Genomic DNA, 72,089 nt, shown 5'->3' on the forward strand with positions numbered 1-72,089 from the left:
CAGGTAAGGCTAGATAAATCCGACATATTTAAGACTGCATTCAGGACACAGTTTGGCCATTACGAATTCTTAGTCATGCCATTCGGATTAACTAATGCACCTGCTACTTTCAGTAGAATGATGAACCGTATCTTTTTGAAATATCAATATTGTGTGATTGTTTTCTTTGATGATATTTTGATATTTAGTCAAAGTGAAAAAGAGCATTATGAGCATTTATCATTAGTTTTTCAATTACTGAAAGAAAATCAATTGTTTGCAAATCCTGAAAAGAGTGAATTCTTTAAGACAGAAATAGAATATCTAGGTCATATTGTATCAAAAGAAGGAATTAAAGTTGATCCTAAGAAAATTGATGCAATATTGCATTGGCATGTTCCTAAAAATATACATGAATTACGCTCATTCCTTGGTCTTGCTAGTTTCTATAGGAAGTTTGTACGTAATTTCTCATTACTTGCTTTACCATTAACAAAACTTCTTAAGAAAGGAATTGTTTATCAATGGACTGAAACTGAGCAGAAATCCTTTGATTTACTGAAATGTGCATTAACCAATGTCCCTGTTCTACAATTGCCTGACTTTAACAGACTATTCTTTCTAGTTGTGACCGATGCTAGCGGATCAAGAATAGGAGCCGTATTAATGCAAGACAACCATCCAATAGCATATTCTAGTTCTAAGTTGAAACCCTCTGAGCTCAAATATTTCACTTATGACAAAGAACTATTAGCAGTTGTACAAGCATTAAAACAATGGAAGCATTATTTAATGGGTTCAGAATTCATGATAAAGACCGACCAGCAAAGCATTAGACATCTACTTAACCAACCCCAAATTTCTGACCGTCATATCAAATGGGCTTCCTACATTCAAAGTTTCCATCCTATCATTCAATACCAACCTGGAAAAGAAAATGTAGTTGCTGATGCATTGAGTAGAAGACCTGCAATTCATAATATTTCCATCATATCTTTTGATTCTTTGATTGCTATGAAAGATACATATCACCAGGATATTACTTTTCATTCTGATTTGCAAAAATTAGTTCAAAATAATTTCATTCCTATTGATTCATTATCATATAATGATGGATTTATGTTTTTTGAAAAGAGACTGTGTGTTACTATTCCATTCCGATCTTTTGTTTTGAATGAAATTCATTGTCCCCCATATCAAGGTCATAGAGGTATCATTTCTACATTACGCATGTTAACTGAAGATTTTTATTGGCCGCATATGGATGCAGATGTATCTAATTTCGTTTCTGAATGTTTGATTTGTCAAAGAATAAAGAGACATCATGGTAAACAGTATGGATTATTAATGCCTTTGTCTATTCCATCTAAACCTTGGGAACATATATCTATGGATTTCATTACTGGTTTACCAAATACTAAATCTAACCATGACATGGTTTGGACAATTGTAGATAGATTTAGTAAGCAAGCATATCTCATTGCATGTAAGAAAACTTTAACAACATCACAAGCAGCACAGTTATTTTTGAAAACTGTTATTACTAACCATGGATTATCAAAAGTGATTATTTCAGATCGTGATTCTAGATTTTGTAATAATTTTTGGATTACACTGTTTGCAAATTTAGGCACAAAGATTGATTTCTCATCTGCATTTCATCCAGAAACAAATGGACAAACAGAAGCCACAAATAGCACCATTTTAGATCTTTTACATGCATATACTATCTCTAAACCTCAGACATGGGATACTCATTTGCATTTATTACAGTTTGCATATAACAATACACCGCACACATCTACAAAGAAAGCACCTTTTGAAGTCATTTATGGATATAGATTATCTACACCTGTTGCATCTTTGTCTAATAGAATTCAGAGTGCTGATGATATTGCTATTATGCATAACAGTATTTTTGATGAGGTTAAGGATATGATTGCCAAAGCCCAACAATTATATACCAAACAAGCCAACAAGAAAAGACAAACCATGAATTTCAAAGTTGATGATTATGTTTGGCTTAGAATAGAAAAGCATAGACTACAAAGTGTAGATAGATACCCAGTTGTAAAATTAGCTCCTAGATTCTATGGACCATTTAGAATCATTCATAAGATTAATGACAATGCCTTCAAGTTAGAATTGCCATCTCATTGGAAAATTCATAATACATTTCATATTAGTTTACTGAGACCATTTAGAGGCCAATTACCTATCCACCCTGTCTATGAAAACCCACCTTTATTAGAAGAAGAGACTGAAATACTTGAACCAGAAGCCATCATAGACACTGACTACATGACCACTAGAACTGGCCGAAGGTATTCTAGATATCTAGTAAAATTTAAGAACCATCCTGTAGAGGAAGCACAATGGATGCACGCCAGAGACTTAAATGCTTTCCCCACTCTGTTAGCTCCACATTGAGCTAATAGCAATTGAGGTCAATTGCTATCCCACCCCGGGGGTATGATGCCAGGAGGCATATTCCACGGTGGATTCCGTGCCACGGTGGATTCCGTGAGGTTTTACGGTGGATTCCGTAAACTTAGATGACCGGGGCTCATACACAAAGAGGATTCTTTGTGCGAGAAGTTGATGGGGACGCCTGTCCTTTTCGGGCGTTTCATTAATTTAGTGTGTACATGGGTGATTCCATAGCGGGTGATTCCGCAAAATGCATATTAAATTAATAAACGTTTATGAGTTTAGAGTGCGCACTCGTAATAAATTAAGGTTAGGATTTATTTCTAACCAGTTGATTTATTTATGTAGCTGAAGACTGCTAGGTATTCACTTTTGTCGGTTTAATTGTATTATTTTACTAACGATTGTGAATGCTTCAGTTGATGTGTAGAGATAACAGCAGTGGCGGAGGAAAGCATTGGAGTCTAGCGAGTATTTGACATTTGGACTATATTTTGATAGGCGCCACGCCTATATTTTGTTATGCCTATAGAGACATTGATTATTGATTGTTATTTTGTATGTGCCTATGCGCCCGGATATGTTATTTCTATTTGGACATTAAGATTGGGCGTGCCAGACTCTATGGGCACCGTCCATCAGCTTTATTTTCCTATTTTTGTAGAAAGCAAACTCAAAAGCTAAAAAGCTTGTCATATTTTTGTAATTGGGCTATTATTGAGCATGAAGATTGGAAATATACATTAAATACATGCTTTGTGAAGCGCTCACACAAGGCATGGGGGAGATTGAACCCAATTTGTCTCTTGCCTCTTGTCGTGCATGTTTTTACATTGTTTTTTGTGCAAAAATGTAGAGTTCATTATTCTTGGGGACCTTCAGGGATTCACTACATGAGCTATCTGCGACCGATCTGCGCACCAGATCAACTCTAGCTCTAGATATCTGAAAAAAACCACGCCTGGGTCAAAACCCTAATCCAGGAAGCCATAGCCATCAAGGTGCAAGCTCATTTTTTTTTCAATTTCTCATTCCCTTCAACTTAGGGCACACACTGCCACTCTTATCTAAGTTTGAACTCAGTTCCCATAAAGATTAACACTTCAAATCAACAAGCAAGAAAAAGATCAAGCACCGACATTCAATACTAAGCTCAAGAATAGTATCTGTTGATACTCAACTAGTGTCAGTTGACACTAACCTCCTTGTGACACTTCACAAATCCCCCTTGATGGTTTTTTCTCAGTTAATTGGAGCTGCTCAACATGGCAGAACTTGAGCAAATAGCAAAGTTCAATGGAGAAGGCTTCCATGCCTGGAAGGAAAAGACCATGTACCACTTGATGTGAAAGGACTGATGGGACTTGTTTGAAGATGATGCAGATAACAAGAAGGAAGATGATGAAGACGGGTTCGTTGAAGAAGACCAGTTCAAATCCAAAGAATGGAAGAAGATGAATAATAAGGCACTAGGAATCATTGCTTGGGGATTAAGTGATGATGTGTTACATCATATATCTGGCATTAGAAATGCTAAAACCGCCTGGGAGGAACTTGATAAAATGTTTGGTACTCAAGCAAAGAATTCAAAGGTAAAACTTCTCATGCAGTTTTATAAATTGGATATCAAAGACAGTGCTTCTATGACCATACACATTAATAAGTTTAAGAGTTTAAAAACTCAACTTGCATCTCTTAAAAAGAATATTGAGGAAGATGAAGCAATAGCTGTACTGCTTGCAAGTGTAAACAAGGATCCATATGAAAATCTTGTGTCCACTTTGAGTAATGTTCCAAGCCTCACACTTAAAGATATTGAGCACTCACTACTCGATGAAGAAGGCAAAGTAAAAATCAAGAATGCAAAAGACAATGTCTCATCATCTAGGGACAATCTTTTGTACACCAAAGGAGCTGCTGGACCCAAAGGAAGAGGTTGAGGATTCATCAACAACAATAACAAGGATCGGATTACATGTCACTATTGTGGTAAGACTGGCCATGTAGCCAATGAATGTTTCCACAAGAAGAGAGCCCAACAATTGCAAAGTGATCATCACCAGAACCAATTCATGGAAGAAGGAGAAGAAGAAGAATATGCTTCCACTACCATCAACAACTCTGACAGATTGTTTTGAAGAACTTTCATTATATCTTACATATGTTTTTCCCATAGTGGATCTTTCTTTTCCTTAGTGAATTTGATTTGTACAACCCTTGCCAAGATGTAAAGTCTCAAGCTTTAACTTGACTACGCTGCCTATGAGCTAGTCTTCCGGGCCATGTTATCATGAAGGGGGGGCAAAAGCCAGCAAGTGTAGGGACTCATCATTTGAGGGGGGGTGTTGAGAAATAGACAAATGATGTATGCTCCAAGAGGAGCTGTCCTGAATCCCATATGCACAGTGAGGAGAGTGGAACAACTCAAAGCCTATAAAGCATTGTACTTGACTATGAAATGAACACAATATCATGATGCTTTGTACTTTCAGTTAAGTGTCAGTCATTGTCAATTCTACACAAGATTGTGTTTATGAGTCCAAGCTAATCTATCTTGGAACCTAATTCACTTGTGTAATAGTTTGTCTCTACTTGTCCATGTCACTATGAACTTGGTTTACATCTTTGATCCACCATAGCTTGTGTCATGTCCTAGATCCACATCATTTAACAAGACATGCAAATGAGCACATGATGGAGGTTTTTCAAACCATACCTCCTTTGCAACTTGATAGTCAAGAGCAATACATGCAAACCGATTGATCAAGTGTACGATTGTAGTAACTGCCTTGGCCCAAAATGATGTGGTAAGCCTGCCTGGCTAACCATACTATGAGTTCACTTCTGAATTATCCTATCATGTGCTCACCCATACCATTCTAGAGTGGTGTGCACAAGACAATCAACTAATGCATAGTATCCCTCTCATCACAAAACTGCTCAAAGGCTTTAAAGACATACTCACCCCAATTATCTAACCCTAGGCATTTTAGTCCGAGGAGTGGTTCTCAATCAAAGAAAGCCAATGCTGAAATGTAACCAAGGCTTCTAATTTTTGCTTAATAGGGTATGCCCAAATCTTATGTTTATAGTCATTAATGAAGGTAATGAAATACTTCATGCTACCTAAGAACTTGCATGGCATGGGACCACATACATCCGAATGAACAAGACCCAAAGGCTCACCTATGTATATCATACCAAACTTCTTATGCAAATTACATGTTTGCTTGCCATATAAACAATGATCATAAGACTAAAAGCAATTATAGTCAAGGGGGAGGGATGATACTGCAAATGGGTAAGCATTTTCATTTCATTCCTTTCAAGGACATGTGCCCAAGGCAATGATGCCAAAGAGATACATGTGGAGCTACATCCACTGCCCAAACATTATCAACTAACTCAAATACAAGTAAGAGGTAGAGAGTATTGGACTTAGCACCACGTGCAATGACAAGATTCCCACAAGTAATCTTCCACAAGGAATCACCAAAAGAAACTATATAACCTGCATCATCCAAAGTGTGAGTAGAGATAAGGCTCTTTGTGAAAGCCATTAATGATGTACATCGTGAAGATTAAACGCACTACCTGAACCAAACTGCAACTGGATATCACTAATACCAACGATCTTTAATGCTACGTCATTATCCAAATGGATAGATCTAGTCAAATTGTGATAGGAGTGGAACTACTCTCTATGAGGGGTCGCATGAAAGGAAGCCCCTGAATCTATCAACCACCACCACATTGAGTATACCTTGACAAAGCATTAGTAAGTTGTTGTGAAATATCAAGAGAAGAAGCTGCAAGTATGAAATCATCATCAAAATCAATCTATACGACATTAATCTCTTCAATCTTAACACTAGACTTGCTAGGGACAATGTTGTAATGATCATTTTTGTCACGTACTTTACCCTTGCTCTTTTCCTTGCGCTTGTCCTCATTCATTTTATGGCATTGTGGTTGAATATGTCTCACTTTTCCATAGTAATAACAAGTCAATGAGGACTTATAGCCACGTGACTTATCTATCCAATTGGCTGGGAATGAGATCGTTGAGGGTCTCTCCCATAGCGATCATGACCGCTCCTAACATTATTGCCTCGAATTGTCAAAGCATGAGAAGTGCATGAAGAATCAACATTCTTTCTGTTAACCTCTTCATTTAGGAGTGTAACCTCTACATCCCATAACTTTAGCCCATCAATAGGCATGTTTACACACATAATAGTACAAAATGTATCCCATGATTCAAGTAGTGTAACCAAGAGAAACAAAGGGAGAAGATTACCCTTCAATTTAATCCCCTACCAGGACAAATGGTTGAGAATGGAATAAAACTCATTTAAGTGGGCTGACATGGAAGTGCTCTCCTTCATGTGAAGGCCCATGAGTTGCTTCAACCAATACATTTGAGAAGCAAAGATTTGCTTGTCAGAGATATTGCGAATCTTATCCCATAAGTCCCATGGTGTAGACTACCCATTAGAGATAACATTATAGAGCACTTACTTAGAGAGGGACAAAATGATGGTGGACTTCCATTACTCGTCCAATTCAGCCCAATTCTCTACATCAATATGTTTGGGCTTGATACCCTTGCTCAATACATAAAGACCAATAGCTCCCACTGTGACTGAAATCAAATGGCAGACAAGCAAACAAGGCTCAAAACATCATGTGGAAGGCATCCATATATCCAAGATCCAAGTAGCATATATCCGGGAGCATCCAACCCAAGTAACTTACAAAGCTCTTATGGTAGCATTAAATGACCATACATAATAGTGAATGCCAGCTAAGGTCAAGAGTCAAAGCTATAGTCTCAGCTCAAGAGCATGTAAAAAGCATAACCAAGCATGGAAGATCAATGGTATTCCCTAGCTCTTCCTTAGTATAGTATCCAAAGTGCTTGGTAAGCATCCAATGGCAATAGGCATACAAGATCCTTGATAAATTAGTATTCAAGGCTGCTTATTACAACAATAAAAAAAACCTCTATAAAATTGAGCAAATGAGTGCTCAAATCAATCCAATAGCATTCCAATACATTGGCATAGCATCCCCAATCAATCCGACATCAAATAGGCATTCTGAGAAGTATAAGTGACCTCTAGACAATGAGGTAAGTGCTATCTTGACTTGTTGTGATGGCAAACTATCACAAACTGTGGCTAATCCCGAGAGCTTCAAATGATACCCAGAATCACAAAACCAATACCACACAGAGAGAGAGAGAGAGAGAGAGAGAGAGAGAGAGAGAGAGAGAGAGAGAGAGAGAGAGAGAATGTGGGAACTCCAACAATCACAATGTGTGACTGACCTTTCTTTTTATTGAATGCCATTGAAATAATAAAGAATAAAGTGACAATGATGGGCGCCTGCCACATGTAGTGTATAGGTGTGCATGTAGCTAATATACGGTGTGGGTATTGTTAGTGTAACTAGTACATGGATAGCTAGGCACATGTGCCTTTACCCCCAACAACAATTGATGAAGAGATACATATGGATAATAGTCTTGTGATAATCCACATAAAAATATAGTTGGAAACGTTGGATGGCGGGTGCCTAATCCATAAAAACTAGACATTTAGCTCTAACAAAAAAAGACAAATCCTCATAGTAGTTGTGCTAGTCAAAGATTAGCATGAGGGTAGATAATTGCCAACATAATGGGCATCAGACAAATGATGTTGAAATAAGGGATCCTTCAAAAAGGAAGTTATAGATGCAACCATCATCATGCAAACCATGAGAAGTACATGTACACATATACATGTCAAATATGTGCTCAAGGTGCGTAAGTACATGCATGCCCCCTTGAACCATAACTTTAGAGAGAAAAGGTTATTCAATGAAGATGATGCATAATAGTTAACAAGAGTCGTAGACATTCGAGTGACATAAGTGAGTTTCTCTATATCATAAACCTACAAGTATGTTTCTTTATTAGTCCAAGGGCACAATGAAAGAGTGGGTGCATGCATTGCTACATAAACTGTTTGCGTTTACATAAACATGTGTGTGTGCATGTGTGAAGAGAGAGACTATAATTGAAACTAATGTATCTTGACTAGAGGTAGAAATTGTGGATTCATCCGGTGCAAAATCCACTATAAATGATTGTGAGACAATTATTGCATATCCATGCCACTCGCCATTTGTTCGAGACTTGTGGTGCCATGCTCCATGTTAATGATGTAGTTACAGATGTTTGGTAGAGTTGGATCAGAGTGACTTCTCTCACGGAGAGAGAGAGAGAGAGAGAGAGGACAAATGAAGGTCGAGTTAGGTGCATGAAGTGAGTAAAAATTAAAGCTTTTGTTATAATCTTTTCTATTTGAGATGCTAAGGAAAATTATGAATCAAAGTTATCACTACGGTGCATAGAGCAGCCCCAAAAACTCCCCTCCTCTGCTGTGACACCAGCCTAACCGCCTATGTCGGCAGCAAAATAATAAATAAGAACATGACAATCGAATAACCGTAGCATGGGTAAGAAATTAGAATAATAATAACTTTTGCTTTCGGTTTATGTATGTATATATATATATCTATCTGTGCAAGTCATTGTTTTCGACAGTTTTAGACAAGAGATTCAGGTCACTAGAGAGAGAAACGGAGAGCGTCTTATTAGGGCATTTCTTCTGTATCTCGGTCGCTCACGCAGAGAGTTCTAGGGTTTCGCCATGGCTCCGGCTGCCCCCTCAGATCCCAACGTTTCCATCGGCGACATCGATCGCAAGGTTGCCATGTCGCTAGGTATGCCCTTTTCTCTTCCCTGGTTTTTACTAAAACGCAGATATGAAGTCATAAAAGATAGGCATGTTTCATGTGCTAAATCGGCTGACCGTCTCAGCCTGATGGATGCCATTATGAAAAGCCTGAATCAGCCTGTGGACTTCGTTTTCCCTTTGTAGATGGAGGTTATGGTTTGTGAATCAATGTCGGTGTACTCTTTAAGGTTTTCTCTGATAGTGTCGAAGAATAGTCTTATGTGCCTGTGTTTCGAAAATTTGCATGCCTAGAAACGTTCTTGCAGTCAGAACCATACTTAGAGCTGCCACGCATCTGCTGTTATCGTCAGCTATTTAATCGTGCCTTATTGAACTTGATCCTGCAGATGATATCATTAAAATGTCTAAGCGGAAGAGACAGAGGAGGCCGCAGGTATTACTTTGATAGGTGGATCTAGATTCGGTTGCTTTCAGAGTCTTGTAAGAGTGTCTTTCTAAGTTTCTGTTTTTGCATTATGCACAGTCAAAGAATCGAAGCACAAGATTTTTCCCAGCTCAGCAGAGGAGGGAAGCAGTTCAGAAGTCTGTAGCATCACGTTCTGCTGCGCTACGTCAGGTTTGAATCATGCTTTACATGACTGTTCACTGAATTTGAGAAAGACTCCATATTAGATGTTGTTAAAGGGTCTTCTGTTTGCGCAGGCTAAATTGGCTGAAGCAAGGTCTCGCAATGGAGATTATAGGTTTCCTGTTGTCAAGGCAGCTACTCGAAGAGCCTTGTCTGTCTATCCAAGCCCCATTATCAGTCGGTGGAACAGGTCAAGGCAGTTGCTCTTCTAGACTGTTATGTTTGGGTTTGCACCAGGAAGAGTGCTGACTGTAACTTCCCTCTGCAGGAAGAACACCCAAGCTGTTACACGTCCATTTGGAGGCACAGCCCAAAACATCAAGATATCTATTCCTAACCGCTTGAACAAGTGAGTGACTATTGGAGACAGATAGAGGCTTAATGTACTGTTGGAAACTGTTTGGGATAGAGGAACTGCGTGTGAAGTGTCTGATTCCAGCAAGGCACTGGGAACATGGAGAGCCTGTATGCATTCAAGACACTTGTTAAACAGGCACACTTATTCTAATGGCACAGATAAGGTTGGCAGCTCTACTATCCAAGAAAAATGGTCTGGAATGGCCTTGGTGCCTTGTCAGCGGAGGCCATTTTGGGGGCATACATGGAGCCGAGCATCTAATTCCTTCCACTACTGGATATTTTACTCGGCAGTGGTTATCAATTTACAGTACATGCATTACGGCTACTTGATTTTGACATGCCTCACAGATTAGCTTAAACTTCGTTTGCTTGTCTATACAACAGGAAGAGACCAGCACCTTGCATGGAGTGTGGGAAAGTTGTTCATAGTTTTAGGTGGTGGTTATGAGGCTCGAATTTACGCTGTTCAACTCTCTATTTCTAGGAGACATTTTTAGTCTTCAGCTACAGGGTCAAAGCATCTTCAATTTGACATTTTGAGGTTCAGGAGACTTATGCAGCTGGCATATGGCAAGTTGAAAGCCTGCTTCAGTTGCTCCTTTGGAAGGCTATTGCACATCTACTTTGCCATTTTACTGCCTTGGAAGGCAGTGTTTGCTACAGCTGCCTTTGGAAGGCTGTGCCACATCTAAGATTATAGATTGTTGCCTGATATGCTCTTCATGGTTGCTTGATGCAATTGGTCAGGTACTACATAAGGTTGAAGTGTATTCTTGCTTTACACGGTACTTCCATCCCATGTTTCGCCAATCCTGTTATGCGGATCTCCCTCTCATGTTTCACCAATGTTGCTTTTGTCATTGGTCCCTGAACAAAAGGCTTATGACCTCAGTGAAGAACTGGATGTAAGCTAATTAGGGTGCAAGTGGCAATAGCTCCTATTTTCTTGGCTTAGTCAAGTCTCCTGGCATAATTGAATGCAGTCTGCATTCAGAAGAGGAGAGACTTTGGATCATCATGACCTGTATAGCAAGGCAAGGCAGTAATCATATCTGGATTGGAACATGAACAGAGGTAGTCCATTCTGGAGTTCAACTGGCACATCCTGCCTTAGTCGCCGTGCACATAAAGCTGTCGAAGCAGACTCCAACATTTTCGGATGTTTGCAAATTTTATTTCTTCCCTAGGTTTATGTGCACACTATTTGGTATGTGCCTTTATTTTATAAATGCTGCAACATCTCACTGGATATTAGGAACGAGGTTTTCAACTATGTGACTGATATGATTGGGAAGTATAAACTGGTGCAACTATCTTTTGCAGTCTTTATTGGAGTATTAGATTTGATGTGCTTCAGAATTGTTTTCAGGATGGGAGGAAACAGGAGGCCTCCAGCTCGATGGGCAGCTGGTTCTCTGAAGAATAAAATTGCACCTTCGAGGCCATTTGGAGGTAACAAGGTAAGTTGGATCTGTTCATTTACTGGAAGTTACGAAATGCTGGAAGCTTAGTTGCCTGTGGTTTTGGCTTAGTTGGCTGAACAGCTCTCTTCTCAATTTTGCTTCAGGTCCCAAATTTTGTTGGGAGGAAGCCACAGACACTAGACTCTCGTTTTGCTAGCTTGAGGGAGGAGCGCCAGCTGCAGTCTCAATACAATTCTGATGTACATTGGAGAAAATAAGAGCAGTTGTCATTGGATTGATTGGCTCTTCAATGTCCAGTGTCTCTCTGTATGAAAGATCATCAGCCATGAGATCTTTGACCCTTGGAGGTGTCCAGTTGTTGTGCATATTCTACTGAAATGTTGATCAAGTAGTCAGTCACCCTTCTACTTCAACCTTGAGTGCAGTGTACTGTTGGCATCTCAACTTTGATGTGTCAACTCTGGACAGCAGTCAGCTATTAAAATTTTATATTTCCAGCTGTGGAGGTGCAATCATACATTGTTTATATTTGAGACAAGCGCTCACTTTATAAAACAGTCAAAGGCACCAATGTAATTTGAGTATTGTAGTATCTTTCCTTATGGCAGGGAACTGGAAGCAAACAGCTATGCAAGAAAGTGTGTTCGCATTTCAAGAGGACTCTGCACTCTGTATAGCCCCAATGTTTGTGGTCTCCAATTACCATAATCAGAGATACCTTTTTGTTTTAAGTGTTGTGGTATTATCTCTATATAGGAAGGGAACTGGAAGCAAGCAGCTATGTATGAAAGTGTGCTTGCTCTCCAAAGAACTCTGTACCATGCAATCTGTAGCCTTTTCAAATGTAGTGTTAGTGATCTCCAATCAGCCACAATCTCTATTTTTAAAAGTTTACAATGTCTGTTTAAAAGCAGCCATTTTTACTGTGGGGAATAATTAAATGCCAATGTCATACTAACAAAAGTGGTTGCTTCGAGGCACATGTCTTTTGCAGGAGCGGAAAAGATACCAAGCTGGACTTGCTAATTATCAGCTATTTTTCCTTGGTAAAATTGAGGGTGTCAGATTTCTGGCAGCTTCTTTTCTACCTAGTGGATTTCTGGCTATGTTTTGGTGTATGCATGTGCTGAGGGTTGGTCTGCACTTAACATGTTTGAGTGAGCATGTAAATCAGTTCTGAATTTACACATTTGAATGAGCTTATTAACCAGTTCTGAATTTGCGAATTAGATGGACCTTGACTATTTGGCAGATCTATAAGTTGAAAAATTGTTCTAGTATATGCTTGCTGATTAAGGTGGATTCTCTGAAGTTTTATTCCATTATCCGTGTTTCCAAAGGGGGGTATTAGTTGGCCTCGGTGAAATTTTGGAAAACTCTTTCAGGCTGTGTGGCTTCAGATAAAAGATTGCTTCAATTTGAACGTTTCAAAGCTGTGATTGGAGTAGCCTATTAAGTTTTTTGTCTCAGTTGTCTATAAAATCAAAAGCTTTACAGATCTTTGGAGAATGCATAACCAAGCCGTTTTGAGAATCATGTGAGCTACAAGAAAACAAAAACATTAAGAAGTACGTAATTGCCTGAGAAATGAGGCAATCTATCATGATTCAGCATGTTATGAGACTGTCATCCTGTTTATCATGATTCAGCATGTCATGAGACTGTCATCCTGTTTCATGAAGTTGATGGGAAAAGTTTCCAGTTTTGAGAGTAAATTAGGGCAATCTGCACGAGTCCTTTTGGCATATCATGAAACTTTATTGTCATGCTATTTTATGAAGTCCAAGTGGAGAATAGTTCAGTTCTGAGAGTAAACTAAAGCACAAGGAAAAGCTCTGATGAAATTTTAACCATTGATACAAAAACCTTTAGTATGTATGCATCATTGACATGCCCAAGAGAACTGTATAGAATGAACTGTATGGGTTTCTTGTTTTCTTCAGTGCTTTGGATGATATCTAATGTCACAATGCTTATGCTTTAATGGGCCATGTCAACGAGTTCCATGGATCATGTAAAGTTGCAAGTATGATTTTAAGTATGTGGGCAGGAAATGTTAAATTATGTGGGGATCTCTGTTTCATAGCGTATTGGGGACCTTCGACACTATTTGTTGTCTTTCACAAATGCTTTAGAAGTAAAAATTTGTGTCCAGTAGAGTCCATAGATTGCATCCCAGCTTACAAGTAGGGAATATATTATCAAAATGACCCTGCAATTCCCAAAATTATCATTTGTTTCGAATTTCTTGAATTGACATTTAAGATATTAAAAAGTAATATGACCTTCCGAGTACTGCAAATCTCCAAAATCAATGTCGAATAGTTTCTCAATTGACCTTGTTAGTGTGACTTATACTTGGTCAATATGGTAATTTTCTCTTCCAAAACGATCTTATCTGCAATCTCTAGTCACAGTGGTCATCTTCTACTACTAATTCTTCTAATTTGAGGAGAAAAATGTTTTGGCATTCACTTTTGACCATTGTCCATTAGATGGTGGCACCCCTTGTTTTTGTCACTACATTGTTGAACAATTTTGGTCGGCCAAGTTATAACTATTACAAGACAATTCACACGCGCGCGCGGGGGTGGGGGGGGGGGGGTGCATGCACAAAATTCTAAATTTGTAGTGTGAAGTTGGGCAAAGTCTTTGATGAGGTTGATGTGAAATGAGAGGCAATGAAATGGTTGGGAAGATCAAGATATGAGTGATTTGACAAGGGTAGAATACTATATAGGAGGATCTAATGTGTTGGAAATATTTGTAATTGCTAAGACTTTATAGCGGCAGTTTCAAGTACTAAGTCAAAAGTCATTGAATATTGATAATTTCAAGGAGCACTATATCAAAACTTTAGATCAATGTGAGAGTAGTAGTGTGGATTGATTATAGTACAATTTAAAGAACAAAAGATAGGAAAATCACATAGGCTGATTATTTGATGGATGCTGGAAATTAGGATGATTAGTGTTTTGTTTCCATGAATAGTTGCAAGTTTGCAAAGTATTAGCCCAATAGAAGAGATCGTACATGAGGTAAAAAGACTAGCCTTGTTTGTAATTCGTCAACAATTGATATTGCTATCAAATAAATATTTACAATGTATCTTAGAGGTGCTACAAGTAGGTCAAAAGGTGTATTGGATGGTGCCCAAAAACATGCTCAACACCAGCCCCCTTCAAAAGTTTGAAAGCAACTTTGAAGATTTGGGCTTTCCTTCTAATCCTTCTAAGTAATGCTAACACCTCATTGATAATACTAGCAAACAAGAAGTCAAGCTTGACTCTTTTCCTTGGCCATAGCTACTTTATTTTTTTTTCCCTCAAATGGGACAAATGCAAATTGCCTTGATGATGTTTCAAAGCTTTAGAGACTCTTCATCAAGTTTGCCCTTATCATTGAAGAGTGTTGTTTTCATTCTAATGATGGAATTAAGGAACTCTTTACACCCAAGCTTTGACCCTCCTTCACATCGTTTGAGTCATAGGGCACGTTGGGATTAAAGGTGCCAGTGCCTATGTCACCTTGTATTTATTTCACACACTGGTTGCATATATGTGCATTGTAGGTGGCGAGTGCTCATCATTATCACTTTATTCTTACATTTTTTTAGTGACTATTGAATAAGGAGGGCTAGTCACACATTGTGATTGTTGGAGTTTCCACATGTGGTGTTTCACTCTCTTGCTCTCTTGTTCCATTCGTCATAGCTCTTACTTTTGCTTGTATGTTTCCACTTGACCTCTATGTTTCAATTGGTATCAGAGCGAGTATTTGAGGAGCTTCTTTATCCTTTACTTTAGTCCAAATTCAAAGCTTTAGCTCAAGGTTTTATGACAGCCATAGTTTCTTCTTTCCAAGGTATATATTGAGTCTTCCATTTTCCTAGCTTGTTCTAGCTTGCTCCTGGCTTGTCAAGGAGCTTTAGAGGGCCTTGTTGAGTGCTTATTGAGTTGAGAAGCAACCATTCTATCCATTTTGAGTAGATACTACAAAAGGCATGGATAGTTATTGTAGCTTGACAACAATTTCATATTTTGGCCATAACTTTTTCATATGATATCAGATTCAAGTGTTCTATAGCTAAAAACAAAGGGCACAAAGACAATTATAGGTTTGAGCACTCATAGAGTTGATTATGTATAGTTTTCGGTTCTTTGTTTTATCTAGAACGAATAGTTTTGATTTGGACATCCAACACTAAATTTCATAATGCATGTTTGATGCTTCGAGGATGTTATTTTGGTGCTTGGATGATACGGTTATGCTTTGGGATGCTAGTTTGAATTATTTAGAGCTTAACTAGCTCAGTTTTGTAGAGTTTTTCATAACAGTTTAGATAGCAAGTATACACGAGTGAGCTTTTTTGCTTTGAATGCCTATTGTGCTTACATGGTATTTTGAGTATGCTACATGTCTACAATGATGTCTAGCATTGATGTATAAGCTCGGATATGATTATGGCATGCTTTGGCACTTAGATTTGAGCTACATTTAATGTATTTGGGCTTTGGTCAGTTGCTTTAAGCTTTCATACTCACTCACGTATGCATATCGAAGCTTCATTGGACATTCATGCTCTAGATGCATTTCTAATGTGCTTGGGCTTCTCGGATACTTTGATGTATACGTCTTGAGCTTTGCTTGCTTACTTTTCATTTTGGATTTGCTTCTAGTGGGGGACGCTTGTACTTGGTAAAGCTTGGTTTTTGAGATTAGTGAGACTCTTGGTTCATCTATATGCTCTCCTATATACTATTGGATACAATTACTCTCGTTGTGGATTGATTTGATTCTGTATGCTTTAGATATCGGTACTTACTTTGTCAGCAATCTGTCAGTGATGTACATGCTTATGGAATGTATTGTTTATTGATACTTTTGAGTTTGTGACAATCTTTGGTATGAATGGTTTATGCTTAGTAACGACTAGTTGCATTCTTTGTATTGTAGTTGCTAGTCGGTTATCCCTCACAGTGGGAGCTTTCTTTCTTGTCTATTTGTCCACAATTGGATTGATATATATTGCAATCTTTATTTCAACATTGTTGTAATTATAGTTTTTATCATTGTCTCGGAGAGCAGACATTGTGCTTTGGCAATCTACTACTTGCAGTTGATGGACAACTTTATACTTTGGTATTCTCTTTTGTCTTATTTTATTTGCAATCATTTAAGCATGCCATTCTCTCGGATTTTTTTTGCATTGATATAGTGTCATTATGATTGGGTTTTCAAATGATAGTACTATTTTCAATATTGAAAAGCTTGATAGCACAAATTTCACCTATTGGAAGATAGATATGGTAGATATTAATTTAAAAGAAGTAGGTTAGACCATTGAAAACCAAGAGTGTAAAGCCCGAACGCATGGATCAAGATTATCTGGATGAGTTGGATGAGCTATATAAATCCACCCTTATATTTTCATTGTCTAAATATGTTTAGTTCAATGTTGTTGCACCTAAGGATAATGCTTACTAGTATGGAAAAAGATATGCAATATTTATGACAAGCAAAGTTCTCCATCATCGATATATTGGTTGAAATAGCTTATGGACCTTCTCATGAAGGAAGAGACTAGTGTATTCAAGCATTTGAATGAATTTAATTTGATTTTCAACCAATTGATTTTGTAGAGCATTGAGTTCAAGTAGAAACCTATCTCCCTTATCCTTGCTTGTGATACTTCTCAAGTGATGGGATACTTTTCGTACAACCATGTGTGCTAATAGGCCTAAGAATGGCTTGAACCTCTAGGATGTTGAGGATGCTTTACTCATAGAGGAGATAAATAGAAAGAATGTAGATGTAGTTCATATTTCTCATACATTGATTGTTAGGGGTGAACATGATAATAAGAGTGGTAATGACCACTGTGGTAGAGACTCATAGAGGTAATAGTCTCACATGTAGTCTCATAGTAAGTCCTGTGTTGTAAGTCCCCTTTGACATTTCATTACTATGGGAAGGAGGATCATATTCAGCCATAATGCCATAAAATGTGAGATGATAAGCACAAAGAGAAAGGTAAAGGCAAAAATGTAAGAAAAATTTAATGATCGCAACATTATCCCTAGTAAGTCCAACGTAAAGATTGAAAAGATAAATGTAGTACAACACTTGAGTCGGATAATGAATATATCTTGGTAGCTTCCTCTCTTGATACTTACGAGTTGACTAATACTTTGTCTACATACTGCAAATGTTAGCTATTTGATTTGAGGGCTTTTTTTCATGTTACCCTACATAGGGATTGGTTTCAGTCCTATTGCAGCATGACATGTTCTGTGAGACTAGCATTGGATATTATTGGCATTGGGGATGTACATCTGCAGTTTCCTTCAGTCAACTCTTTTTCTCTGCATAATGTATGACATATATTGGCTTTGACCAAAAGCCTTCTATGTGTTGACAATTGGATGATACATGCTATTATGTATCTTTTGGTGATTTCACATGGAAGATTACTTCTGTAAATCTTATTTTTGCTTGAGGTGCCAAGGCTAGAAGCCTCTATCCTTTATTTGTATATGGATCCCTTAACCATGTTTTGGTTGTGGTTAACATACCAGATGTATATTTATGGCATCATCATCTTGGGCACATGTTCTTAAAGGGAATGAAAATGCTATTATTTGCAGTATCTTCAGTTTCTTGATTACAAATATTTTGATTCTTATGAACATTGTCTTTATGGTAGGCAAACACAAAATTATCATAAGAAGTCTAGCATTATGTACATTGGTGAGCCTTTGGCTCTTGTTTATTTTGATATATGTAGTCCCATGCCTTGCTAATCATTAGGTGGTGTGAAATACTTTGTTATATTCATTAATGATTATTTGCATAATTCAATGGCATATCTTATTAAGTAGAAATTTGATATTTTATCTACATTTCAATGTTGGCTTGCTTTTGTTGAGAACCATTCTGGATATAGGCTAAAATACTTAAGATTTGACAATGGGAGTGAGTATGTTTTTAAAGCTTTGAACAATTTTGTGATGATGAGAGAAGTATAAAGCGTCAATTGACCATCCATACACCCCACTCTAGAATGGTATTGTTGAGTGCATGAATAGGACCATTCAAGAAAGAGCCCTTAGTTAAGGAGGCTTATTGTAGCATTTTTGGGTTGAGGCATTTACTACTACCATACACTTGATAAACATAGCCCTATGCACTACCATTGGTTGTTAGGTTGCAGATGAGGTATGGTTTGAAAAATCTCCATTATATGCACACCTTAGAGTCTTTGGATATGAGGATTTCTGCCATATATTCAAGAACAAACATAATAATTTGGATCCTAAGTTGGTGAAATGAATCTTTCTTGGCTATGGGGATGTAATTGAGATGGGCTATTGCCTATGGGATCTGCAAACTCAGAAGATCATTCGCGTAGCCACCATGATATTTTTTTTCGTGAGGAGAAGATGTATAAGGAGCTAGAGGAGGTAGTTGATGTATGCATGGTGATATTTTAGGAGGAGCCTTTTGTTACCATACAACTCACTAGATAGCCTGTAGAAGCTAATGCTCCAGTGGCCCATGACCATGATGCTAGATAAGATGTACATGTCCTATAGCTTGTTTTGAGATGGTCTACTAGAGATAGATGATCGATTTGTGCCCTCCATGGACTATGTTATGATGATAGATTTTGGTGAGCTTCTTACTTATAAGGAAGCCAAGCGTAGAGATGATAGTTATTCTTAGAAGAGGATCATATAGTTTGAGTTTGATTCACTATAGAAAAATCATATATAGAATTTGGTTCCTTTGCCTAGTGGAAAATATACACTGCCATGTCAGTGGGTAGTGGGTATACAAGTTGATGAGTACCCTTGGATATCCTAACTCAACATATAAGGCTAGATTGATTGCTAAGGGTTTTAAGCAAGAGCATGGTGTTGATTGTAACGAACTCTTTTCTCCTATAGTCAAGATGATTACCTTACGCTTGGATTTGACATTGATTGCATAATTAGATTTGGATATCTATTAGATGGATGTGAAAATGACTTTTTTTGCATGGGGACTTGTATGAGTATATCTATATGTAGTAGCCTAAGGGCTTTATGGAAAAGGACAAGGAATACCTAATATGCAAGTTGAGAAAGAGCCTTTATAGCCTTAAGCAAACACCTAGGAAATGGTACCATAAGTTTGATGCTTTTATGCTTTCACAAGGATACACTTGTAGTGACATATATTTGTGTCTTCATAAAAGAAGGCCCATGATGGCAACCTTATTATCTTGGACTTTATGTTGATGATATGTTGATTGTTGGGAGAGCTTATGAATGAGCTAGATACTTTGAATACTCAGCTCAAGAAGAGCTTTGAGATGAAGAACATGGGACATGGCTCACATATAGATGAAGAACATGGCATAGACATCACATATCATTTTTATACGCAACATAGTGATCGCTTTAAGGGACTCCTTTACTTATCATAATAGACGTATATATAGAAGGTACTTGAGCAATTTCTGATGCCAGGAGGCATATTTCACGGTGGATTCCATGCCACGGGGGATTCCGTGAGATTTTACGGTGGATTCCGTAAATTTTTGTTTACTGGGGCTCATACACAAAGTGGATTCTTTGTGTGAGAAGTCGATAGGGATGCCTATTCTTTTCGGGCGTTTCGTTAATTTAGTGTGTACATGGGTGATTCCATAGCGGGTGATTCTGCAAAATACATATTAAATTAATAAACATTTATGAGTTTAGAATGCGCACTCGTGATAAATTAAGGTTAGGATTGATTTCTAACCAATTGATTTATTTATGTAGCTGAAGACTGCTAGGTATTCACTTTTGTTGGTTTAATTGTATTATTTTACTAAGGATTGTGAATGTTTCAGTTGATGTGTAGAGATAGTAGCAGTGGCGGAGGAAAGCATTGGAGGATAGCGTGTATTCAAGTTATCACCTATATTTTGATGGACACATACCTTAGGCATGGCGCCTATATTTTGTCGTGCCTATTTATTAAGGCGTTGGATATTTATTTATTATTTTTGTATGCACATGGGCGCACGATTATGATATTTGTATTTGGACATTGTATTGGGTATGCCTGACTCCTTGGGCACCCGCCCATTAGCTTTATTTCTATTTAGCACTAAAGCAAACTCAAAAGCCAAAAGCGTGCTATTTTGTAATTTGGGCTATTATTTGAGCTTGAAGATGATTAATACATAAAATACATGCTTTGTGGAGCGCTCACACAAGGCATGGGGGGAGATTGCACCCAATTGGTCTCTTGTTCATGTCGTGCATGCTTTCTACTTTGAGTTTTGTGCAAAAAATAGAGTTATTTTGTTCTTGGGGACCTTCCAGTGCTCACTGCGCGCGCTTATGGCATCCGATCTGTGCCTCAGTGATATCAGAGCGAAGCTGAGATCGAGAGCTTCCAATCGCTACCCATCTTGCGCGAAGGTGGAGCTCCTGGAACGATCGAGCTCTACAGTCAGTTTCATCGCGAACGATCGATATGGGTGGATTCCTAGCGGTCAAGAATCTCTGTCTACAGCCTCTGATCGCGAAGGACCGGCCTGAGGAGGCGGAGGACCACTCCCACATCTTCTTCTCCAAGTCGTTTGAAATAGAGACAGTAAGCTTTATCTCCATATCCACAAGTTTAATAAGCTTTAAAATAAAGCTTAGGGAGTTAATAGTAAGCTTTATAAAAGCTTACTTAAAAGAATTTCATCGACCAGTATCGCGGCATGCTGACGCCGTGATCAGCGGCGGAAAAAAACGGCCCCCCTCCTCAAAAATCGACGACGACAGCAGATTAGTTATAAGCTTAAGTCACATAACCTTTACAAAGGCTTAATCACTCAAGTCCTGCTAGTTGAATTACTCTGTAAGTCCAGCAAGTTCCCACAAGTCGTTACAGACTAACTCCAATTACTCCTATAAGGACTGTTCCTGCGCGGGAGCACAGAACTACAAAATTGTTAACCGGAAGACTCTGTTCGCATACGCATACTTGCTGAATCAGTTTCAGCACACGCAGAAGGTCATACGCAGTTTCTAAGAAGACTACAAATCCCGCAACCGCAAAAGTTGAATACTGTAAAAGCCAAACAAAAATCTATAAGCCTTGTATACCCGACTTTGAGCTACGCTCATCCCGGATTTTGAGAGTGTGAGGTCTTTTGGATTTTTACAGGATGACTAAACAAAATATGGATGATTTAATGGCTGAAGGCGATCTTCCTGAACCTACGATGGAACAAAAATTGGATTTAATTATGATGCAGCTTGATGAAGAACGAAGAGCCTAACAAGCTTTGCAAGTTCAATTGGCCAATCTACAACGATCTACCACCAAAAAAGATGGACCACAACCCGAAGATCTTATCCAATGTACCATCGATGCGATGCTCGAAGCTCAATCCATCCGCAAAGAAACAAAGATAAGTAAAAGAAATTTCAAATTCCGTACTTTCAATGGAACTCGAGATGGAAAGACTGTACTTGTATTCATCAGTCAGTTTGATGATTACTTTCATGAAGAGACATACGCTGAAAAAGACAAAATTAAATGTGTCACTAATCATTTAGTCGATCGAGCATCTCTTTGGTGGACCGTGGTTCGTAAGAGCTTTGATTGTCCCACTACCTGGGAGAGTTTCAAAAAGAAGTTTCTGCAGAATTTCCTTCCCCCTTAATTCGATGAAAAAGCCATAAAGCAATGTGATCTTCTACAACAAAGAGATCGTGAGCCTATTTCTCAGTACACCGAACGTTTTTGGAATGCCCTACTGCAACTCCGAATGCTTGAAGACGTACCTGAAGCGACTCACAAATGCAAATTTATGTCTGGATTACTTGGACATTACTATGCTAAAGTCAATATGTTCAAGCCTACAACCCTTGAAGATGCAATTTCTCTGGCTTATGACACTGAAGTCAAGATTCGCGGAAGAGACAAGCATCCACAACAATTTCAAGCAAATGGTAACTATGGTTCTAAGCAATTCAATTCAAATTTTACTTATCTTTACCTAATGCTTTGGTAAAGATATCAGCAACTCGGTCATTGGTCTTCACATGGACCAAGTCAATCTCTCCATCAATGACTTTTTCTCTAATGAAATGATAGTGTACTTCTATGTGTTTTGTTATTGCATGGTAGACTGGGTTCTTTGCCAACATAATGCTGCTAACATTGTCACAATACATAATGACTCCACCATCAATCAATCTCAGCCATGTCTGCTCACATGCTGCCAATGCAATGCCTCTATACTCTGCTTTAGTGCTTGATAAAGCAACTGTAGGTTGCTTTTTACTGCTCCAACTTACCATGGCTGATCCAAATGAGAATGCATAGCCACTAGTAGATCTTCTATCCATAGAGCTACCTGCCCAGTGTGCATCTGAGTATCCAAACAATGTAGGCTTGATTCCTTTTTCATAAAACAGCCCAAATCCAGCTGTCTTCTTCACATATCTAAGAACTCTTCTCACTACATCCAAATGTGATTTGCATGGTTTCTGCATAAACTGACTTATCAATCCAACAGCGTAACTCAAGTTTGGTCTTGTAATGGTCAAGTAGATAAGACTACCAACCATCTTTCTGAACATAGTAACATCCTTAACATAAAATCCATCATCCATCAACTTAGCATTTTGATCCAATGGTGTATCAACCGGTTTGCATCCTGTCATGCCATATTTTTCCAACATCTCCAATGCATATTGCCTTTGTATCAGCCATATACCATGAGGTGTGTCAATAACCTCAATACCCAAGAAGTATCTCAACAAACTATGATTCTTTATATCAAACTCTTTATGTAACCCATGCTTGACTTTAGTAATCTCCTTCTCAAGTGTCCTGTAATAATGAGATCATCAACATAGATGACCACAACAACCATACCATCTTCTGTATGCCTCACATAAAGTGAATAATCAGCTTTGCTCTACTGAAATCCCACACTACATAAGAATTTGCTGATTCTATCACACCATGCTCTTGGTGCTTGCTTCAGTCCATATAAAGCCTTCTTCAACCTGCATACATAATGTGGGTATTTTGGATCCACATAGCCCTTTGGTTGATCCATGTACACTTCCTCTTCTAAGTTGCCATTCAAAAATGCATTTTTCACATCCATTTGATAAAGCCTCCAACCATAGATAGAAGCCAAAGCAATTACTGATCTTACTATCATCATTTTAGCTACTGGACTGAATGTTTCTTCATAGTCCAAACCATAAGTCTGTGCATATCCTTTTACAACTAGCCTTGCTTTATACCTTTCAAGAGAACCATCCGACTTACATTTGACCTTGTAAATCCATTTACATCCAATGGACTTCTTGCCATAAGGTAGTTTCACCAAATCCCAAATCTTGTTTTTCCTTAGTGCATTCATCTCTTCATCCATTGCTTGTCTCCACTCTTTGCTCTCTACTGCTTCTTCAAAGCAAGTAGGCTCCACATGTTGCACATAAGAAACCATGTATGCATAATGCATCTTCATGAACCCATTATAAGTCAATCTATCAACTGGATACCTTACCCTTTCTGACCTTCTCAATTGAGGTGCACTACCGTGTGTCTCATCTGATCTAGCATGTGGTGGCACATACTTTCCTGCACTTCTAGTGCCATGTGTTTTAACATGAGAAATGCCATACTCATCATCTATAGATTCATCTTCTGAACTTTTAGTCATTGGTCTCTTACCTTTTGCAACTTCTGCACTCCTTTGTGCATTTCTCAATCAACCACTCCATGGATTGTAGCTACCACTGCTTTCCACATTCTCTTGAGGTCTTGAAGCATCTTCCACATGCTGATTTTCAGCCTTGCTGTTTGCTGAAATTTTCCTTCCATAGCCATTATCATCATTGCTTTCATAGGAATCAACATCCACTGCAATTTTGGGCTTGTACCATGATTTATATTCACTGAATTTGACATCCCTGCTTATGTATACTTCCTTACTCACTGGATCATAGCATTTGTATCCCTTCTTCTCATGAGGATATCCAAGGAAAATGCATTTTACAGCCTTAGGTTCCATCTTCTTTCTCAAATCATCTGGAACATGAACATAACAGATACATCCAAAGACTAAAGTATGCAACAGTGGGTTTCATGCCATACATTCTCTCATATGGTGACATATTATGAATCAAGGCTGTAGGTGTTCTATTCATAATGTGAACTGCAGTATGCACTGCTTCTGCCCAATATGACAATGGCATGTTCATTTGATTCATCATTGCCCTTGCAACCTCTACAATAATCAGATTCTTCCTTTCAGCCACACCATTTTGCTGAGGTGTATACTTGCATGTCAATTGTCTTTTGATACCATGATCTCTCAAGAAGTCACAAAACTCATATGACATGTACTCTCCACCATTATTTGACCTCAAACATTTTATGTAGCATCCAAACTGCTTTTCAGCCATAGATTTAAATTCCAAGAACTTTTCAAATGCTTCACTTTTATGCTGCATAAAGTATACCCAAGTCATCTTGCTGAAATCATCAATGAAAGTGATATAGAATCTACATTTTCTGCTCATGGAAACATTCTGACATGGGCCCCAAATATCTGAGTGTATTATTTCCAAAGGATAGCTGCTTATTCTCCCCCTCTTTGGAAATGGCAATCTGGACTCCTTGCCAAATTGACAAGCCTCACATACATGATCAAAATTCACATATCCTAAATGCGGTAGACCACGGACTATCTGTTTTGATTGCATTTGCTTCAATCTTTGCAAATTAACATGATCAATCCGTCTATGCCATAATTTCACATCCTTATCTTGCCCATGTCCTCTCTCAACATACATAGAGTTTTGAATCACTGGAGTACCTGCATCCAAAGCAAACAATCTCCCTTTCTTTCTACAATGAGCAATGTCACCCTGCCAGTTCTCCCATTATGGAACTCTTCAATGAAACATCCAAACTTATTGAATCTCACCTGCAATCCTTGATCTGTCATTTGACTAACCGATGCTAGGTTCTTAGTTATTGTGGGCACATAAAGTACATCACCAAGCTTGTTCTCAATTCCATCTTTAGTAACAAGTGGCACACTACCAATATGAGCAATTTTGTGTAAAGTACAGTGGCAACATATTCATCATTCTGCACTTGCTCCTTGCTATCAAACCACTCAACATGATGAGTCATGTGGTTTGTAGCTCCTGAATCCAAAAGCCAGTCATTCTCATGAGGAGGATGAGTCATGCTTCCAAGCACATGCTCCATAGCAAATAGGTGACCTCTAGGCGATCCACCTCTAGTTCCATAACTTGTACCACTATAAGTGCCTACATAGTGGCCATATTGGGTCCTTCCACGACCCCTAGACATAGCATTCTATTTCTGATAACAATCCCTCTCAAAGTGACCAAACTGGCCACAATAATGACAAGTGCCATCTCTTTGTGAAGAAGGACTAGACCATCCTTTACCTCTAGGGAAAGATCTCTCCCTGCCTCTATGCATGAAGTCACCATGACCAAAGTTGCCTCTTCCATGAGCAAAACCATAATTACTACGACCAAGTGAAGAGCCTCTAGCTCTAGATGAGCTGCCACGACCTCTCTGGTGATAGAAAACACTATCTCCACCTGCATTTTTTCCACTGCTAGATGCATTCAATCCCAACTTGATTTCTTCTGTAAGTAGCAATCCAATAAGCTCCTCAAAGTCAGGCATAGAGCCTCCCCTAACAGAAATAGAGGTATCCAAAGATTTGAAAGCCCGTCCAAGCCCATTTAGTGTCACTGACACTAAATCATCATCATCAACAGGTGCATTAATGGATGCAAGGTCTTTTGGAATTTGCTTGATTTCTGCCACATAGTCACTGATACTGCGATTGCCTCTCCATGCACCATGTAATCTCTGCTTAAGTTGTATCTTATGAGCCTCTGTAAATGTTCCATTCATTTTTTCTATGATTTCCCATGCCTCCTTACAAGTGCTTGCCTTTTTTATATGAGAAATCAATGTTTCTGAAATACATATGGAGATCCAATGCAAAACCTTCCTGTTCTTCCCAGTCCAATCCTTGTACGCTTTCTTTTGCTCTTCAGTTGGATGTTCGGGAACTTCTGGACATTCATCATCACCTATTATGAGGTCCCATAGACCTCTACCCACCATCAAAAAATTCTCCATCTTGTAAGACCAAACACTATAGTTGTCTTTGGTCAATTTGTCTCCCACGATCTGAGTGATTTGTGCCGTGTCAAACATTATGACTGCTGCAAATTCAGAAGAAAACAACAATACAATCTGTCTAGAAATGGTATTCAGCAATATGATTGTCATACATGTGTCCAAAAACTGTCATATACATCCATCCATGATGCCAACATGTCATACATTTAGTTCCCAGCAAGAAACATCCAAATCGGATTCCACACGATGTCTGTATGACCCAAAATGCATTAAAACATGGGTCTAAAGTTGACCACTTTTCCTGCAATTTTTAAATTTCTTTTGGCTCAAGTCTGTCAAGCAAGGTATTTGGTTTTTCCTGTAGATTGTGGCATAGTCTGGAGTCCTGGACTGTATTTATGGCACTTGAAGCACACTATCCTTGCACTTGGCACTTCTACAATGGAGCACTTCATCCATAATATTCTACCAACAGCAAGATGTGGACCTAGCCTTGCATTTCTTTTCATCAGGACAGTAGCTGGCTTCTTGGTTTTACTATAACCAGTTACAAGATGTCACTCTCTCCTGCTGTGATGACCACAGAGCAACACAAACTCTGTATTTTCTTAAAAGGTAATGATTACTGATTATCCCATCAGCTTCTTTAGGCTGTACTCGCAACAAACGGAAACTGGCAGAATACAGGGTTGACCTCCAAAACTGATCATTGCATCATAGGCAAACATCCTCCTGCAGCTAAAATCTGTTGCTCCAGCTATAACAAAGTTTCTAGCTTGTTCTTGACTACCCTTCCCTGGTTTGAGCTGTTAGAATAAGGATGATGATGACGACGATGACTGTACTGGCCGCAAGAAGAAGGAGGCACTCTCTCTCATCCCTCTCATTCCCTTGATCTCTCCTACACACATACACACTGCCCAACCTCTGTTCAAGGAACTTGTGATCCAACTCTGCCAGTTGGAACCGCCTACCCATCAACAACTCGGTGGCTCGCTTGAGTTCACGAAGCTGTGCCACAAACCTTCTCTCTTCGTCTTATGCTGGGTCAGCAGAGCGTGGTTCTAAGCACTGACAGAATGGGGGACAAACAAGCCAGTCTTGATGCCATCAACAAGAAAACTGTTGATCTAGAGAACATTCCAGTAGAAGTCTTCGACCAACTTCGATGTACCAGGGGCAGCATTGGTTTGCTCACTTAGCTCGATGGACTGCGGGTCTTGAGCTTCGACAACAATGCATTCAATGGCTCTCTGCCGAATTTCGCCAATTGGAAATACATGAAGGCTCTCTATTTGTCGGGAAATCACTTCACAGGTTCAATCCCAGTCTCTGTCTCTCTTTCTGAGTGAACGGGAAACCAGGTGTAAGGAAGGAGGGTTGTGCATTCCCTGCCTCTTCACACACACTCAAACACCATGACGGCTGAGGAGAGCGCTGCTGACCTCGCCTCTGAGCTCGAGCAGCAGAAGCTCTAGGATGATGATGATGACGATGCCCCTGAACTAGATGGGAAAGATGGTGGCCTTGCCAACGGGAAAGGGAAATAGAGTCGCAGTGAGAAGAAAAGCAGAAAAGCAACACAAAAGCTTGGCATGAAACCTGTGTATTGTGTTTGGAGAAGCAAAAATTGAGGACCTCAGCACTCAATTACAGGCACAGACTGCTGAACAGTTTAAAGGCCCCGATCTATAACATGAAATCATGAAATCAGCTGAGCCTGAAGATAATGAAGAGGTGGACGAGACTGGTGTTGAGCCTAAGGATATTGAGTTAGTTATGACACAGGCTAGAGTATCACGATCTAAAGCAGTGTCTGCTCTAATACCAAAATGACAAAACTGCAAGTAGAGGGAGACTAAGATGAAACAAGCACAGGTTAGAAGCTCAATGTCAACTTCTCCTCCGTTATTCTCCAACCATTCCTCCAACAGTCTACCCACACTAAAAATGGTATCCTCAAAGATAGATACCCCAAACTTAAGCACACTTTACATACAACAATATGATAAGGCGTAGAATATGCCTTAGACTTTGGCTTATTTCTCAACACAAAATACATATTAAATTAATAAATGTTTATGAGTTTAAAGTGCGCACTCGTGATAAAATAAGGTTAGGATGATTTCTAACCAATTGATTTATTTATGTAGCTGAAGACTGCTAGGTATTCACTTTTGTCGGCTTAATTGTATTATTTTACTAATGATTGTGAATGCTTCAGTTGATGTGTAGAGATAGCAGCAGTGGCGGAGGAAAGCATTGGAGGATAGCGTGTATTTGAGTTATCACCTATATTTTGATGGGCGCATACCTTAGGCATGGCGCCTATATTTTATCGCGCCTATTTATTAAGGCGTTGGATATTTATTTATTATTTTTGTATGCGCATGGGTGCACGATTATGATATTTGTATTTGGACATTGTATTGGGTATGCCTGACTCCTTGGGCGTCTGCCCATTAGCTTTATTTCTATTTAGTACTAAAGTAAACTCAAAAGCCAAAAGCGTGCTATTTTGTAATTTGGGCTATTATTTGAGCTTGAAGATGATTAATACATAAAATACATGCTTTGTGGAGTGCTCACACAAGGCATGGGGGGAGATTGCACCCAATTGGTCTCTTGTTCATGTCGTGCATGCTTTCTACCTTGAGTTTTGTACAAAAAGTAGAGTTCTTTTGTTCTTGGGGACCTTCTGACGCTCACTACGCACTCTTACGGCATCGGATCTGTGCACCAATTTCATATGCATTATATTAATCCTATGGATTGTCCTTTACTTTTTCATGTGAAGGTAAGTCAAGCGGATTGTCCCTAGTTAGATGAGTCGAAAGTTGAGATGGCCAAGATTCCTTATGCATTCATAGTGTGTAGTTTGATATATGCCATGATAACCACTCGCTATGGGAGCTGTGACATACTATATGGCTACACTTGGCTTGTGACATTGGAATGCCATGAAGGGTATCATGAGGTACTTGAAAGGTATTATAGATAAGTACATTTGCTATAGTGGTGGTGAGAATATTGTAAGCATGGGTTACACTAACCCCAACAATGCAAGACATGCAAATAGTAGAAAGTCCACCTTTGGGTATGCCTTTACCTTCAATGGAGGTCATGTTTCTTAGATATCTAGGGTACAAAAATGCATGGTTTTATTTATTATTGAGAGAGAGTATACTGTAGTCCACTAAGGTTTGCAAGGAGGTTGGCAGACCTTGATATTACTATTACTCCTAAATAGCATTCAGATTCTATGAGTACTATTCAGTTAGCTAAGAATCATGTCTTTCATGTGAAGATAAAGCACATTGGCATGCACTATCACTTCATCAGGGAGGTGGTAGAGGACAAGTCTATTGAGCTTGTTAAGATCTCGAGACCAACGAGAATCTTGTAGATCTACTTACTAAAAGTCTCTTAGTTGAACACTTTGCCTTCCTTAGGAAGATGATGGGTGTAGGATGAGATGATGTCTATTTCTCATCTTGTTGTACTTTATATACATTTGAACTTTGTCACTTCTTTCTTATTCTCTCCTCCTGGAAGCACATTTTTCTTTAAGTGGGAGATTATTGAGGATAAAGGCATATGTACCTACACCACTTTGTATTTACTTCACATATCATGACCACACACTTGTACATTGTAGGTGGCGATCACTGTCACTTTATTCTTTATTCTTTTAGTGACTATTGAATAAGGGAAGGCTAGTCACACATTATGACTATTGGAGTTTCCACGTACTCTCTCTCTCTCTCTCTCTCTCTCTCTCTCTCTCTCTCTCTCTCTCTCTCTCTCTCTCTCTCTCTCTCTCTCGTAGCTCTTCCTTTGCTCTTGCTTCCACTTGTGTGATTCCACTCGGGCTCTACTTTTCAAGGCAATGCCATAGTGCATGAGACATTGATTCCTTAACTCTATAGCACATGGGAAACCAAGGGGAGACTTTAAACTTGCCCACCTGGTCTTTAGTGCTAAACTTCTTGGAACTGATTTTCCATAACAAGGTATTAAGCTCATTAGAAAGGGTGCTTTTCTAAACTCTCCTAATGTGGGACCTCCATGTCTTTTAATTGTCTCTAGGGAAAGTAGATTTCCATGCTTCATGCAGCTTAGTGCATCTCTTGTTTCTGCTGGCCTCAAAGTCTCTCCTCTTCTTAGCCACATGGAGAGGTCTTCCTTTATCATTGAGGAGAACTTTAGAAATGGGGACTCTAGTAGTTAGGAAAGCAATGGATCAATTGTCCTTCCTATTGGCTAGGAGTTTCTTGAGTCGAGCATATTCATCTAGATTAAGGATAAACATGTCCCTAATCTCGTCACCTTCCATGAAACTAGCCTCGAAGGGGAGCCATATGCCACTCTAGCTTCAGAGACACTTTCAATCCAAAGCTTGACATAGCTTAAGGCAATTCTTCATTCAGGCTTTGGCATTATTGTACACAAAGAGAGATAGCCATAGGTGTTGGTTTAGGGAGGAGTCCCCATGCCTTCATGTAATCTTGCTCCACTTCATAACTTTAATAGATATTTTCCAAGATTTAAGGATGGAGTTTGCTATGGAAGATTACTTAATCTTGAACTCCATGTCAGCCACGAGGATGTCTTCCCATTGAGACCATTCCATTTTTCCTTTTTGCAAGTACAACATCCTGCATCTAGAAGGTCATTACATAAATCTTGGGGAGGTCATGATTGAACCTATCCACTATCTTAAAGAGTAGTCTGACTGCCTCAAAAGACCTGGCTTTAAGTCCAAGGCCTCCATTGGTTTGAGACTCACAAAGAAGATCTCAAGAAATAGAATGCTAGTTCTCAGTATTTGCATAACCCCATACGAAGTCCATGTTAAGCTTTTTCAATGATCCCAAGCATACCTTGGAAAAGGAGGGGGTCCCAGCAACAAAGCTTGTAGTTGGGTTGATTGCCACATTCAATATGACAATCCTGCCCTGCTAAGACCCACCAGGACATGCCCATAGAGCTTTAGTTTGGCCTTCACATTGGCTTTGAGCCAATCAAATTTTTATCTTTTGGCAAGGGAAATCCTGACAAGAAAACCAAGGTATTGGAACACATGGCTTGGTTGAATGAGTTTATAGCCATAGTTGAGCATCTAGTCTTGAGGCTCTGAGATTGTAAGGGGGAGCATCTTCATTTTGTAGACACTAATCTCCAAGCCGGATACTCTACAGAAGAGGTTGTACACTTCTCGTAAGGAATCCACATTTTGTTTAGAGGCCTCAACAATATTGGAATTGTCATCAGAAAATATCTAGCTCCAGAACCGTGAGCCATTAGGGAGAGGAAGCCCCTTAAGTAGATTAGATCAAATCTTGTGTTGTATCATCATCAGTAGCAGGGGGTTAGTGATTACTGCAAAAAGAAGGGCCGCAATGGGGCAGCCTCAATGCATAGACCTGTTAAGTAGAAACTCATTGAAAAGCTTACCATTGACATTTAATGCCACCTAGGCATTGGGATATTTACTACTACCCAAGCATTAGTGAATAAGGCATTGATCATTTTGTAGAATAGTGAACCGAAGCCCATCCATTGGAGGGTGGCCAGGACAAAATCCCATCTAATACCATCGTAGACTTTGTCCATATCCATGTTGATGAGGACAAATTGGCCATCTTTTCCCACCACATAGTCAATTAGGAGAATAAGGTTGAGGACAATATTGTGGATGTGTTGGCTATGGAGTAAACCGTATGGGTCATGATCTAGAATCTTGGGGAGGAGGAATTTGATTCTTAGAGCTAGAGGCTTCACCAAAACCTTCTAGGAGGCATTCATAATTGTGAGAGGATGTTGTTGATTGATAGAGCTCTTGTCACAAGATTTAGATACTAGTTTGATCACCCCATGATTGATGCACCGAGGCAGTGAGCCACTTCTCTTGAAATGGTTGGCAAAATTAAAGACATCTAGTTTGCACGTATTACCCTGGGAGTCCATTGGGACATGGGGATTTGCCAATTTTCATCTTTTCCACCACAAATTCCACTTCTTTGAATGAGAAGAGTTGTGATATGAGAGTAGTTGTCCCTACATTGACCTTGTTCATACATGGGGTTAGAAGCCTCACTAAATCTTCATTGTATCCCTCGTGGTATTGAGGTGTGGAGCCTGCTATAGTCGACATAGGGGAGGTGAAGGCTCATGCGTTGTCACTATGCAGAAGTCCATTGGAATCATGGATTTCCACAATAGTTTCCTTCTTCTTTTTCATCTTGAGTGCCTAGAAAAAATTAACATGGTTAGATTCATTTTCAACTTAAAACTTGGCACTCAATTAAATTTTAAGACCCTGAATTCTGTAGCATTACTATGATCTTTGACATCTTGTAGGAGCCAAACTAGAATGCATTCATTAGGATGAAGAGCAAGGGCAGCAAGCAGAGCACCATGACAATGATGGGCATTAGTCATACGATTCCCCCTAGCGTTAGCTCTAATTCTACCATAGTTCTTGGGGAGAGAGGCAGAGGCATTAAAACAATTGATAATTCTCTCAAAAAGTTGCGATATAGTCCTTTTCCCCTAGGAAGGATAAGTTGAGATTGAAAGGTAAAGATGATATGGTCCTTGTCCCCTAGTAAGAAGGAAGGAGAGGTTGAGTTTGAGAGGTGGCGGCCTAGGATCATTGCTACGTACAACGATGGTACGTACTGTGAGGAGAAGAACCGAGGTCGGCGGCGTATGTACGGTTGGTACATCGGAGGGAGAATGCCATGAAGGACGTTCGGGTGGCCTCCTCCTCAATAGCGTCCATGTCGACTGCATCCCGATCAGCAGTCGGCCTCCATAGATAGCTTCACCATTCCTTCCAACCTTTGCTAGCATAACCCTTACCTCTCCCTCATCGTGCACGGTGCGATCGCTTAGAGCAGGAGCCTTGCCACATGGCAGTCCCCCTTCGGACGTGTATTAAATGCCTTAATGGCACTAAAGGCTATCGATTGTTGCCGTCACTTCTCTCTCATCGAGAAAGCATTCAATTCCAAGTGAACCCCAAATCCTCACTCACATCATGAAATGCTTCATTGATTAACTTTTTCCTTCCCTCAAATACTATGTCCTTTTTCCAAATACCTAAGAAAGGCTAGGCTAGATAATATTGTGTTGTCAGACCATAAACCCATTCAACTTGTCCTTTCAAATTCTGGGCATACCATTAAGGCTGGGTGGTTTCATACAGACCCTAGGCTTTTCAAGAACCAGAATGTAAGAGACACTCTTTGCATGATATGGTCTCTATCCTTTCTACAAGATTGGTCACCTGCCCAAGCCTGGACTAGAGCCATTAGAGACACCCAACAATACCTTCAAGAGGTTAAGCTACAGCAAGTTAAAAGTACAAGGATTAGTAGAGTAAGAAAATATGCTGAATGTCAAACACTTGAAATAAGGGTTGACCAAGGGGAAACATACCTTCAGCCTTAACTGCTAAGGGTTAAACATGAACTGAGGTTAGCAGAAGAGAAAGAGGCCTCTAGGATTCAACTCTTTACGAGGCATTGGTGGGCTGGAAAGGCTGACAGACCCACCAAAGAAATGTTTCAGATCCTTAAAAAGAAAACAGACAAAGACACAATCCCCCCGCTTAGAAGAGAGGATGGAACTTATGCCCAGAACAATGGGGAGAACCTCCTTATTGCTAAGGAGTTCTTCTCCAAAATGTTTAGTACTCCTAGGGAGAGCAGTTTGGATGACACTGCAGCTAAAGCCAAGATAGCAAGGGTAAGGAAGAAGGTAGTACCTTCTAGTTTAGGTAGCATCCTAGAGGGGGACATCATAGAAATTGAACTAAAAGACACCATAGATTCTTTAGCAAATGGAAAAAGCCCAGGGCTTGATGGTCTACCCAATGAATTCTTTAAAGAATTCAAAGACATCCTTATTCATTCTTTACTAAAAGTCTGGAGAGAGTCTCTCAAATATGGGGCTTTGCCACATATTATAAATGAAGGAGTAGTAAAACTAATACATAAAAGAGATGAGAAGGAAAGCCTAACTAATTGGAGACCCATTACTTGCTTGACCTCAGCTTATAAAGTATTTGCAAAAACTCTAGCTAGAAGATTATCAAACCATCTAGATAAGTGGATTAGAAAGGAACAAAAAGGTTTTATAAAAGGAAGATTTATACTTGATGCTATCATTGCCCTTTGGGAAGGCATTGAACATGCTCAGAAAGAAAACCATGATTTTGTCTTCTTCAAAATTGATTTTGATAAGGCATATGAAAGGTTAGAATGGGATTTCATACTACAGTCCCTTCAAGATATGGGACTTGGTAAGAGGTTTATTAAATTTGTTAGCACCCTGTTTGGCAATGCATCCACAATGATTGCAGTCAATGGACAAATGACATGCTCTTTTCCTTTGAGAAGATCCATTAGGCAAGGCTGCCCCCTGGCGCCACTCCTATTTACCATTGCTATAGACTCTGTAGGGTGGTTAATACAAGATGGAATGGATAAAGGGAATATTCAAGGAATCAAACTTCCAAATAAAAAGGATATGGTACTTAATCAGTTTGCTGATGATACAAACATCACGGTCAACAATGATCCTGCTTCCCTTGTTGCATTCTGGCAATGCCTACAAATTTTCTGTAGAGCTTCAGGGTCAGTCATAAATCCTCAAAAGACAGGAATTAAAACTGATAAGACCCTCTCCCAGGTGGCTGATAGAAGTTGGTTGCAAAGAAATAGAATCTGGTAAAGTTTTCAGGTTGCTAGGTATTCCTATGGGCTTTGATGTGTCTATTAAGCAAAGGTGGGACTGGGTGATAGATAAGATAAGCAAAACATTTGAGAAATGGAAGGGCTGTCAGCTCAATATGGCAGGAAGAGTGCTTGTGCTGAAACACATTCTTATCCCTTCAACAATATATTTTATTGCATGCTGGAAACCCTCAAAGACAGGGATGAAACAACTTAAGAGGTTGGGCAGAAATTTCTTATGGAGTGGGGATGGGGATAAATTCAAGGTACCTAAAGTGTCTTGGAAGATATGCACAACACCCAAAAAGTTGGGAGGGCTAGGTCTTCCTAATCTTCATAGCCTGGCTGAAAAGCTAGCGGCTAAGTGGATTGCAAGAAGCCTGAACAAAGAGGAGGAAGATTGGATAAACCTTCTGCATGCTGCAACCAAACAACTCCAAGTGTCAATATGCTCCAAGTGGAAGGGACTTGATCCTCTAACAGTAGCAATAAGCCCTGTTAATATAAAAACCAAAAATTGTTCTCAACTAGCCAAAGGAAATTGGGAAGCCTGGTTCAAATACAAGGGTCTCCTTAGGCCTTCTTCCCAAATCAATCTCACACTCCCTTGGAGCTCCAGAGATTCTATCTGGTTCAGCTTCTTTCATGGAGTAATAGAAGACCAATAGGCCAATCTGGCCTACAAACTATATAAAAAGGGGATTAAAAATTTGGGTGACATATGGGACTATAAAGACAAAAACTGGATTCAAGAGGAAAAGATGGGTGAACTGTTTAACCTCAAATAACATGAAATTGATTTTTTAAGGGGACAGAAAATGTTATGGGACCAACATAGAGCAAAATGAATAAATCTCAACCAACAATTCAACTACAGAGGAGTGTATTTACAAGGAGATAAATCACTACTTCCACTACCTGATCTTAAGATAAACAATACTCAATTGTGCTACAAACTTAATGCTAGATGGCATATTAATTGGAATGTAGATCAATGGAACTACAGATTCAACAGCATGTGGTTTGCCTCTATTCAACCTAAAATTTCTTGTGTGATGTGGTTGATCACGGTGAAAGGCCTCTGGACCAATGAGAGGGCTCTGAAAGTTGGCATAGGAAATGGAATATGCCAAAGGTGTGGTATCCAGGTAGAATCTATCCCTCATTTGTTTCTTTATTGCTCTCAGAATACTAACATATTTTGTTTACTGTAGGTTTTAATCTTGAAGTCGCACCCCACTAAGATCACTTGGAAAGAAGTATTGTTAGGGGAAATTTATGGTTTACCCCCCCCTGTCTGGAACTGGCTGAGAAGCCTCTATTTATGGAACATATGGATATGCACGAATAAAATGGTATTTGAAAAGCAATTTGCTGATCCTCTCTGGGGTTTTAAGTCTGATTTGTTTTTGCAGAAAGAAAATGATGCAAAGAAGATCATTCAACAATGTGAAGACATCAAGAAAGACATCAAGAAAGAAGATCAGGAGATGGAGGTGGCAGCCATGCTTGCAGAAATTAAAAAAAAGGATGCAGAGTAGAATCATGAAGATTGAAGAGAAGACACCTTCTTGAGGGACTGTAGTATTAGAGGAAATTAGTAGAAAAGCTCATGCTTGTTTTGGACGTGTTCAATAGTAAAGATATGGTCTTTTTTGATCCAGGTTGCTCCCCTGTAATGGAGCCTGAACTACTACACATCTTGTAAACTTTCCTTTTAATACATACTTAAAGCTTCCTACATAAAAAAAGAAGAAGAGAAAGCATTCAATTTTCTATTCCCTTGCTCTTCGTAAAAGATTAGACCTGTGAAGGAGGAAGCCTAGTAAGAAAAGAAAATGTGTATTGGAGAAATGTAATTGACTAGTAAGAAAAGGCTACATATTGAGAAAAGATAATTGTGCTAGTTTGTGTATTGGGAAAGTACAATTGTCCAATAAAAAAAGAGTGCATACTGAGAAAAGTCTTTGCAAGGTGATGGCTTACTACCAAACAAAAAAAAAAGTAATGATATGCTGATTGCTGGGAGAGCTTGTGAATGAGATGGAAACTTTGAAGACTCAACTCAAGAAGAGCTTTGAGATATGACGAACATGGGACATGTCTCACATATCATTTTTGTGCGCATCATACACGATCGCTCTAAGGGACTCCTTTACTTGTCATAATAGGTGTACATACAGAAGGTGCTTTAGAAATTCCATGTGCGTGATGTTAAGCCTATTGTCCTTTACTTTCCCATGTGAAGGTAAGTTAAGTTGATTGTCCCTAGTTAGATGAGCCAAAAGTTGAGATGGCCAAGATCCCTTATGCATCCATAATGGACAGTTTGATGTATGCCATGATAGCCACTTGCTCTGATATAGCATTTATAGTGGGAGTTGTGGCATGCTATATGGCTACACTTGGCTTTGTGACATTGGGATGTCATGAAAGGTATCATGATGTACTTCAAAGGCAATGTAGTTATGTGCATTTGCTATGGTGGCAAGAATATTATAAGCATGGCTTACACTAACTCTAATTATACAGGACATGCAAATAGTAGAAAGTCCACCTCTAGGTATATCTTTACCCTTACTGGAGGTCTTGTTTCTTAGATGTGCATTGAGAAAATTAAAAAAGCTTGCAAAAGTAAGCCAAAAAATGCCATATAAGTTTGAGTTAAATTCTATTGATTTGAAGAAGTGAACAATCAATCTCTAAAATATAAAATGAATGCTTATGCTTGATCATAAGAATTACTCTTTTTTTAAAATAGTAATAGGATCTCTAATGTATTTGTGACCAAAGTACTATGCTTCATGCCAATCTGTATGCTTACATAAGTGCATGTAGGTAGATGCACATTGCTCAAGAAGACACTCATGGTTATAAAGGATCTATCTCAACTAAAAGTTCAAGTCTCAATACAGTAGTTTTTATAAATATGTGCCGATAAATTGGATGGGAATGAAATCACAAACATACTCAATTAGTTACACTTATTGAGATTACTATATATGAGCACTGGACATGATAGACTAGATGCTCATTTAATGCATACACTAAGGGATTTTGACTTTTGTGTATCTTCTCATTTGGGGGAATTTTTGCACGTGTTTGCAAGTGCTAGCTTGAAGAGAGGGGACTCATTCTTTTGTATGCACCTTGAGTCAATGGTTCACTAGTATGTGTGCCTCTACTCGTTTTCTTCTAGGGATTGGGATGCTTTCCTTTGCACATCTCTCATGGAAGGTAATTATTTAATGAGTTGTTAAATTCAATATCATCATGAAGCACCTTATTTGTCTAACCCTACTTTTTTTGAAAGGATCTATGTACTAAAATTGGTAGTTTTGTATTAAGTCAGTTTTTTCAAAGAGGTCTCTAGTAGCATGTAGTCCACGTTCTTGACCAAAGGTCATAAAATCACACAATCCGAGGGCCGAATGGTTCGATTCTGGGACTCAGCCCAAAACCAAGCCACTCAGATGGGCTGAGTCGTGCGCAATGATGGCCACCGTGTAGAGGATGATCTCGTTGAATCCAATGATCCACGCAATCACCAAGCATGCGGACTTCCAGATCATAACAAATACATAGCAGGAAGGTTCTAATATACTTGAATCGTGCGACGAACTCCCCAATGGCAAGATTGAACCGAATCAATGATGGAAACTCTCTCTCTCTCTCTCTCTCTCTCTCTCTCTCTCTCTCTCTCTCTCTCTCTCTCTCTCTCTCTCTCTCTCTCTCTCTCTCTCTCTCTCTCTCTCTCTCTCTCTCTCTCTCACTGCTAGGGTGAAAAATGGGCTCTTCTATGGTCTCCTGGCCCTTAACCCCCTTCCCAAGTAAGGTCTTGCTATCCCCAATCACTTCCTTGCCGGCATTATTCATTCCAGCCACTCTTTTTCTCCATTTACCCTGATTTGTGCTTGTTTTACCCTATTTTACAACAATAAACCATATGCTTCTCCAATCTGATTTCTTAATCCTAACCTACACTAAATGCAACAAGAATCAGAAGCAAATAACTGAAACGATCTCCCCTTCTTTTCCAATCATTAAACAACCAAAATACTTACTTGTATTGAAGATCAAAAGCCCCAATTTCCTACCTATCTCAAGCTCCGATTCGGGGATGAATCCCTTACTTCAATGCTCGATATGAGGTACGCAAGTGCTCAAGCTTGAATTCGTTTGTCCTGGCAATGGAACCAAAATGTGAGAGTTGTCGCTCAACCGCCAAGACCCACATATTGCTTATTGTTTCAAGTGTTCCAAGGAGATCTAATGGCTACCTCTCACATAACCAATGCACCCTCGAACCTATGAATGTAGTGAGCTTACCTCAATGCCGAAATGAGTTGGCTCCTACTTCACTTGGAAACTCCAAAGCACTGTGTTTGGTCTTGCGAGGTGGCATAGCTCGTGTGGAGAGGAGCCTGCCGTATTCTCTGCTATGTGGCACCCAGAATTGGGATGTATCTCGTGGGGGGCTTTTTGTTGGCAGGCAGTCAGCAAAGGCCATCACCTTTTGTATGAGATCGAGATGTAGGACATGATTTTTCTCATCGAGGCTGGGCTTGTGCAGTGGTCAGCCTGGAGGCTTTACCTAGCTGCCAAGTATTGGATCCCACAACAGAGTGCTCAGAGGTATGGGAGATCATAGGGAGTCTTACACGATGGCACATTTGAAAGGCATGTTGTCAGGTGGTTTTTGGCAGGCAGTGCTCCATGATCCTAGATGCTAGCTCAAGCATCCTCAAACCTCCTCCATCAAGCTTCATCCTCCATAGTCATACGCGTGCGAGAAAAGGGAAGAGAAGAGAAGAGAAGAAGAGAAGAGGAGATGGTGAAGAGCTTCACCCTCTTGATCCCTCACTCCCACACACTCACTCCTTTACACTCTCACACTCCCTCTCTCAAGAGCACACACACAAACAAAGAGAAGAGAAGAAGAGAGGTCTCTTGCTAGCCACACACCAAAGAATGAGCTTTCATTCACTTTTTGAACTTTATATACAAGCCCCAGCTTTCCATGGGTGCCCATCCCTTTTTACATGACTCGCCTTTGTGGCAAGGTTTTTTTTCCTATTTTCCTTTTCTTGCCTCATGCCTTAAGCCTATACCCATCTATTCCTTTACAAATGGCACAGGAGGGAGCCTAGCACTCTTTTACAAGAGGTTTTAGAGTTTTTTGAGGTGCCTTCTATTTAAAATTGCGCTTCAGCTTAGCTTTTAGGAGCCGTCTCTACACCTTTGCTCTTTTTCTGTTCTTTTTTTCGTTTTTTGCTTCATTTTTCTACATCTTGAACTGAGATTAACATTGATCCTGTGAAAGATGCGGGATCTAGGACATGGCAGTGAGTTATGGTGGATGGAAGGAGAAGAGAGGACTCATGATGGAGAAGACAAAGACACTGTTTGTTACACAAGTGAATTAGGTTCCAAGATTGAGACTTGGACTCACAAACACAATCTTGTGTATATGGACAATGACACTGACACTTTACTGAAAAGAAAAGAGTACTATCATTACATTAAGAAAAGGAAGCAAGTACAATGCTTTATAGGAAAGTAGGAAACTGCAGTAGGCACCACTGTGCATATGGGATAGGTAAGCCTGCATGTCCTTGGCCCTGAAGCTCCATACAAAGAGGCTGTTAGTGAGTGTGATTGCTGAATCTCAACAGATCCCCCTTATTTTTGATAGCTATGTAATTTCTTCGTTGCCATTGGACTTGTAAATTGCTATATATTCTCTTGACTCACTAATATCGAGGGGTCTACAAGATGATATCCCCTCATATCCCCAAATTTTGAGGTTATTTCCTTACATGAGGATTGATTATGCGTGAATTATTTTCATTTTTTGCCAATCACTAGACAACTTGATCAAGAGCATTGCTTGTTTGTGTTCATTGGCTTCTTCCATCCTAGTTTTGATGTTAGTGCCTTGGAATTCTTACCTTGTTTGATGATTGAATAAGGATCATTGGAGTTTGATAATGTATTATATTCTTACAAACATATGCTATTTTACAAATATTTCTAGTAGGGGCTACCATGGAAGAACCTACTATAAGTATCTATGTCGCTTCTTTGAGGTTAGTTTATGCTATTTGAAGGTGTCATCAAGAGAATTAACTTGGCTTGCCTTTAGAGCTACATCCAAGCTTGTAACCTACATGGTAAGTCTTGTAGTTCATTACAATGACCTTGTAGGTACAATGACTACACGAATTGTGTGAGTCCCACAACAACTCGATTTAGATAACAATGGTGGGTGGAAAACATGCCTTGATTTGTTTCTTCTCTTGAACATTATATATGATCTTCCAAATGTGATGATTTTTATAATGCAACCTTATTTTTCCAATAAAAGCTTGCATTTTGTAAATTTTTTAAAAGTATAGAAAGTTGATATACAAAGATACTCTAATTTTTAAGTTAAAAATTTCAAAATCACCACCCTTCAATATATTGCATCTTGAATTGCTAAAAGTCATAAGGGAAAGGTAGTGTGAAGAGATGAATGGGAGAGAGTGAGAGCAAAGAAGAGATGTGAGAAGGAAAAAGCCTAGGTAAGGGATATGCAAGAAGAACAAGAAGAGGCCATATGGCAATATGATGTTGATATGGTAGATGTGGAAGAATGGGTTGAATTGAGCGCAACTTTGGAGAGCGGGTCACAATTGATGGATAGCAAGTTGCACGATGTGGAGGGGGGGACGGATACTAGAAACTTTGTGGCATGATATAGAGGAGGGGGGGATGGAGACTAGAGACTTTGTGGCATGATATAGAGGAGGGGGGCATGTTAATCCTCCCTATCCAAACCACAACCTTATTGCCATGTAGTTGCCTTTGCACTCAAGCTTTCAGCCCCTCCCCTTGAGGAAATTGTTGACCATGGCCGTCAAGGCCCTTGCACTATAATTTTGCGATGGCTCATTCATCACTTTGTACACAATATATGAGGAAATGGGAATTCAAAAAAAAGTTTTCATCATATTGCTAAACCTATTGATTACAAATCTTGGTAGTATTTTCATTGTTGAGTACAAAAGCCCTAAAATGTTTGTCTTTCTTATGTGGAAAAGGCCTATGTTATGGCCTCTACAAATACAGGTATGCAAGTCAAACTAATGGTTTTCTAATGTAAATGCACAACATTGTTTGCTATCTCTTTACATGTAAAGCTCTTTTTTTTTCCTCATTGAAACCTAGCAAACATCAAGAGAGAGTAATTAAGATAATGTGATGTAAACAAATCCTTTGGTCATGTGACTACTAAAAAATAAACAATGTAAATAGTAATACATATTTTTATAATTAACACAGAAGTTAAAAGAAGTAGGAAGTTGGATGTCTTCATTGTGTAAGTCTATCTTCAATTGTTATAATGTATACATTGACCCTAGCTTTATAATGATCAAAAGTTCACACTTTAGCCAAACATCAATATCTTGTATTGAATTTTCAGAAAACTCCATCATGTCTTAGTCTAGTGGCACCAACATCCCACAAACATGGTGCCACCTTTTGTACAAGAATGTTATGATGACGTTTTGAGTGACAATCATATAGTTGTAGACAACAAAATTTAGTTCCACCTTGCTAGTGACTCCATCTTGTATCTTTGTATGCCAACTTGTATCAAAACTGATAAAATCAAGTCAATTCAACATCCAATGATGATATTAAAGATAACTCAACTAATTAAGTTCATAAAATATGGAATTTAAGATTCAAGAATGATATTATGCATGGATGAACTAATAAAAATAAATGTAAAAATCACATTTAATTAATATTAAATGGAAAAGCATGTACCTACAAAGATAAAGCTAACAAGGGGATACAAATGCAAAAGAGTGGTAACTACATTCAGAAAACGATTGGAAACTAGAAAGTAGATGCAACTAGAATGCACTAATAGTTGGATCTATGGAGAGGCCACCTTCTTCTTGTCCAAAAAAAATACGACTAAGGCTATCCTAGTAGCTTGCACATAGCCAAGCTAACTCACATGTTGCAACTACATTACCCTTGTACTCTACCTCATGTACTAGATAATGCAATTGTAGGTTGTTTCTTGCTACTCCAAGGAAAGTCACACTCCCGAAAGGAAAACATAAAACCATTAGTAGATCTCATGTTTGAAATACTATTATCCTAATACGCATGTGTCTGACCATGCAAGTCTAATGGTACACTTGCATCATAGAACAAGGTATCATCAAGTGTAGACTTGACAAAGTAGAATGCATGTCACACTGCATCCAAATGTGCATTTCTTGGAAGTTGCATAAATTCACTCTCTAATCCAAAGGTATAGTTTAGGTCTAGCCTAGTAATGATCAAATAGATAAGGTTAAGCACAATATTTTGGTAAATAGTGACATCCTCAATCAAGTCAGCCTCATTTGTATTAAGCTTACCATTAACATCGTAAGGCATAGAAATCCTCTTACAATCAACCGTACCATACTTCTTTAGCATATCCAAAGAATATTGTCTTTCTGGCAACCATATCCCCTCTAGATTCCTAATTATCTCTATGCTAAGCAAACATCATAACTCTCCTTAATCCTTCAGTTCAAACTTAGCCTTGAGAAGACCCTTCACATGATCAATCTCTATCTCTTAGTTTCACCCACAATAACAAGTCATCTGCACATATGATGAATGACTACAATACCTCCATTACTCTCAGATACATGAAGTGAGTGATTAGCATGCACCTACAAAACCCAATGCTAACAAGGTATTCCACAATCCTATCATGGCGTGCCCTTGATACCTACTTCAACCCATCAAAGGCCTACAAAGCTTGCAAACATAATCAAGATAACCCCCATCCACATAACCAAGTGGTTGCTCCAAATAAACTTCTTCTTGCAACTCATGCAAGAAGGTATGTTTAACATCCATTTCATGCATGATCCAACCTATGATCTTAATACTCATTATCCACCACCAAATTCTCAAAACTAGTGGGCTTTATATCTTGCATAACCTTAGTTGTGTATGCGTAGTGGTGAGCTACATAGTTATCAATTGCTACATTGGCATCTTCAATCTATTGATTTGTGTGGACTTGGATCACAAACTTGTGCCTTAGCATCCTCTTGTGCCTTTCTCACTCTCTAGGTGTCTTAATGTCTAGAATCCCAAACTCTTCGTCCAAGCTCTACTTAGGACCATTTGAATCCACATCAACATGAGAAAACCCTGATTATACATTAGCCTTAACATGTGAGCCCCCAACCTTCTTCTTGCCTTTTCTTGAAATTTTTTATGTACTTGGTGGAATGATCTATGACAACAACCTGAGACTCCAAGTTTTATCATACTAGACCCATGACTAAGAGACTCCTATGGCTTACTTATGTCAATGACTACTTACCTATTTCTACAAAACCACACTCTCATGCACATTAGCCCTAGCTGTATCTTGCACATATCTATACTACCAAATACAATATCCCTACTAACTCTCAACTCACATACAACATGGTTATAGCAATTGTATTCCTTTTATTCCAAGAGAATTATTGTGGAGCTTATCAATCAAGACTATGCACATAAGTAATACATTTAAATTTTCTATGCATATTATCAAGACCATGCACATAAGTAATGCATCTAAATATTTTTAGAAGAAACAACTTTAGCTTTTGTGATATGCGAGGGTTTTAAAAATCAATGGTAGGTTCCTTATGCAAAAATCATATTCTAAAGTACACTCATTAGGGCTCTAGAGTCAATTGATGACAAAGTTCAATCATTGTGGGATGCATGTTGTCTAATCCATAATTGGATTTGAATTCCAAAAATCGACAAGCTTCTTGTGCCTAAACCATGGCAAAGACAAAGGGAAAAAAAACAATGGCTTTAGTGGGGCCTTGTTAAAGGGTCAATGGGGGATACATGGGGGGATAAGCTAGCCTAAGAGGCCACCATTTTCAGCACGCTCCCTAAATAAAAGTAAATTTAAAAAATGAATAGTTAAAGTCTCCATCCAATGGTTGGGGAGTTGTTTCAAGTTTGCACCTCCTCTCCTCTCCTTTTGACACCTCTTACTCCCTTTCACCCATCGCCATTTAGCATCCTTGTTCTTAGCTTTCTCTCTACACAACAATGCATCCCTCCTCATAAAGATAACTAGGAACTTTGTGCCTAGTTTCTTCCCATTGCTTCACATTAGGGATGACGAATGCATCTCTCCTCATAAAGATAACTAGACACTCTGTGCCTAGTTGCCTCCCAGTGTTTCATCCCAAGGCTAGTGCTACACACTAGCTTACATTTGGTACCTCGCACTAGACTTTGAAGCACCACTATTACTATTGGTTAACACATTTCACACACACACACACTCTCTCTCTCTCTCTCTCTCTCTCTCTCTCTCTCTCTCTCTCTCTCTCTCTCTCTCTCTCTCTCTCTCTCTCTCTCTCTCTCTCTCTCTCTCTCTCTCTCTCTCTCTCTCTCTCTCTCTCTCTCTCTCTCTCTCTCTCTCTCCCCAACTTTTTAACTCTCTAAATGGAATCACATGTATTCTCTTTTAGGGAAAGGGGAGACAGGTTCAAAGGTGTAGCCAATGGCTCCATTGTTGAAGTGCACTTGGTTCTGACTTTGATTTGAGTTGGCTGGGATGGGATGTGGCCTTTGATCAAAAGTTTGCTTTGCTTCGTCCTTAGCCATAGGTTCAGCTTGGGGGGTTTTGGAGGCAGTATTATTCACATCTCTCACCTTGGCTCTAATGGCCTGCCTCCATTTCTTGGCATTTGGTTTTGCTTTCTTCTGCTTCCCATTCTCATTCTCCTCTCTCTCCATCTTTTTGTTTGTCCTTTCGGCCTACTTTGCCTAAGTCGATCTTTTCTCCACTTCTTCCTTTGGCTTTCTAGCTCGCCATACTTGTTCTTCTAACTTGCTTCCTCTGCCTCTTTCTACTTGCTCAATCTTTTTCCTAACTTTCTTCTTCTTGTTTTCTTCTACTTGTTTCCGCACATCTTGCTCTAGCTTTTCTTTATCTTCTAGCTTCTTCCTAGCTAACTCTACTTGCACTTCTATCTCTTTTCTTGTTTCATCTTTTCCTTAATCTTCTCTATGGCTCCATCTAATAAGTCTTTTTCTTCTTCTTTCCTATCATCTTTTTCTATCTCATCCCATATTTGCACGATTCTTTCCTTCAACTCTTTTTCTAGCCTATCATCATTGAACGCTGCGGGTTTGGTTGGTTGTTGGAATTGGGGTTGTTGGGGTCGAGATGTTCCAAGATCTGAACTGACCTCATCCTCTCCCTTTTCTTCTTTCTTCTATTCTAATTCTTCACTTTTTTCTTTCCTTCACCTATATCATCATCTAAGTTAGAAGTATTGGCTCCATGTAGCGGCTAGCCTGTCCCAGGTTTTCGCCCTTCCATTCTCATCCTCTAATTCTATCTCCTTATCTACTTCATCCTCTTTCTCTTCATCAAAGGCATCATCATGTGCTTCACAAGAGGGTGCCAACCTGGCCTCACCCTCAACCTCAATGGGTGGAGGTGTTCCAAGATCAGGATGGAGCTCATCCTCCCCCTTCTCTTCTTCTAGCACTGGTTCTTCTTGCAATAGCTGGGCTACAACCTCTAGGTGCAATGGTTCATCCTTCTGACATGTCCACCTTGCTTCATCTTCTTTTTTGTATCCTAACTCCGTCATAATATTTTCTACCTTTGAACGCACATCCATTTTCCATCATTCTCCCTTCACATAATATTTCATCTTTTTCTAGAACTTCTTCAGGTTGGCTCTCTTTAGGATAGGGGTAATCAGTGTTGGGGTATTCTCATTCTGGGTGATACTCGACGAGAACATCTTCATGGTAGTAGTATCTATCTCCTTCAGGAGGGTATTCATTGTAGAGGTATTGGTCTTCAAGATAGCCTTCTTGGTGGTAGTCTTCTGGGTAGTAGTCGAGGTAGTCATCGGGTCCTTCTTGTTGGGGATAAGGTGTTCTAAGATAATCTGGTTTGAGCTCATCATCCCCTGGTCTTCATCTTTATTTTCATCTAACCATAATTCTTGTTCTTCTTCTTTCACCTATTTCTTCTTTTCTTGGCTCCTTGGTTCTTCTTTGGTTGGCTTCACTCCATTCTTCCACTCTTGGACTCTTTCAACTCACATTTTCTTCAAGTATGGCTCATCCCTATCTTTGGCTACTTCAGATCTAGAGGCAATCTCCTAGTCCCATCTCAGCATGATTTTCTCTTGCAACTCCACGTCAAGGTCTTGGGCCATCTTCACTTGCCATAGCTTGGTTCTCTCTTGCACCATGATCAACTAATAGTCAACCTCCTCCAAGTCTTCATCCAACTCTTTAGCCTTCTCTTCAAGATTATGCAGCATATTTGTTCCTTGTTGTGTCGTCCTTAGCACTTTGGTGGTCTTCTTCATCTACTCAAACCGTTTGAGCCACAACTCTTTCTTTTTGTATGTGATTTTAAGCCGGTGACATAGCTTGTCTTCATCTTCAAAGAAAGTGTCCTCCTATGGCCTCAACTCTATCCAATATATTTTTAAATCGTATGCCATGCGTCCCTATCATGCCATGACTCCCTCTCAACTTTGTTGGCACATTAGGATCCCTTCCAATTTCCAACAAATAACACGATCGAGGGACGTCGCGACATGGGGTATCACACCATGTCGTGTCCCATTGTGTGATGTGTTATGGTAGGATCTCCTCCACATCTTTGAGCCTACTCCCCTCTCGAGCTAGTATGCTCTGTGCTAGAGTTGCTTTGATAGCAAGTGTTATGGACCTTCACAAGACTTCAAGTCATAACCTATCATGAGGCACAAAAAGACACAGTGGAATGGCACACAAGATATATCAAATAAAGAATCTTTGTATTCATGATATCGCAAGATACAACATTGAGTCACATCTCATGACTACACCCTTGTGATGCCACACATGTGAGAGCTCACCACTGGGCATAGGGAATCACACATAGAGTGGAAACCAAGCAGAGCTCAGAGTCACTACTATTCCATATATAGGTGTTTATGGCTCGAATGCCATGGTATAGCTACAAAGCCCATATCCTTATAGGGGGTGGGACTTTCTAATATTTTGTCTTTTGAAAAATTGGATGGAGGGGCATGCACCCAAGTCGAGGAATGTGTCTATGTGCACACATGAAATTCATGACAATGTAGATTTGGCAGGACACATGCATGTACAATGTGTGTGTGTGTGTGTGTGTGTGTGTGTGTGTGTGTGTGTGTGTGTGTGTGTGTGTGTGTGTGTGTGTGTGTGTGTGTGTGTGTGTGTGTGTGTGTGTGTGTGTGTGTGTGTGTGTGTGTGTGTGTGTGTGTGTGTGTGTGTGTGTGTGTAGAGAGAGAGAGAGAGAGAGAGAGAGAGAGAGAGATGGCAAGAGGTGGTGGAGTTGGGGGAGGGGACATTGAAGGTAGTGGGGATGTAATAGGGGAGGGGAAGGGGTGGGGGTGGGGGCAGGAGTGGCATAGTGGGGAGGTGGTGGGGTAGGGAAAGTAGGAGAGAGACAAAAATTGAGACATAGATAGAGATAGAGATAGAGAGAGGCAGTTAGTATGTAGGGTGAAAGGCCAACATGTGGTGGCAAATTCAACACGGGTGGGAGGATGCCTTGTGGTGTCCACACCATTCATTAATAATAGTAGAGATTAAAAATGGGGTGATTAATATCATACCCCCTAAATAAAAATAAATTCAAAAAGCTTTATTAAATAGTTAGAGCCCCACCCAATGTTTTTTTTTTTGGAAGGGGGGGGAGGAAGACTGCACCCCATGTCCCCAAACCTAAAATGTAAATTTTATTTTCAAAAAGATTGAACTTGACATGTTCTTAGCAATGAAACGCTCTGTATTTTAATTTATTTAAAATCCAATAGGCTTAAAACCTAGAAAAGAACTTTCATTAAAGCATCAAAATAAGCCAAACTTGATATTTCATTGGCAACCAAACGCTCTTTAAAATGGAAAGAATAAAAGCCTAAAAGGGGACTTTCATTAAAGTGCCAAAATGAACCATTAGTAAATTCAAAAAACCAAGTGCTTTTTCATTACAAGATCAGTTAGGATGGGCTCATTGCCAATTGAAAAATAGAAAAAAGGATAACATAGACTTCAAGACTCAGCACATGGACATTATCTTGGAGGATAGCTTCATATGCCATTAAACAACAAATCAAATCAGAATGCATGGGGTAGAGTCACATAGTCGAGAACATCATCTTGCAAAGTTTAGCGAACTGATATCTTCAAAAATGCTCACATCTAAATTCTTTATTGAGCCAGTACCATGCCTAGGATGAAAATCAAGGCCTGCAGTGAAGGATTAAGCATGACAAGTGCATAAAATAATAAAGTAACCATGCCTAGGATGAAAAGCAAGGCATGCATGCCCAGGAGCACGACCCTATTGTCATCATTGTGCTCACCAATGATATGAGATGCATGGAACAAGGGTAGTTGCATCAAATGATTCAAGGGTGAAGCATGACATAGCACTAAAGAAGGTACACTGTGCCTCGAGGCATGCATGCCCTGGGGCAAAGGACAAAGAGTAGGACCTCTGCACTTGTGCCCATGCATCCACTAGGTTTCTGAACCTCTTTGTTGTTCCAGGCATAACAACAAAATTTTTGTAGGACAAAGAGCAAGACCCCGCACTCACATCCTGTAAATGAGTTGAGAGCATGGATGATTATGTCATGGATCCCTTCTCCTTTGTCTTTGCGCAAGACCTCGTATTGATTTTTGTTTGTAGAAAATAGAATTCACGCCGCCTAGACTAGCAAGAGAGAGAGAGAGAGAGAGAGAGAGAGAGAGAGAGAGAGAGAGAGAGAGAGAACCTTTCACACGTGTCCCATGTGATAGTCAGAGTACTTGTTTTAGAGTGGTAACTCTATGTGAGAGTTACTACTCTAAAACAGGTACTATGAGTGCTTGTCCAATCTCTCTCTCTCTCTCTCTCTCTCTCTCTCTCTCTCTCTCTCTCTCTCTCTCTCTCTCTCTCTCTCTCTCTCTCTCTCTCTCTCTCTCTCTCTCTCTCTCTCTCTCTCTCTCTCTCTCTCTCTCTCTCTCTCTCTCTCTCTCTCTCTCTCTCTCTCTCTCTCTCTCTCTCTCTCTCTCTCTCTCTCTCTCTCTTCCTCTCTCTCTTTTTAAGGATCATGGTTATTTAATCAAAGACTAGCCCTCCCACCATTTGGTATACTTTTCCTATATGTCACCTTTCACCACCATATGGTGTATATCAAATTAACACTCGATTATCCAAGGAAATACCTTGGGGGGTTGTTGCCCAACCATTGGTGTAGAAATTAGAGGGAAAAGCAATTTAGGTCGAGATCTTGTTTAGTGGTGTTTTAGATAACTCTATCAAAGAATTCATAAAGATTGGTTGTAAATCATCGTATGGCTATCACGATGATCAGAGACAGTAATTCATACAAATAATACATACAATATGATGCCATTAAACATATTTTAGTCAAGTTCAATCATTTTGGTTAGGTATTAGCTTGATTGTTTTAGTGCCATCTTGGAAGAGTTGAGAAAATGCCACAATATACATAGCAAAAAAAATTAACATGTTTTTGCTTCCTATATTGGCATTTACTATAGCTAATTCAAGAGGAGGAGCAACTTGCTTATGGAGGCATCAATAACCCATGTCACCTGTATTTTCCATAATCAACAACACTACATTGCACCTGATTACCACAAACAATGCCCCCTCAATTTTTGTACCATTAATATGTCAACTTGAAATAGAATATAAACCTCTAAACATGATGTTTATACAAATGTCTAAAATTTTGCACCATTAACATGTGAGCTTCTTGAAATAGAATATAAATCTCTAAATATATTAGATTCTTTTTCTTTTCCTTTTTTTTGAACACTAAGTTTTGAATAGATTGCCATGTAGCATGCTTGACCCTTTCAGCCCCATTGGCATTAGCATATGGTTTTAAGCTAATGATGTCACTCTTAACAACTATCTAAAGCTAAACCTTCATTTCTTTTGACAATTGTCACAATCTTAATGCGATCTTCATTTTATCCATTTTCTTTGTGTGACCTTCATGTACAACACCATTGTTACATCTATCGAGCTAGATTGTTCTTCTTATAAAAGCTCTCCAAGCAAAGAAGTCTTGAAAACTTTCAAACTTTGCGAGAAAAGTGTCCATGAGTTACACAGATATATGCATGTGCTATGACATCACTTGCTTATGCAAATGAAAATTCACTTCATTGAAAATCCATTGACAAGTACATTCTAGGGATCCTCGGTTTTCTTTCTTATCAAATGCATCAGAAAATGGTATGGTTTATTCACAAAGGAATTGTGGCATGTGCTTTCACGTGCTTTAGTTTCCTTGTTGCTTTATTCCTATCACTTAATATTGCTTTCATTGCCCATTACAATGCCATCCCATTTACATCCATTTTTCCCTTCTCTAAGTTGTGGATAAGTGCAAACATGGGCCTTCATGGGTACATACTTATGTCTCACTTTTCACCTATGCCTCCTCACCAAAATGCCTCATTTCATAATGTTACCTAGGCCTATTGTCAATCTACATGGTTCTTTATGCTTCTCGCTTTTGAGAAGAAGCAAACATATATTTTAAAGGGGTCCCATCAAATATTTCTAGTAACCTTAATGAAATAAAAGTCCAAGAAACTATAGAGCTTTAAATAGATGACACTTGGAAAACAAACAATAAAGCTTTGGATAGATGCCCTAAGGTACATGACATCCTTCCTTTCTTAGATGGCTCTCTAATAAGGGTGAAGGTACACGTGTTTCAAACCTTATGCACCCCAAAATATAAACAAGTGAGACCAATTTGTTCATGCAATTGAGAGTTAGTAGAGAAATGTTGAATCACATTTCCATTGGAAGGGACAATAGGCCTTGGGCATGTGTCTTTATGGAAGGTGAACTATTCATGTGTATGCAAAAATATTTGACATATAACCTTTTAACTACAAAGTACACTTTAAATTATACAAAAGTGAAAATTATCTCTCTCTCTCTCTCTCTCTCTCTCTCTCTCTCTCTCTCTCTCTCTCTCTCTCTCTCTCTCTCTCTCTCTCTCTCTCTCCAATTTTATGTTTTGTATTGTTAGATATTAGATTAAAAGATTAAAATATAAGACAATAATTCAAAGAGTTGGATTTGAAAGTGTAATTTGAAAAATAGCTCTCTCTCTCTCTCTCTCTCTCTCTCTCTCTCTCTCTCTCTCTCTCTCTCTCTCTCTCTCTCTCTCTCCAATTTTATGTTTTGTATTGTTAGATATTAGATTAAAAGATTAAAAGATAAGACAATAATTCAAAGAGTTGGATTTGAAAGTGTAATTTGAAAAATAGCTCTCTCTCTCTCTCTCTCTCTCTCTCTCTCTCTCTCTCTCTCTCTCTCTCTCTCTCTCTCTCTCTCTCTCTCTCTCTCATGAATGCTATGTGTGTGTATGTCGCATGCATGCATATCCCATGAATACATGCATGTCATATGTTTTTCTCTTTCTCATTTTAACTTTGTATATTTTTTTGTTCTTGGCACTCAATAGCATTCTTCTTAGATGATGGTAGTAGCTTTGCATCCTTTGTCAAGGGAACAAATTCTACTGTGCATAGACTACACTTAGAATCAACAAGAGTTGGTTGAAGACACAATGCTAGGCTTCGTACTCAACTACGAACCTTTCATTTAGGTCTTCCTTCTTTTTGTTTTATAATATGTATTTCTTTGTTGTGTGATCTCTTGAAATAATGCAAATCATAGAAGTTGTGATTGGTAAACTTTGCATGGCATAGCCAAGACTAGGGGCACTATAAAAACTGGCTAATTTTGTGTATCTATCTTCCACAATGTAGGAGTGACATTTTATGCTTGATGAATATCCATTTTATTTCAAAATTGGTGGTTTCACTACACTTCTTACGAACACATGGTTTGTCTTTCCTATATCCAAATGCTTTTCTGTATTGAAAGACCCATGTACAATTTTTTGGAGAAATCTAATTGCTTGCCTTATTAACAAACATGAAGGTTCGGAATCTTAATGCCACCAAAGAGACATCAAATAGTGATGCTCCAGAGGTTGTGTTGTCCACTTTTCAAAGACGTATCAATGTGAGACAAGCCAAGGAGATTGTCAGGGGAAGGGCCGTTAACAAAGCCTTGACTACTCTTTGCAAAAGCCATCGCTCACGTGGTGAGTTGAATGGCATCCTTGTGCACAAGCTTCAATCATCTCAACATCAAGTTGAGCAATGATGTATGAGCAATAGCAATATTGTAGCACATCTCCAATGTGTGGTAGAACATAACTCTTGGAAGACTAGAATCGATGATGCATTGTAGGGCTTATTGGGCATAGCTTCGAACATACAAAAGGACACTAGTGAGATGTGTGGTATGTTGTGGGGTGGACCTAAAGGGCCAGTTGTGTGTCCCTCAGGTTGCAGATTGCTAGAGGCTTCAACTTGGTAAGTTTGTGGCTGAGGTTACCAACATGAGGTCTTATCTAGGGCATTTAAATGCTATCACTATAAGGATTGAGAATGATATGGCTACCAAGGTGGCCACGAATGTTGTATTCAGTGCCATTCATAATGTCAATCATGTTGTTGGGAGTAGTGATATGGTTGGTAGGCCTCCTAGATTTCAACGCTAGGTTTCAGTTTGCAAGGTTTCGTTCAAACATGCTTTTGCTTCATGATTGTCCCTATGAACAATTTTTTATTCTAGTAATTGGGTCTTTCAATTATCATTTTTTGTCTTTATTGAAGTGTTTGAGCTCCTTCTCTCTCTCTTACACATATGTTTGTAATTCTTATTTGAGTGTTTAAGATCTCTCTCTCTCTCTCTCTCTCTCTCTCTCTCTCTCTCTCTCTCTCTCTCTCTCTCTCTCTCTCTCTCTCTCTCTCTCTCTCTCTCTCTCTCTCTCTCTCTCTCTCTCTCTCTCTCTCTCTCTCTCTCATGTACATAATTATACACACACATGCATGCATATATGTATATATATACATATTATATGCCCCATGAATGCATGTGTGTTAAGATCTTTTGCTCACATCCCTGAATTTATATTGTTGTTGTAGGATGGTACCAACTTTATGTTCATTGTCAAGGGAGTCAAAGACATAATGCTAGGCTTCGAACTCAACTACGAATCTTTCAACTAGGTCTTTTATCTATGTAGTATACAAATCAAAATGCTACATTTTATGGTTTTAATGCACCTTGTCTTTCATTGTGTGTATATATTGAATCAAGTTTCTTTGACACCCTCCATTGGCCAAAAAACAAATCCTCATGATCTCGATGAAGCTCATGAAGCTTATGATCTTCCATCATACATTGCACCTATGCATGAAAGCCTAAATCCTCATGATCCTCATGAATCTCATAATCTTCCATCCTTCATTGTGCCTATGCATGCAAGTCCAAATCCTCATGAAGCTCATAATCTTGCATTGTTCATTGCATGTATGCATCAAGTCTAACCTGAGATGGTAGCACATCATGCAATGCATGTGCTATATTTTCATGACCCTAGATTACACAGTCTTGTAGAAATGAAGAGGCTATGCTCTCATTATAGTGCAAAGATTTGGTCTTCCGAATCTAGAATTGTTTGTAGTTTGATAATGGGGACACAGTATTGTAGTAATGGGAAGGTTTCAGTGCCTCCACTTCAAGTTACACTGATCCCTTGCATGGTTTGTTGGTTGGGAATAATTTTGAGAGTAGAGAGTTTAAGAAACAAATACATGCCTACAATTTTGCCCTTGCTTTTGTGTCATTGGGTGCTAAGATAGATGAGTCATTGCTTGGGAATTGGAATTGGTACACATTTCAAATTAAAGGCTCTATATGTAATCGTATCGGATTGATGGTGCTTGATATTGCCAATCATGCAAGACTAAGATTTGCACAATTGTATGTTTATGATATGAGCATGAGCTTCAAAATAGAATGTTCGTAATTCCGAACCTTGATTCAAGCATTTTGTCCTTGCAGCAAGAAATGACGCATAGTTGCAACATTTACGCTCAAGCCTTTTGAACCCTTGGAGAGATGAGTTAAGAAAATCCCTCAATAGAGATGAGGAGGACCATTGCAAAAAGGACGTGCAAAGTCGAGCTCTATGCCAACTGGTAATAGGGTTGCTACTATAATGCTAGGTCAAGGTAATGATGATAGCTTGCATCACTGCAACATAAACATTTATACAAGAAGTGGCATGTATGTCACTTTATCCAACTTGCATCGAAGCTACATGCCATTGTTATATGTTATTCTATTTCCCAGTGGAGAAGATGGGTGAAAATTCCCTACTCCATATTGGGTGATAGTTTGCTTCTAGAAAATGTGCCAGGGTAAGATTGTGTTACACAAATGGAGTACTATGCATATCATCTATAGGTACAAGATGACACCACTACATGCATGTTGAGTAATTTATTATGGATAGATTTTGCAACATTGAGTAGTGCAAGTTTACATGGTGTCATCTGAATCAATCCACTTTGCATGTCAAGGTTTACTCAAGGTTTAATGATATGATTTCTACTACTGATAGGCATATGTTGTTTCAAGGAGATTGATAGGCTGATGCATTGTTCTTCCTTTCCCTGGGTATGCCTCATCTTCAACACCCTGATGACAACAACTGACGACGCGATCTTCATCGACAAACAATCGAGTGACGCAAGCTTTCATCCTAACCGGAAGGGAAAGTGAGTATGACTGCCCTTTGTAACTATCAACAGAGAGCGAGACAAAGGGTGGGGCGAGTGACCAGTCTTTCCCTTCAAATCAAATGAGAGGTACGAAGTGTGAATGGAGTGTTGCACGCACGGGATGGGCCTCTCAATGCACAAAGCACGATCTGTTCCTATGCACTGCACTATAAGGCTCCCTGGCCTTCCTTCTTGCAATGTATGCCGGCACAGGGCAGGATGCACAGTTGCACCATCAAATGCGCACAAGGCATACAACCTCTGCACAAGTGACCGTGAGGATTACATCAATGGGTTTCAGGACATGGTTGCCCTTTGTATCTTTCAGCAAAGCGTGAGACATCATCCTTTACAAGAGGTCCCCAACATATGTACCAGCTATATCAAGATGCTATGGCAATAGTTCATAGTAGAGGTAAACCAAATCTCTTCATTACCTTCACATGTAATCTAGGGTGGTTGGAAATCAAGGATGCTTTGTTGCCTGGTCAGACTGTGCATGATATGCCAGACTTGACTACCAGAGTCTTCTATCAGAAACATAAGTACATGATGGAAACACTTGTGAAGAAAAGTTTGTTTAGCAAAGTTGCAGCATATGTGAGTGTAGTACAGTTCTAGAAGTGAGGCTTACCACACTTGCATAAGCTACTAATATTACGTGATATTTTCAAGCCAAAGGATGTCGATCACTATGATAGGATGGTTTGTGTAGAGCTTCCAGACCAGGACAAATTCCCTGAGCTTTTTGAGACCATTGTTGCTTGCAACATGCATGGCATGTGTAGCCATCTAGGTCCCAAGAGTCCATGCATGGTCAATGGAAAATGTCCAAGGCATTACCCACGGTCATTTGCAAATTCCACAGTGGAAGATGATCATGTTTACCCAATTTATATGAAAAGAAATGATGGGAGATGGGCTTTGGTTAGAGGTGCCTACCTAGACAATTGTTGGGTTGCACCTTATAATCTTTACCTATCTACAAAATATAGAGCACACATTAATGTGGAGGTCAATTCAAAAATTTCCATTGTAAAATACCTTTATCAATAATGAATATTTAAATCGTGCGCCCATGCGCGTACAAAATAATAAATATATATCAAGCACTTTAATAAATAAGCGTGTCAAAATAAATATTGGTGCCACGACTAAGACACGTGCCTATCAAAAATGATAATTTCTTCTAAATAACTTGAATACACTCTATTGCTCATTGCTTTACCAATAATGAATATTCTAAATACCTTTACCAATAATGAATATTTAAATCATGCGCCCATGCAAATACAAAATAATAAATATATATCAAGCACTTTAATAAATAAGCGCGTCAAAATAAATATTGGTGCCACGACTAAGACACGCGCCTATCAAAAATGATAATTTCTTCTAAATAACTTGAATACATGCTATCGCTCATTGCTTCCTAGCACCGTCGTCGCTTGCTCTACACATCAACTGAAGCATTCACAATTGTTAGAAAATAATAGAATTAAACCAACAAAAGTGAATACCTAGCAGTCTTCAACTACAAAATAAATAAATAGGTTGGAACTCTGTCCTAAACTTAATTTAATACGAGTGCGCACTCTAAAATCATAAAAATCCATTAATTTAAATATGTATTTAGTGGAATCACCCACTTGCACATTAAATTAACGTGACGCCTGAAAAGGACAGGCCTCCCCATCAACTTTTCGCACAAGAAATCCACCTTGTGTACGAGCCCCGGTAAATAAATATAATTTTATGAAATCCACCGCAAAACCTCACTCAATCCACCGTGGAATATGCCTCTTGGCATCATTTACTCTACTGAGTATTTAAACTCCGTAGATCTAAGAGGTCATTTTCCACCACATTGTTTGAACTTGAAAAAGAATGTGTTGATGATGCTAAAAAGAAACTTGAATCCTTCTATAGGCCTTTGTAATGGTACAAGGTTGATATGCAAACAGTTTCATAGAAAGTGTTGGAAGCTAAAATTATCATTGGAACTAATGTTGGTGTTACTATCTTCATACCTAGGAATCTTATCCTTATCCCGATGTTTGTAAGGTTGCCCTTCATCATGCATAGGAGATAATTTCCTATTAGGCTAGCTTTTGCTATGACAATTAACAAGTTTCAAGGGCAAATATTGACCTTCTTAGGGTTGTACCTCAAGAGGCTAGTATTTTCTCATGGGCAGCTATATGTTGCTTGTGGTTGAGTAAAATCTACCTATTCCATTAAGGTTTTATCAGAAGATCAGAGTCCAACCACTCATTCCACTGCAAAAATTGTGTACATTGACACATTGCAGAAAGCTAGATGATTTTATGTTCTACTTTGGTGGTTTGATTAAAACAATTCTCATTTTGTGTCATGTGAAAATACTTATCACTATGTGAGTGTATTAAGAGATATTTCAGCTAGTATATCATAGTTAGGTTTTGATTGCATGTCTATCTTGTGTGCCAAGTACTTCCATATGTTGTGTCAATTTCATTCATTTTTGTTAATTGCATGTGTGTATGTATAATTATTGTATTTTATTATATTAATTAGCCTTTTGCATGGTGATGAAGCATGGGGAGTCCTCTATCCCTAGTATGCCTGTTGTGATTTCTAAACATGTGCTTGCAACATCTCCTTGTTCAATGAATTTGTGTAATGTGAGAAATGTTGGGAAAGCGATGCTTACCTTCTTGGTGCCGTTCATCAAGGTATGTATTCCTTTCTTTTTTTGGGGGTGTTTCTTCAACATTTTTGTGTTTGAAGCTATGATGTATTTCTTTATGAAAGGTTGGGATTTGTTGTTTTAACATGTATATGAAAATGTTGCATCTATATGTTTCTTAGCTCGAGGTCTTTTGTGCCAATGGAAGAGGGGGTTAACATACCCATGACCAATAAATGAGACAGGGCCAAGATGCACGTCCTTGCATCCCCAAGCATCAAAGAACTATTAAGGCGATAAGTAGCTCTCCTTCCTCTTCAGGTTTTGAAAAGTTGATGCTGAAGTTGAGAAATTAACAACTTTTCTTGGCCAACTCATGGGGTGTCTGAAACAAGGTGATTAATAGATAAGGTGTTGAGGAAGGAGAGGCATGATTCGAGGCGATTAGAGAGTGAGACAAACAATTTGGGCAACGAGGAGAATGATGAGCAAGTTATGAGTTTCAATAAGGAAGTTGCATCTTTGAAAATGTTTGTTGCTAGCTTCAAGGGATCATTGACATTAATGGGTTGGTATCTCCAATCAATTTGAGCCATGAAATTTGCTACTACTTAACATTTGTGAACACCTCTTTGTTGTTTTCACATTTTATTGGCATTTTGAATTTCTTTGTTGCAATCAGTGTATTGCTATTGCAAATATGGATTGGCATTCAATTATGGGAGTAAAGAATGAAAATGACTCCTCTTGTTCAAGGAGGAATTGCAAGGTGAGTGTTTCAATGTTTGTGGAATAAGTATGTCATTTTTTGAATGAATGTATTGTTGTCTCCATTCCACTTGCCTTTGTTACTTTTAAATGTCCTATAAATCACATAGTCAATATAATATTTTGCTTCACAAAAAAGCATCCTTAAATTTTATAAAAAGATACATTTTTTCCATGTATATGTTTTATTGTTTAATGCATGTGTTCATTTTAAAAACTAATTTTCAATACTCATGTGTTTGCAATGAGTGATTTTTTGCATGCTATGAGTTCAATGTTTTAGTAGGTGTTTGTATGTTCAATATGCTTTCTAAAATTTGACCTCTCTTGCTTTTTAATTCACTCCTTGCTATGCTTGAGATCTCAACTTTTTTCATTGCCTTCTTCAGATGTCTACACCTATCTACACATATTATCCTATATTGATAACTCAACTACATCTCCAAGAACAATACACTTTTATGTTGTCCAATCCCATTATGTGTAGGAGCCTTGCTCATGTTGTTGAGCACTTGCCAACTCTCCCATACTTGGATTCTAACAATGCTTTTATGTTTTTGCCCCATTGGAAGCAGCCTTGATTAAAAAAAGACATTCTTTACACATCCTGCTATGTTGGGAGCACCATGAATTCATAGTTCTTTCATGCCTGGTTCTAGAGTACATCAACTGCACCTTGGCATTATTGTGTTTGATGGAGATGATGTTCACACTCATTTTCCTAATTCACGTAACTAGAAGTAGATTTCCTTTTTCATTTCAAATCTTTTTTGATGCGTGCTTCCATTTGTAAGTGATCAACAAGTTCATTCTAGGCAAGAGGAAGTTCAGACAGTGTGATTGTCACTATCATTCATGTGGAAAAAACATGGGAGCATCACCGCTACACAATGTCATGGATGCTCTGATGCACACAAACAATATTCCTACATGAAGGAGATAACTATTTTGAATGGTTTTATAGTTTTTAATATGTTGCTTTCTTTTCTTCCTTAGATATGCTATAGTCGGCTCTACTGGGTGTAGTGTGTACTTTGCAATGTTGAGGATGTGAACTACTAAGTGAAAGAATACTTTTAGTTATGTTGTACGATGGATGCTTGGCCTTGCTTTTCTTTGGTGATATTAAAGCTTGAGATTCATGTCTTTGTGCACACAACATGCCTTTAAAAATTATTCATGTTCAGAAAATAAAGCAAAGCAAGCGAGGCGAAGCCTCATGAGCTTCACAATGATACACACTGCACAAAGCATGGTATCGGGCATTGCCAACAACACTGCCACACCAACTAGTAAAGATAATTAAAAAATTTATCTCCCCCCCCCCCCCCCCCCCTCCCATTATCAACTTGTGATTGACAACTACTCCCAACAATCATGACGAAAATAATCTACCCATCTCTAAATTGATAGTCGACACCTCCTCCCATCTTCTATTTCTATAAATAGAGCGCAAGAGAGCCATGAGAAGGCAAGAAGCTTGAAGGTGAAAGGTTGTTGCCAAGTCAGAGAGAGAGAGAGAGAGAGAGAGAGAGAGAGAGAGAGAGAGAGAGAGAGAGAGAGAGAGAGAGAGAGAGAGAGAGAGAGAGAGAGAGAGAGAGAGAGAGAGAGAGAGAGAGAGAGAGAGAGAAATAGGGAGGTTGAAATATTTCAAGAGAAGAAAGAAAGCAAATGAGAGAGAGAGATAGCCACTCAAGGCAAAGACCAAGGTGAGGCATCATAGGGTGAGTGTGTGACTAGAAGACCCATTTTCTTGATTCTCTAAACCTTCATTCCATTTCGTGATGCCTTCATGCAAGGAAATTAATGTAGAGCTTAGGATGTAGTGTGACCATCCTTGACCTATTTCAATGCAAGTGCGAGTGCAAACAAAGTGCAAGTACCCCTCATATGTTATTTTAATGGTTATATACAAACAAATAAAAGCGAAGAAAAATATCAATTTGTAATCAAAATTTTCTTCTATGAAACTAGTCTTAAAACAAAGGACATATAAATTGTAGAATTTTAAACTTATAAAGATAGGTTCTTAATGAATTGCAGTTCAGATATGGTATTTCTTTTTATGTAGAAGAGGACTCAACTATTAATAAATTCTTTTTAAATACAATTTTGATATGGTATTTCTTTAAGTAGAAGAAGACTTGATCATTAAGAAATCCTTTCCAAAACATAGTGAGCAAAGTATTATCTTCTCACTTGGATGGGTGGATAAGTAATGAAATGATTTAGATAATTCAATCACTTTATTTTAACAAATGTAAATTTTAAATTTTAGAAGTCACACTTCTCTTTCAAAATACCTCATAGTTAGTGAAAAAAAGTATTTGTCATATAACAATCCATGGTTAGGGATGTTGAAAATCCGTTAGCCATTACACACACACACACACACACACACAGAGTTATAAGTCGGTGAAGTAAATGTAATAAATAGTGTATACCTAGGATAGTTATCTAAATTGCAAAGTTTAGCTCACAAGTTTTAGTAAAAAAATTAGACATTAGAGATATATCAATTATAGATTAGTAACATCTATGAAAACTAAGAAGAAATTAATATATATAGTTAAAAAGGCTACATAAATTAAATCAATTTGAAGGATTGAACTCCTAATTATCACTAGTGAATAGGATTAAAAATTACACCTAGGTAATTGTGCCATTTCAATGTCTCTTCTAGATCCAAACTTCTACTAGTTCATAGATGTACGACTAAGGCAACAAGCCTTTCCTCATCTTTCCAAATACAAAATTAAATAATATATAAAAAGGAAAAACAAGAGTTGTAGTCTTATAGACCAAAACTCCTAGTTATGAAAGATTTATCTACATGATGATAGAATGATATATATGATCGCAACACTAATCAAATTATGAGATGAAACTCTAATTAGAACTTAGGATCTGTTAACAAAAAGACTACAAATAGTAGAAAAAATACAACAAGAAGAAAGACAAGAAGATCAACCAAGGCAAAGAACAATTATTTTTTGTAATAGCTAGTGCCAAGACTAAAGCTTACTTGCATGTAAACAAACGACATGCTAGAAAAGGGCACAAAAGGGGCATGATACCCAAGGGGGATGGGGAAATCCTAACCCTAATCTTTTTATATTTAAAGGACGAGAAAGAATAGAAAAGGCTATTCACGTGTGCAAACTTGGTGTACTTGCTTTCTTGCTTTCATTGTGTGAGAGAGAAAGGAAGTGAAGGAGAGATTGAGAGACGGAGAGAGAGAGAGAGAGAGAGAGAGAGAGAGAGAGAGAGAGAGAGAGAGAGAGAGAGAGAGAGAGAGAGAGAGAGAGAGAGAGAGAGAGGTGTGTGTGTGTGTGTGTGTGTGTGATTGAGTAAAGCTCTTCCTCTTCTCTCCACACTCTCTCTTGCCATATCCATGCTAGCTCTCATGCATGTGGAGGCCATAAGGGTTTCAAAGCCAAAGGGCATGCACTTGGATCATGGAGTTTGCCATGTGCTACCATCACTCGATGGAATGCCTAGCAAGCTCACTACAAGTGAATTGTTGTGTTTGTGAATCATGCAAGAAGCTAGGTGAGAGATAACCCATCATACTCCATGAATGAAACCTCTTGAATGAATAAGAGGGTGCCCAACATCCCATCGTTGAGCTCATGGAGTGTGACATTTTGGTTCTTTTTTTGCCAAGACCATGGATACATTAATCATGAAGTGGCTTGCATGGTATTTATCCTAGAATAGGAGGGGCTCTTGCACATCAACTTCAAAACTTGGTCAAATGAATAGATAGGTTTATCTTTTTCTCTTCATAGATGACATGACAAAGCTTGGATTTTTGCTTAATGGATAGAATGGGACTTATATGTGATCATATCAAGGTTAATAAGTTGTAGATATATAACGTGTAATATATACTCTTTTATTTTATTCTTTTTTTAAAGCACATAGAGACAAGGGAATAGACATCATTGAAGCTTGAATGCATGAAGGGAAGGATATAAAAATTATTAGAACTGAGGAGTATGATACCATGATTCATGCTTGCCTCATGCCTTGCAAGTCTAGGTGAAATGGATATTGTAAATCGATTGGGTTTGGAAAACAAAGGAAGAGAATATGTTAGTGTGGTTGGAGTTTACAATGTGCCTCTACATGCACGTGAGGACTTAAACTAGTCTTGGGAGTGATAGAGATAGAGAAGTCGTATGTTGTTAGTGGGATTGCATGCCTGGGAACTTACGCAGCAATAGTATTTAGGTTTCTTTTTCTTGATAGTAATATCTCTCTTTATTAATTAAACAAAAAGTGTAGCATTGCTACTTTTGAAATGTGCATGCATCTTTGCACTTTCTTCATTCCTCTTCTCCTTCTCCACCATCATTAGTTGCCCTTTCACCTTTGTCACCTTCATCGCCTCAACTTTGCTACCATGGTGCATCCCACCTCCTCAACCTTGTTACTGATCACATTGCCTAGCCACCACCCCACTATAGCTCCCTAGGAATTGCCATGAGTCATCTTGATCCATTGGAGCCCCCATTTGAATCATTGTTGGGGTCCATTGCATGCCTTCTACCATGTTGCAACAATAGTAGCTCCACTACTGCACCCTAAATGCAACCAACTCCGGCACCACCCCATGTCTCCCTTCATTATGTCGCACTATTTACTACCTTGACCTTATTGCTATGGTGATTGTTGTGACCCACTGTAGCAACTGCCTTGTGTTTGTTGCGTTTGTGGTCCTCTTTGTTGTGCATTGTAGCAATCACCTTTTGTGCCCATTATCACCCACCATTGTCTCCACCCTTGAGAATAGGGGCCATGCTAATCACCTTGCATAGGGACCACACTGCCTCATTAGGTGCCATCTCGCCTCTCCCTTCACCATGTCTCTAGCCTCCTTCCTCTCCTTGGCACTACATCAGCACCACCCCAGTGCCAACACCATCATCTGACCTTAGCCATATGTCATTGAGCCACTGCCACCTCTCTTCTTCCTCTCTAGCTTCCATATTCGTTTCATCTACTCCATCATCAAAGGCACTAAGAAAAGGGACCACCATCAAAGGAGGAGATAAGGTAAGGACTAGAATTGCGACCATCACAAGAGGAGCTAGCCATCATTGTCATCTCTAGGAAAGAATCATCAATAGAGGGAGGGGATGCCAAGTGGGAGAGAAATAGTTGCGAGGGAGTAGATCCATTACACAAGAGGCAAAGGACCACCGATAGCAAGGAGGAGTGACCAATGAAAACAAGGACATCAACCAACCTATACCACACCCTACAAGAAGGTAAGGATTTATGGCCTTCTTCCACTAATCATGGGACTTTGAATGCCTAATACAACCTTAAAGTTGGGGGAAGTGGTGCTTTAAATAGAGAAAGAGGAGGGGGGAACCTTAAGAAGATTGCATGTGTGCATGCATTCATTGAAGTCATATTCGTTACATTTATGTTGTCTTAAAAAGAATTTGGATTTTTGCTCTTTTTTGCCTATCTGCACTACATAGTACACCCTACTTTGCACTATTTCAACCTTTTTCATTGACACTTGCACAGACACACGAGTACATTGACACTTGCACTGATATACGAGTGCAGTAACACTTGGATTGACACATGAGTGCATTGTTGCTTCCACTAACACATGTACTAAGTGCACTCATGTGCATGTGCACTTGCATTAGATTGCAATACCTTAAAATTTGCATACATGTCATTGCACTCTATAGTGCACATGCACGACAATAGACACCAACTATGGATTGGGCTAGCAGGGCTAGCAACCAAACCCTCCTTCCTTCCTCTCTTTAGTCAAGCTTCCACCTTGTTTGCAAGGGAGGGCCAAAGAAGAAAGGAACAAGGCTCCTCACACTACCATATGCCATTCTACCACTCACTAGGGAATTAATCGATCTTCTAGTGCTCATGTGCACTAGTGTGAGATCATGTGGACTAATGTGTGCTCATGTACACTAGTGCACTTGTCTACACTCATTTGCACTTTTGCACATTGGTACTTGCACAGCCTCACCATCTCACACTACACCCATAGCCCTAAGCACCTCTTGCACTTGCTACACTCATTTGCACTTTTGCACATTGGTACTTGCACAGCCTCACCATCTCACACTACACCCATAGCCCTAAGCACCTCTTGCACTTGCACTTGCATAAAAGTGTATGCATGTCCATACATTCACTAGCACTTTAGGACTCACCGCAATGCACTACACTCACATTAATGCGATATATCAACCTCTACACTAAAAGTACACTACAATGTGCTTATTGTAGAGACATTGCTTCTAACCAACCCTAATGTACATGTGACATGCCTCTTTCTCTTCCTTCATAACCCAACATCCACCACTTTGTTTGCGAGGGAGGTTTGGGGGGGAGTAAGGGAAGACGGTGGGGCCTTATGCATGCACATGCCACACCCTGTTGCACATCCTTGTGCACTTGCATACACTTGAGTGCACTAGTGTGCACTTGAATGCACAAACACAAGCATTGGCACTAGCACATACACTTGTGTACACTAGAACATTCTACACATGACGATTCTTGGCGGGCTTGCACGATGATAAAGGATAGGAATTCAGAGTTGAGTGTCGATGAAGAGTGAACGACACCTTCGTTGGAGTCTTCAATACCTGCAATTGAAAACCTTTCATAGGTGGTATCTCCCTAGGGGTAGTACTAGTCTTCTCTATCGTGCACAAGACATAGTTTAATTAGTTTGGGAGACAGGTCGAGCTGAGAGTATTGTCCTGCACTTGAGGACCCAAACTGTGTATATACTTTGGTGCAAATATTATGTGAGTGCTCGTGCATACTTAGATATTACGTAGGTAGAAGACTGTGGGCTGGTTTCTCATAACAATGTAGGATAAAGCAAAGTTGTCCATGTTGAGAAGAAGTACATGTGAAGGTGTATGAGACATCCTTTGCATTGTGACTGCACGACGTAGCATAATTGAACACAGGGACACCGCACTTTCAATAGCTAGGAGCTATTGGACTTGCTTGATGAGGACGGTGTACTTTTCATGGCCATTCGTGCGGTGCTTACCACAATTGATTGCAATGGTATTAAGGCAGAGTGCAAGAGGGAATCGTGCGATGGGTCAAGGTGACAGGTCTAACCATAGGCGAGGCAAGCTCCCTAGGTATGTCCTGCCCTTGATATGCCCTAAACAATTGTGGGTGATGCTAAGGGGCTAGGGGACTAGGGATGGAGCCAACCGACGAAGGTCACTGGACATGCTGTGATCGTGGGTGCTTCGTATCTTTTTTTTTCTCTTTTTTTTGTTTTTTTTTTTTGGTCTTGTACTTTTTCTTTCTTTCTTTCTTTCTTTCTTTTTTCTCTCTCTTTTTTTTTGACTTGCATGAGTACAACCATTGCAATATGTTGAGGCTATCAGTCTTTCAATGGGTTGGGAAATGTCAAGCTTCGAAGGCTCAAGAAATGGATATTATAGTGATGATTGTGCCCTATTGAGCTGGGGAGATACACTTGAGATATTGCAATTCTCTTTGCGACACGCGATGTCAATACAATTGAGGTGACAATTGTCATGAGCCAACTATAGAGCTTGACCCAGAAAGAGAGCGTAGCCCATGACTATGCTTTGGGTCATGTGATGTGGGCACTCGCAAGGGTGATATTTCGCATTCCGCAGCGTGGCTTTGTCGTGGTTCTTTGTGAGGTTGGAGGTCTTGTGGTGACTTGGGCATTAAACGCGTTCGCATGAAGACATTGTACCCTAGCCTCGTTGTTAGAGAAGCAGTCATTGAGCTGGGGAGATACACTTGAGATATTGCAAACCTCTTTGCGACATGCGATGTTAGTACAATTGAGGTGACAACTGTCATGAGCCAACTGTAGAGCTTGACCCAGAAAGAGAGCGTAGCCCATGACTATGCTTTGGGTCATGCGATGTGGGCACTCGCAAGGGTGATTTTTCACATTCGGTAGCGTGGCTTTGTTGCGGTTCTTTGTGAGGTTGGTGGTCTTGTGGTGACTTGGGCACTGGCTGAATGATTTGCTCGAGGCCATTAGACGATTGTGCCATGTGCTTTGTTGAGCGACCAGCCTTGCCATGAGCAATGCTGTGCCTATGATGCATGTTATCCTCTTGGGAAATCAAAGGCTTTTTAGGCACTAATGGCTTTTGTGCACACTCAATGGTTACATATGGCATCTGCTTATTAAGCATGCTAGGCTGAGGCTCTTTCTTTCGAACACTCATGTCTGGTTTCTTGCCTCGAGACCTAGAGTTTCTCTTAGATTTCCTCCTGTGCTTCGTTGCTTTTGGTGCAATCTGGCCTTCAACTGATAGAGGTGGTTTAGCAGGGGGTTTTGGTACCCAAATCCATCGGTTACATGTGTAATACCCTTGAGTACATAGCAATGCTTTGGATATCCATCGTGGCGTTGTGCTGACCCTCCATCGATCTCTGCGTCTATAAGGCTTGGGCTTCTTTTGGGGTCTTCTACGATATTTGTAAGTCCAAAGCTCGTCCTTGGCCTTGTCTCTTGACCTTCTTGTTTCAGGCATGGCCTCACTCACTGGTTCTCGTCATTCGACCTGTGCTTGTATCAACTCTTCCAACAAGTCCTTGCTCTCGTTAGTAGGCTCGATTGTTATGTCAGCACCTTCATTGCCTTTCCCTCGAGGTTCGATGAGGTCACCCTTGCTAAAGGTTGTGACTATCCTCACACCCGGTAGTGTCAAGTGTATCCTCTATGCTACATAGTCGGCCTCACACTTGGTCGCCCTTTTGAAGAGTCTTCCCAGGAGGGTTTCCTTACCATATTTAGCACTATTTGGAGGAACATGAAATAGGATAGGCAAGCTTTCAGTTTCAATTGTTGCAATGATATTGCACTTCCCTAGGAGTGCTTGTGGAAGTCCCCCATAAGGGCTAAGAGTTGCATTAGTCAGTGTCAGCTCTGGTTGGCCTAGTAGGGTCCATGCTTCATAGGTCAAGATATTAAAATCTGCTCCTTCATCAATCAGAGCATCGATAGTATGCTCTCTTTTCGCGGTGAGTTTGACCCTAAGATAAGCAGGTGGTACTATGTCTTCGTATTCCGGGTCTTAGCTTGTAAATTTAAGCCTTCTGACAAATGCCCTTGAGTCCCCAACTGCGCAACCAGATGTGGATTCTCCATTGATGTCTTGGATCGTCAGTGCAATGCTATTCAAGGAGCATCTATCGTCAGGACTGTCATATCTAGTCATTCTTGCTGTTTTAGCTTGATGTTGTTACTTTTCGCTTTGACTAGATGCAGTCCGAATGCAACATGTATGTGTTTTTGCAGTGTGGCCTTTTTGCCCTTGTTGGCTAGATTGGCCCATTGAGGTTCTAGGGTCTCTGTCTGTCTCTGTTCGGGTATGGCCTTTTGGTCGCTCTTTTGCAAGTGAGAATCCATGCTTGTGTAGAGCGATTACTACACTAGGGTTTAATTTGGAGGACTTGACACGGCGTGCGTTTTCTCTCCAACCTACCCCCTCTGCGGGGTCCGGGGGGGCAATCCACCCGGGCCCGCAAGGCCGTTACGATAAACACCATGCGTAATTTGGAGGACCATTTATAGCCAAATTTTGAACTACTTACTCTAAGTTTTAGCCTAGTGACAGATCTGTGATGTGCCTTTAGCTCTACGTAGTCTTTGGGGTCAATTTCGGGGTTTAGATGCGTCAAAATTTGTGTTCTAGACACTTGTCCGATTTTGACAATTTTCTGTCCAATTCTCAGATGTCCGATTTTCAGGGGTCCGATTATCAGGATCGAACATCCGATTTTGGGTTGGTCCGATCGGCCCAGTGGTCCGATTTTGGTCACGTCTGATTCTTGCAATGGTCCGATTCTAGGAATCAAATCGGACAGGGTGGTCCGATTCTAGTAGTCGGACGGTCCAACTTTGGGACTGGTCCGACTCTGGGACTGGTCCGACTCTGGGGCTGGTCCGATTCTGGGAATCGAATCGGAAAAGTGGTCCAAATTTTTTAGTGGTCCAATTTTTGGAGAGGTCTGATTCTGGGACTCGGACGGTCTGGTTCGACGGTGCGGACAATGGCCCGCGAGTTGGCGCGATGCCTCTAAGTCAACGTCTACTCCACCAAATCATCCAGCGCCTTCCAGATAGGTGCAAAACACTACAATGAAATGCCAGACATTCCTAGAATCACTATGGTGCTCAAATCAAATGGCACTCCAAGGATCTGTGCCCCTATTTCCCTGTTTAATAGAAAACCCTACTGTTTGCTTCTTTTTCTTTGTTTTTTCCTACCCTAAATGCATACAAATCACAAAGCAATCACCTAGACTACTCCAACATGCTTTTCCGAATCCAAAAAACCAAAAACCTACTTGCTAAGGAGATCGAATACCTCTTCAAACTCCCCCGCTTCCTACCTATCTACCTCAAGCACCAGTTCGGGGAAAACCCTACTTCAATACTCGATTCGAAGCGCGCAAGCGCTCAAGGCTTGAATCCATTGGTCCCGGCAATGGAACCAAAATGTGAGAGCTTTCGCTCAACTTCCAAGACCCACGGACCGCTTATTATTCAAGCGTTCCAAGCCGAGCACTAATGGCTACCTCTCACATAGCCGACATGCCATCCATATCTACGGGTGTAGTGAGCTTACCTCCATGCCGATCAAGTTACCTCCTCTCTCACGCACTTCAGTAGCTCCACGATCCAAGTGCAAGCTTCAAGCAAGCTCCATCCTCAAGCTCCACGCTCCAAGCTCCATCGCCACGGGAGCAAGACAAGAGAAGAGAAGAGAAGAGAAGAAGAGAGGAGAAGATGGAGAGCTTCTCCTTCCCGGTCCCTCACCCTCACATACTCACTCCCTCACACTCTCACACTCCCTCTCTCAAGCACAAGCTCAAGCAAGCAAGAAGAAGAAGAAGAAGAAGAAGAAGAGGAGAGCCACTTTTGGTCACACACAAGAATGAGCTTCTCATTCACTTCTCAACTTTATATACAAAACCCTAAATCCCTTTTGGGCAGTCATCCCCTTCTCCCCTTTTTTACATGGCCGGCCGTGGCCTAGGCCATTTTTCCTATTGTCCTTCTATCTTCCTAACTTCATTTCCACCGCCCATCTACATTTACAAATTGCACGGGTGAGAGCCCAGCGCTCCTTGAATTAAACCATGATGTGCTTGCGCTCTTTTACAAAAGTATTGACTTGCACTTTTTCTTGTGCGCCTTTCTCCCTTATTTAGGACTTTTCTCCTCGTGCGTCTTTGTCTTCCGTTTCACTTTGCCTTGGCCTTTGTCTTCTACTTTAGCTTTTCTGGATTTTCCACCTTCATTCGTTTGAGGGTTAACAGTAGTCATACAGAGAATAAAAGTGGAGAGATGGAGAAGGCCAATGTTGATAAAGAAGAAGGTTGGAAAATAATCAAACATTAGAAAGGGAAGAATGTGTTGTATGAGCAGAAGGTGGTAGTACTCGATGATACTTGGATGAGCTAGTTCCCCCCCCCCCCCCCCCCCCCCCAAACAGGAAACAAAGTGGATATTCTAAGATATAGGAAAGATGTGGCAAATTCTGGCCAAGACTACATGGCACTTGCAATAGAGATGTTTTGTAGCCCAAATTAATGCCAAAATACTAGCAAGAAAAGATGGAGCACAAGAGAATTTGTGGTTCAACAAGTAATGAATATTAGAAACTAAAGAAAATGGATTCAAGAAGGCACACCATTGCAAAAACTCTAGAAAAGATGATGAAGGGTCAACTTGAATTGGCCACCCTAAATGGAACATGGCTCAATGGGAGTGCAAAGTGGAGTTCCTTATGGAAGTGGATTTCCAAGCGAGATTTGGATGTGACTTTAGTACATGAGCACAATTTGCATAGGTGGAGCAACAATGGAGTTTCAACATGGGGAGTATACTTGTATAATAGGTGGAGGAAAAGGATATGAATGGGGTTATCTCACTATAGTTAGAAAAAGCATAGATCAAACCTAAGAATCAAGGGGCCAAGATCATTTTGATCAAAAGTTTTCCAATTGGCATGAAATGGCAATACTACTATTAAGCAAAGGTCTAGTTAGAGGCAACTTCAACATAATAACTACTAAATGAGATGCCTCCACATAAGCATCATTCTTGCAAGGGGTTGAGCAGGAGGCTTGGGATTACACTTTTGACCAATGGTGCATGATAGACATGAAGGATACTTGCAATTGGAAAACTTCCAACTAACCTTTAGATCTTTAGTCATCTTGGCTAGTAGGCAAGGGTGGATCGATGGTATAGCACAAGGGACACGTATTGGATTTAGAAAATAGTAAAGATGGAGAGAGATTTCAATTGTCTAATTCAAACCAGGTGTT

General features: G+C 39.5%; 1 protein-coding gene and 1 pseudogene across 1 annotated transcript; both read left to right on the plus strand.

Moving 5' to 3' along the window:
• The first annotated feature begins 8,984 nt into the window (after window positions 1-8,984).
• LOC148014606 (uncharacterized) lies at window positions 8,985-12,301 on the plus strand. The gene is made up of 7 exons (XM_087666672.1): window positions 8,985-9,183; window positions 9,545-9,591; window positions 9,682-9,774; window positions 9,861-9,976; window positions 10,055-10,135; window positions 11,516-11,606; window positions 11,714-12,301. The coding sequence occupies exons 1-7, from the start codon at window positions 9,111-9,113 to the stop codon at window positions 11,825-11,827; spliced, it is 615 nt and encodes a 204-aa protein (XP_087522798.1). The 5' UTR covers window positions 8,985-9,110; the 3' UTR covers window positions 11,828-12,301.
• A 15,888-nt stretch (window positions 12,302-28,189) lies between these two features.
• Window positions 28,190-28,607, plus strand: LOC148014607 (nascent polypeptide-associated complex subunit alpha-like protein 1 pseudogene; annotated as a pseudogene).
• Window positions 28,608-72,089: the final 43,482 nt, after the last annotated feature.

The sequence above is a fragment of the Lygodium microphyllum genome, chromosome 25 (assembly GCF_053477565.2).
Source record: "Lygodium microphyllum isolate KBCC chromosome 25, Lygodium_microphyllum_v1.1.10, whole genome shotgun sequence".
Taxonomy (NCBI): Eukaryota; Viridiplantae; Streptophyta; class Polypodiopsida; order Schizaeales; family Lygodiaceae; genus Lygodium; species Lygodium microphyllum.

Excerpts from the sequence above, each read along its gene's own strand:
- LOC148014606 (XM_087666672.1), top strand. The coding sequence starts at position 9,111 with ATGGCTCCGGCTGCCCCCTCAGATCCCAACGTTTCCATCGGCGACATC. Across the intron at positions 9,184-9,544 it reads CAAGGTTGCCATGTCGCTAG|ATGATATCATTAAAATGTCT; the intron begins GTATGCCCTTTT and ends TTGATCCTGCAG. Across the intron at positions 9,775-9,860 it reads GTTCTGCTGCGCTACGTCAG|GCTAAATTGGCTGAAGCAAG; the intron begins GTTTGAATCATG and ends CTGTTTGCGCAG.